The 70,695-nt window shown below is 44.3% G+C and overlaps 2 protein-coding genes and 1 long non-coding RNA gene across 3 annotated transcripts in view; 2 read left to right on the top strand and 1 right to left on the bottom strand.

Moving 5' to 3' along the window:
* The first annotated feature begins 10,636 nt into the window (after positions 1-10,636).
* On the top strand, positions 10,637-11,781 carry LOC117245154. Its single transcript, XR_004499473.1, has 2 exons — positions 10,637-10,743; positions 11,151-11,781. It is a non-coding gene; the product is annotated as an uncharacterized LOC117245154 (long non-coding RNA).
* A 1,597-nt stretch (positions 11,782-13,378) lies between these two features.
* GNA12 (G protein subunit alpha 12) lies at positions 13,379-54,535 on the top strand. Its single transcript, XM_015643109.3, has 4 exons — positions 13,379-13,902; positions 25,383-25,598; positions 46,361-46,411; positions 47,356-54,535. The coding sequence occupies exons 1-4, from the start codon at positions 13,582-13,584 to the stop codon at positions 47,923-47,925; spliced, it is 1,158 nt and encodes a 385-aa protein (XP_015498595.1). The 5' UTR covers positions 13,379-13,581; the 3' UTR covers positions 47,926-54,535.
* Positions 54,536-59,130: 4,595 nt separating this feature from the next.
* AMZ1 (archaelysin family metallopeptidase 1) overlaps positions 59,131-70,695 on the bottom strand; it is a 15,961-nt gene continuing 4,396 nt past the window's right edge. Inside the window, exons 2-7 of the mRNA XM_015643428.2 lie at positions 67,150-67,469; positions 66,354-66,521; positions 65,380-65,508; positions 64,877-65,040; positions 63,289-63,465; positions 59,131-59,836 (exon numbers count right to left, since the gene is read on the bottom strand). Coding sequence (XP_015498914.1) covers positions 59,267-59,836; positions 63,289-63,465; positions 64,877-65,040; positions 65,380-65,508; positions 66,354-66,521; positions 67,150-67,453 — 1,512 coding nt within the window. The 5' untranslated portion in view covers positions 67,454-67,469 and the 3' untranslated portion in view covers positions 59,131-59,266. The remainder of the gene's footprint in view (positions 59,837-63,288; positions 63,466-64,876; positions 65,041-65,379; positions 65,509-66,353; positions 66,522-67,149; positions 67,470-70,695) is intronic.

Here is a 70,695-nt window from a genome sequence, read left to right as displayed (position 1 = left end):
GTGCTGGGTATATCCAGTTCTTTGGACAACAGCTCCCTACTTCTGATTTAAATTCCCTGCAACCAGTGGTCTCACATCAATTATGTACACTGCTCCTCATCTCTGTGTCTGAAATGTCAGTGAATCTGATAATTTTTGCTCACAAAGGTGAGGAACTAACAAGGATCTCTGGCACAGCCTGCAGTGATTGCATCTACCAAGGCATTAGCAAAACAGCAAGGAGACAGAAACGGGCACTGACACTTGCTGAAGTTCAACCCCCTGCTCAAACAGCAGCAGTCAGAGAACTCCTAACAGAGTGCTCAGGGAGGCACCAGGGCACATCAGGACACTGCTCAGGAAGGGCTGCACGAAGCAATCTCCAACCATGGCCACGGGAACATTTGGAAAGAGCAGGAAAGAAATAAACACAGTAAGAAATAAAGAATAACTCATAATTAAACTGATTCACTCCTGGCAGAAACGGACACAATTCCATTAACTTTCTTTTCCATCTAAATACACACCAGAAAGAAACTAAGCTGGATATCAGCTCTGACCTAGTTGGAGTTCTTTATACTAACATTACTGTATTGTTAAAATACTGTTTTAAGAACCAATTTTGGGCTGTTGCCTTCATTTTTGCACCCTAGAGAAAGGCAGTGGGGTAAACTTCTATTAAATGAATGTGAAAAATTGATGCCTGGTTCTAAGTGCACATTTCTAAATATAACATCAAATCCAGTGGCTTGCAACAGCTCCTCTCCCAAATATCTCTGCCCTCTGAGCCTGCCCTGTGGTGGTCGTGGTGTCTCTGACCTGGCCTCCTGGAGCAGCCCAGCACCTTCCAAACACACTGGGAATATTCAGCTTTGTCATCGTGGCCTGTCTGCAGCATTTGCTTCCCCATATCCTGGTGCTGAGGTGATTTGCTCATTATCAGATTGCTGTTTATTAATCAAAGCGGTAACAATGGGACAGAGGAGCTGGAATACAGCACAGACAGTGCTTCATTTGTTCCAATTGATTTTCTTATCACATTTTATTACTACTATTTACTTTGTGTGCCTCGGGAAGATTGAACTACACTGTGCAGTAGGGGTAGGGATTTGAATTTCTCTTCTCTTCAGCTCTTTCTATTTCTGTGGTGATAGTCAGAACAGTGGGTTCTTCCAGCAACTAAGCCATGACCTGCTCTGCTATAAAACAGCATACGGAAATTCTGTGATAATGAGACTCCACCAGTGTGTGAAGTGCTGCAGGTAAAGTCCTAGGGAAATCCATGAGAATCATGGATACTGAGCACAAATTACCTCTCCAAGATGACACCTTACCAATGCTCAGCACTGGCCAGAACCACTGCTGGAGCTGAAGCAGCTGGAAGGGACAGACCTGCAGAACAGGCACCTGTGCTTAGGCTGGGATGAGCAGGTTGTACCAGGGAGAGGTTTTGTCCTGCAGTAAAATTAATGGAGCTGACGGTGATGATGGGATTTTTCCCTGCTCCTTCCTCTCTTCTCTAATGTCTTAGGTCACTGTTCACAAGCTGGATCTTGCAGTGTCCAGCCAGCACATCTAAGCCATGAGGGCAGAGCAGATGATTCCTGTCAGGAGGTCTGTGGTGCTTTATGGAAGCTGACGTGTGGGTCAGCAGGATGACACAGGGTGGCACACGTTGTAAAATCACATTAATCATCCCTTTGCCAGTAACAGGGCTCACTGAGAACCAAAAGCAACTTTAAAACTGACTGAAAAACTATCAAAATCTGTGGTGAAGCTCCTATTTTCAGCACAGCAGGGATTTCACTCTAGAGATTTATGTGTTTGAACTATATTTACTCTGAAATAGCCCATTCAGTGAGTACAAGAGGAAACTCATGGTTGGCTGCAACTGTAGGTGTCAGATGCAGTTGAGTGGGGAGGTGATGAGAATATATGTTTAACAAAGGCTTTGTTTTCTACACTAATTTTAGAATTAGCCTAGTTGAAGAATGAGGAGGCAGCTCTCAGGTGGTAGCACGTGTCATTAATAAAGTTCAAAACACAAACCACAGACAGTCAGCTGAGTTGAAAGTTTCCGTGGACTCTTCACTGTTACAGGAAATGTGAGAGTCCTTCAGACAGGAATTTCTTTCTTATCACGAGTTTTATCTTGCTGAGATGCTGTTTTGTAACTTAGGCAGAGTTATTGAGTGTGTGCATGTGCAAACTCATGCCTGTGTCACCACCCAGCAGAATGAGTCCATGCAGAGATGTGCAACATCATCCTCTTTGGGAACATGCCACATGTCATTGAGGAGAACTGCTCCTTTTTCTTTCCTTCATAGCAGAACTTTTTTTGTTCTTTTTCAAAAGAACTGCTTCTTTTGTTCCACCAGCAGAAGCTTTGGGGTTTTAGAGCTGAGTTGTATGTCCTGGCCCCTCTCTGAAGTACATCCATGCATTTGTCACTGGGCCAACAGTGCCTGAGTGACTTGGACCTTGCCTGATGGCTCCCTGTCCTCCTGCTGTCAATGACCTTGAGCTGCACCAAATAATTATTTTCTCCCTGATTTTTTGGGGTTTTTTTCAGCAGCAGTGGGGGTAATTGAATGATTGTAAAATAGGCCACTGGGCCAGTAGAGGTTAAGTGAAAATGAAAATAATACCATTGACAGGAACATTTTCTGGTCACACTTAAGGTCACAGTGAGATAAAGGGATAGGAAATAGCAGCCTGAGAATTTAACATCTGCAAGCACAGCCTGAGAGTGAGGGGAGGGGGTGAGGAAGGAGGGAGGGAGGGGAATGTGCAGACACTGGTGGTGGATTTAACCAGGACTGAGTTCAGACACCTGGAGCAAACTCACTCGAGCAGTATTGATCAGAGTGGAAACATTAAGTATCTCTGTTAATCTGGCACTGTTTCATTCGTGCTGCATTATTATTGTTATTAGAACCTGTGATTTACCGTGTCCAGCCTGGATCAAATTCAGCAGCTGTATTTCTCCAGGTTATTTCGCACTCTTCCTTGCTGAAGTGCAGTCTGGCAGCAGAAGTTTTACAGCTCTTTGAAGGAATAAGATCTCCCTCCAGTGGTGGCAGGAAACAGCTTTGACTCCCTAAATCAACGATGGCATGTGAGGCTGGGTAAATGAGTGTGCACCACAATAACACTTCCATGGGAAATATTTTTTTGAAGGATTTTTTGAAGACCCTTTGCTATTAGCCACTTCTTCTTATAGCATGCTCCCAGTAGAACCCCCCTGTGTCTTTGAGAATCTCCTCTGGTCTGGAAAACCTCCTTTTAATATTACCCCTTTTAACAAAATAGTGCAAATAGCACTGAATTCCCACTCAATTTGCCTGTTTTACTATTTCAGTAGTAATAGTTCCTATTGCTGATTTTCAGGTTGCACATGAAATACGGGGCTGGATCCCATAACCCCATAGCATGAGGTATTCAGTGCTGTAGATATTTTGCAGAAAAAAACCCCTTTGGATTAAGCTGTTTTCAGTTCAGAAGAGACATGTCCGAGCCCTGGTCACCTTGTAACAGAAAGCCATATGACACAAGTGCACTGGGGTGAAGAGATATTGATTTACCTTCTGTAAAATGAATGTAAAGTCAAAAGTGTGAGCATTTTTCAGCACCTCTCCATACTCTGCCTGATTGGTGTGACCCTGGCTGCAAGCCCCATGTCTCAGAACTTCCACTACACATCCCACACCTTCCTAATCATCCTCCAATTGCAGATTCATATTTTGAATTGCAAAACTTGTGTGGTCTGTGTTGTAAGCCACAAATGCTCCCTTAGCCATCCATTTTGTGTTCCTCACTCAAGTTCTCTGTTTTTCTTCTCTCTCTCCTCACATTTCCATATCTGAAGCAAACTTCATAAACCATTTTTCTTAACCTCCCTAGGCCTTACTCTAGCACCAGCAGAAAAGGTGCAATATTAAAAAAGGTATTAAAAGAGCAGAGTGATACCTCCAGAGTGACAGGAAGCAGTGAGAAATAGAATTCTATTGAAACCAGTATTTAATGTTAATTATCTTTTCCCTTCCAGTAGTGAATAACCACTCAGTGCTGAAATTGGAAGACTTTCTAAGAAAGGGTTCCATGGGATTATTTGATTGGAATATGTCAGTGGTGCTTATGGTTACCATTCTCCTGATTTCATGCCAGAAACAGAATGGGCAGTGATAGCTTGAGAATCAGCTAAACAGCTCCTCTTCTTCTGAGCATCATAAATGGTTTCAAGAAAACACATCTGAGCATTTTCTTTTTGAGCTCTTTCATCATCAGAACTGTGATATAGAATAGCTTTATTCAGTCCTCAGTGTATCACAACTGTTTCCTACAATATGAATTTATTTTTGAAGATAAAATTTTATCTTCTCTCTTCCAGGAGAATGGATTGTCCATCCATGTATTTTGGGTTTCCGTTTGTACTTTTGCCCTGTCACCCCCAAATATTCAGTGTACGTTTCTTCCTTCTTCTAGCCAATGGTATAAATTAAAATTCAATTTCATTAAAGTTGTAAGTAATCACTCTCTGGCTCTCATTAGTAATGATTCGGTGCAGGGGGATCCCGGCTGCTCCCACAACTGTAATTCAATTGGACTCATCAGCTCGTGTTCACAAATCGCTTGAGCTGCACTTTCTTCCCAAATTTATAGCATCAGCACTGTCCAGAGGTTGAATTACAGCTGCAGGTTTGATCAGGGACTGCATTATTCTGCATCTAATCCCTGCATTGTGACAGCAGTGGGGGGAGCACTGTTGTTTTACAGGAACTCTGCATTGTTCCTCTGCTTTATGTCAGGGGCTGAATTGCCTTTGGAATCAGGGAACTGTCAGCCCAAAGCTACAAGCAAACAACCAGCTCCAGATGACATGGTGTATAAATAACAAACATGGAGACACTCAAAAGCCAGCACTCCTTCTTCTGCACTCTCCTAAATTACCGGGATGGTGATTGACCACAGCCTGTGCTCCCGCATCAGCGGATGCAATCTGAATATATTGATGCTTTCTGAATATATTGTTGGAATGTGACTCCCAGCTTTTACCCAGAATGAGGAATGTTGATATTCACTGGCGGCACAAAGTCACTTCCACATTGATTAAATATTTCAGCCAGAAGCCATGTTCATGCATTCATTCCCATCCAAGCCTTTCCTCTTGAGCAGTGACCTGCAGCCCACGGCATTCCTGGCAAGAAGGGCTCTGGAATGGCATGGAGCAGGCCCTGTGCCATTTTCCACAGAGGTGTCACCCCTCAGCTGACAGCCAGGACCTTGCCTCCTGCAAGGCAAAGTGCCCCCAAAACCCCTTGTACCCAGGGTTTAATCCCAGAGGGATAAAGAAGCCTTTACCCCTCCTGGAAACACTGTCCTTCAGCTGACAGAAAGGGACTGGCAGCCTTAGTTTGGAACTGATCCTCGTTAGGAGCAGAGGAAATGCCCCAGGCACATCCAACCTCAGAACAGGCCAGGGGTGAAATGGTGCATTGCCTTTGGAAGCTTCTCCTGCTTTAGCACATCTGTGTCCATGTGCTCTGACAACACAGAGCAGAGTCACAGCCAGCGGGTATCAGTATCTACCACTCATTTAATTGACCTTTGCTGTTAAATCATTAATGGAAATCACTAAACACGGGGCAATAAGGTGGTTTCACCACTGTTCTGCTGCTTGTGGCTTCTGCTAATTTTCTGCTGTAGTTTTGCTTGTTCTAATAGCAGAATCTATCATCTTCTAGTTTTGCACAAATCCTGGGAGGCAAATTAGAAGAGATGTGGAGCAAATTCCCGTTGACTTTAACGAGGGTTGTGGTTTTTAAAAACTACGTTAAGAAGAAAACGAAGGTTTTTTATTTCTTTATGCAACCTTGCCATTTTTATGCGCTTTGTGGTTGGAAGGACTCTGACATGAGACAGGCTATGGGAAATGTCTGCTTTCATATAACAACTCAGAGGAGCAGCATTTGGCTGCTGGACTGCAGCTTTCAGAGAGCTGTCAGCATCACCTGTTGTGTCAGTCCCCTGTGGCTGCAGATCCCCAGGCAGGATTCTCAGTCAGCCTCCCAGGTGGGTTCCAACATGTTTGCAGTGTATTTCAGTTCCTTCGTTTCTCCATTTTTTTATTCCTTTTCAAACTGAAATATATTTTTTCCATTCCTAATTAACTCCCTGCCACCCTACTTGTGGTAAAACCTGATTTATTTCTCCTTCTCTGCACTGAGAGGACAGGATACTTAATCTCCTCTGGGTGGACGCTGAAACACTGTCTGAATAAAATGCTGATCACTCATCTGGTTAGCTCCTGCCAGCTCTTCTCTGCATTCCTGCCACCTGGGTTTTGCATCATTTGCTATCGTTTCTTTAAGTGACAGAGCCTATTCCTTCTCCATTTTTGGGAGAGCAATAATTCCTAAATTAGCTGGGCGTCGCATTTAGGTGTGGTGTGAGTGTTTATCTTTCATATTAATTGTAAGACCATGAATATTCACAATCTAAAAAGGATTGTTTGAATAAACACTTCAAAAGGGTATTAAACCAATGTCTACAATCTATTGCATTTGCTGTTCTTTTGGGACATTTTTTTGTGGATAGGGAGCAGCTTTTTATACCTATGTCCACTTGGTAGCTGCAGAGGAATTTAGAAGACTTGGGATCCTTCATTCAGGGAGCAGTGAATAAATATGTTGTAGAAACAAACAAATATTAGCATTTTGAAAGGCTCTGTGTTTGACACGCATCTGCAAAGTAAAATATGAATTTCAGATATATGTGCATGCATGCATCCATGTTTGCAGGGGCAAACCCTTTCAGATGGCAAAAACTCACTGTAACTGCCAACATTTTTTGCACATCTTGGAAATATTTGTGTAAAAATGGAAAGAGCACAGATTTCCCATCTGCAGTGTGAGTGGGGAATGCTGTGGGCAGCATGCTGTGTGCTCAGTGAAGGGAGCCAGGTGAGGGAGGCGAAGAATCAAGGCTTCCCTCTTCTTGCTGAAGCCTTGAGAGACCCATTCAGTGACATGTCTAATGACACCTTTTAGATGCATCATCCATCCCTTCTGCCTCACCTCTGAAACCAACCCAGGCTGAGGAGCCTCACCATGGACTCAGCCAAGGGGCTCGGAGCCTGGCCTGCCACCCTGCCAGGGATCTCAGGCAAATACTGGGAACTCTGTTCCATTTATTCATCCTAAAGTGGAGGTGTTAAGAAATATGAGGCTGGTAAGTGGCTGACAGGCATCTGCAAGTGTCACCTCAGCAATTCAGGTTCACAGAGAGCCTTGGAGTAGGATTGCAAAAATTGCATCATTTGTAACCTTTTCAGAACCAGCCTTTTTAAAAACAAACTGTAACCAACAGCTTTACTTTGGACATGAAGAGAATAACTAAAGAGAACATCTGTTTTCCCTTTAGATGTGGAACTGCAATAGCAAGCCATGCATAAATTTTATTAAGGCTTGCTAATTTCTGACGAGTTTTGGGAGATACATGCTACCCATGGAGATATTTGGCTCTGCATCACCAGATGAAAAGTCATTTTATAAACAACACAGAAAAAATGGACATAGCTTGGCAGCAAATGTGTGAGGTTCTTCTCCCAGGGCTTTGGTTTTGTTTGTGCAATTTATAGATTTGTGCCCTTTTTTCCCCCTCTTAATGTCACTCATCTTGTTTTCTGATGACTTTTGATGATGTAGATGACTAAACAAAATGCACCTAAACTGAAAAAGCTACTTACTGCTGTAGCCTTTTGTACTCAAAATCAGAGGTCCAAATGCTATCAGGACTTAGGTCTGCTTTTAAGTTGTTTTTGCAATGCCAAGTTTTTCTGTAGCCCAAGAGCACTCGAGCCAGCACGAGCCTGTTCTGTCCCTTTTGCTGCAGCAATGTGTCCCCAGGTTTCGAACTCAGAACTTGAGAAAGCCCCACTGAGGTCCCACAGCCCCAGGTTCTGTCCCCTGGGAGGAAACACCTTGGAGAAGAACCTCAATTTTTGATCTTTCTTCACTCTCAGAGCCAAGGTTCATCATCCTGGGGGGTAATCACAGTAACTTCACAGAATCCCAGAATGGTTTGGGTTGGAAGGAACCTTAAAGACCATAAAGTTCCAAACCCCTGCCATGGCAGGGACACCTTCCACTATCCCAGGTTGCTCCAAGCTCTGTCCAACCTGGTCTGGAACACTTCCAGGGCTGGGGCAGCCAAAGCTTCTCTGGGAAACCTGTGCCAGGGTCTCACAGGAAAGGATTTTTTCCTAATATCCAATCTTTGCTAAGAACTGCAGGATGCTTGGCAGGACATGCCTGGAATTACACAGATCATGCCTTGTTGCATGAAATAAGTAGGAAAGTCACAGGCTGAGTTCAAAATATCCTTGTCTTCTCTCAATAATTAATTGTTTGTGGATTAATATGAGGTTTTGTGTTTTGAAAGTAAACTAATCCACTCGCTGGCTGGTGTTTAATGAAGGAGAACAGGCTGCTGTCAAGCAGTCTGAAAATAGTGAAAACTAACTCCATGACGTGTCACGACTCACATATTTTATGTATATGAGTAATGTGTCTTCTGTGGGACAGAAGATGAAAATACCACACGGAAAAGAAAAATAGTGGCTGCCAATTTAATAAGTGAAGCAGGAGTAATTGCTTTGACATAATTTGGTGTTTTGACTGCTTGGTGGCAGCTGGGCTGGGCCACTGCAAGAGAATCCACTGCAAGAGAACTCACAAGCAGTATGAACCAAAGGTGCTGGAGCCTCTGTATTCACAGAGCTATCAAACAGGAAAGAAAATATAATTAAAAATCAGAATACACTGAAATCACAGAGTTCCTCCCCAGCTGGAAGGGATCTCAAGGATCATCTGGTCCAGCCTTTCTTGGCAAAAGACTGGTCTAGACAAGATGTCCAGCACCCTGTCCAGCTGAACCTTAAAAGTGTCCAATATTGGAGAATACACCACTTTCTGGGGAGATTATTCCAATGACAGATTGTTCTCATTGTGAAAAATTTTCCTCTTGTGTCCAGTCAGAATCTCCCCAGTAATAACTTGTACCCATTGCCCCTGTCCTTCCTGGTAAAGAGGGAGTCTCCACTTTCTTTGCTGCCACCCTTTAAATACTGGAACATGGTGATAAGGTCTCCCCTCAACCTTTTCTCAAGGCTGAACAAACCCATTCCCTCAGCCCTTCCAGTGGCATTAAAAGGGTCAAGACAAATACCGAGATACAAATTCACTAATAAGTGGATGCCAAACGACTTCAGTTTTCTTTGGCTTCACAAGTGTTAAGACTGCAACTACTTCAAAAAACTGGGATATCTCAGAAAGACAATAGAATAGGGATCATAAAGTCTTGCAGATAACAACCAGCCAAGGGCTCAATACCTACAGCAAAAAAACTAATACTTCAGTACCAGAAGGTTCCCATATACTTAATGATGTTGCTAGAAAATGGTTGATCTGCTTGAACTGCTCTTGTTCATTCCTGTGCAGGAGAATGTTATTCCCCTTGCCTCTCTGCACTTTTTCATTCTGCCATGGGGAGTGTGCAGAGAGAAGGCCATTGAAAAAGCCATATAAAACCTCGAGAATGCAATAAGCAGAACATGGCACTTTTAACACGACAAAACTACCAGCTTAGGTAAGGCTTGAAGTGCACATAAACTCCAGCACCTCCTCAGGCAAAGAGAGTCACAGTCTCAACAGAGAAGCAGAAAAAGGAGTTTAGATCATAAATGCTCTTCAGAACTACAGGCTTTGCTGCCTGAATGCACAATGAGCAATTCAAGGGCCCAGACATCTTCAAATCACCCAGGCTAAGGCAGGAGTGCACCTGCCCTGTGGGAGCTACAGTTCAATATTCTGACTCCAGCACAGGATGGGTGATTTACCATTTGGGGTGATTCCATCACCACACACTTTTCCAGGCTGTCCTGTTAAGATCTTCAGTTTTGTGCCTAAACTCTGGAGTTTTGATTTCATTTGCAGTAGCTCCTGCATTGCTGCAAGGTGCTACTACTGCAGCAGGGGCAAATCCTCCTTGTGGCTTATGTACTTCTCAGTTTCACTGAGCAAAATGCTCTTTGTGGCAGTGCTGGTGTCTGGTGGGGCTCAGGGAAACAGCAGCCATGTCCCAGGTGTGGGCAAACAGACAGTTTTTAATCCAGGGTCCATCAGCTGCACCCTCAGCTCCAGTGGCAGCAGCTCCTTCCCACTGGGCCGCCTGCTGTCTCTCCCAAATGCAGTCAGGTCTTCATGCACAAGCAGCCCACTGCCTCCTCCAGCTGCCAGACACCTTTCCAGCTTTCATCTGAACATGTTCTCAAGGCCAGAGCCCCAAAAGTTTATTCCACAGCCTTTCCCCTGAGAGCTCTCCATCTTCGTGCTCATAATTCAGTTGCTTTGTAGCCAAGGAGGGAAATGGAAATGTCTCTCCTCCAGTTTTCTCTTCCATCTTTTCGCCCTTTCCCTCTCTCTATGGGAGGTTAAAGAAGAAGGAATAGAAGCAGCTGCACAATCAGCAGAAAGAGAACAGGAGTTATAGGAGGAAACAAAGATGGGAAAGAGGAAAACAGTAGAAATAGGGGGGGGGGGGAAAGTAAAAATAAGGAAAACTAAGAAGGTAGAAGAATAGAAAAAGGAAATAATTGATACTGCTATATTTTATTTTGTTTCAATATAAGTTGTTTTAATTTCAGACTAAGCCCCTAAGAAGGGAGATGAACCGGAAATCCTGAAGCACGGAGCTGGACAGACGGTAAGGAAAAGGAGAAAGGGAATTAATTCTCTGAGGCTCCGAACAAACCTGTCTCTCATCAGGGACACTTTCACCTCCTGCTTACCTCATGACAAATCCTCTGCAGGGCCATCAATAGGGGTTGTCATGTGTGGCTGTGTCCCCCTGGGCACAGCCCCAGCCCTGCAGAGCCACAGGAGCAAACAGAATTCTGCTCTGTGCTGCTCTGGGAGCAGCTTCCCAGTGATTCCAAGAGGAACCACAGTGCTGCAGGGGGTGGAGGGAGGGAGGGAGGGCTGGACCTGCTCCTTTTGACAATTAGGTGGGAGCTGTTGAAAGCTGCTTTCATGGATGAATGCATGGAGAACTAAGGATGTCTGGCAACAGATTTGATTAGTTTATTGTGTACCACAATTTCCCTTTCCCAGATGAAGCAGGTCTGCCACTGGAGTGGGACTGCATAGTTACCGAACTCTCTGCCAAAACCCCTCAGCATCTCAGAAGTCTGAAGAGGACCTCAAGTAGGACACACACAAAGCCAGTGGGGCAGGAGAAACCGAGCTAATCAGAAGGCACCAATCTGGGCACTCCACAGTTCCACAGGCCTAATTTCCAGGCAGTTTAACATCTGTGGATTCCAGTGGGAGTCCTGAGTGCTCAGCTGTTGAGAAAATCAGAGAATGGGGGGTTCGGGGTTGGGTTGTTTGTCTCCATCCCACCGGTGTGACTGGGTTCTGGCGGGGCAATCATGACATCCAGTGGGAAACTCCTGAACTACAGCAGCATTTTATGGGTGGAATGAGCCGCTCCCGAGTCTCAAACTACAATCGAAGGGTAAGACCATGGAAGGGAAACTGTTCAAGAAAGCTTCTGGATGAATGGCTCAGGACTAAGAGTTTTGTGCCGGTCTCCTGAAATCTCCAGTATCTAAATGTGTTTTGAAATGCCTCTTCTTGCCAGGGAGAAAAACATTTTCTCTTTGGGGAAGAGTTGACAACAGCATCTCAGTGGGATTAATCCTCACAAAGGAGTCTCACTTCCATGAAAGGTTTTCTTTAATTTTTTTGTTGTTGTCGTTGTTGTTTACCTGTGTGTCTCCCTGACCTTTTGAGATATCTCAATGCCTACAAGGAGGATGGAGAAGAACTTTTGACAGGGTGGTGACAGGACAAGAGAGAATGGCCTTAAGCTGAAGAGAGGTAGAGTTAAATTGAATATAATTTGTCAAGAAATTGTTCCCTGTGAGGGTGCTGAGGCCCTGGCACAGGTTGCCCAAAGAAGCTGTGGAAGTGTTCAAGACCAGGTTGGACAGGACTTGGAGGAGCCTGGGATAGTGGAAGGTGTCTCTGCCCATGGCAGGGAGAAAAATGAGATGAGCTTTAAGATCCTTTCTAACCCCAACCAGCCTGGAATTCTTAGCATCCTTAATATTCTATGAAATCACAGTCATTCTAGTAGTTTCCCTCAGCTCTCTATACTTGTGTCACCCCATGTTTGGAACAGGCCTGGGGAGAATAAGTCATCTGAAATTAAAACTGGAATAGATTTTTATGGCATAAATAATTGGAAGCACAGACAGAAATAATGCAGATAGGACAAATAATCTCATAGAGCTGAGGATGTGTGCCTGTCTTTTATGATTTCAATCTGCAGCCAGAAGGTCTGGGATCCCAGCCACTGCTCGGTGATCACACACCAGCTGCTTCCCAAATTGGTTTTTTCCCTCCAGCACCTAATCACGAGACCAAGGGGGATTTCCTTTCAAATGTGTACTTTGATACTTTAATCCCCACCTCGCCATCAGCGCGGCACTGGATTACTCTAGCGTGTTTGCAGGGAATTACAGCGATGTCACCAGGGACTGAAGTGTCCCACAGGAGTGGGTTCACCCTGGGCGTTGGGTTTTGGTCAGAGGAGAGGCCTGATCCACTCAGGACCAGCTCCTGAGGGCTGTGGAGTCTGTGCGTCTGTGGAGACAAATCCCTGTGCAGTGTACAATGGCTGAGTAAGGATCTACGCATGCTGCAGTGCTATGGACGTGTGTTCCTTGATGACGTCAGCGATGACACATTTCTTTACACCACTGCATGAGCTGGCCACTGGATATCTCTGCTGAGAACAAACCTCACCGGGTTCTGACCCACACGTTACAAACACCGCCCCCGGTACCGCCGGCTCGGGACCCCAAGGGTTCTTCTGACGTCATTCCGAACGCGCCGTGACGTCACGCCACCATCACGGGGCACTGCGTGACGTCACGCAGCGGGAGGTGCTCCCGCCCTCTTCCGCCTCTCCCTCGGCGTCGAGGCCGCGCCCTCTCCCTGCTGATTGGTGCTCGCGCCTGTCCCCGCCCCCCTGCCGGCACTGCCTGCCCTGAGCCGCTTCGCCCGCTTGGCTCCGCCCCTCAAGGCTCCTCCAATTGGAGAACGAGTTCGTTGAGAGACAGCGCTGCCGCCCAATGAGAGCGGCGCGGGCTCCTCCCCGCGCGGGCGGCGGCGCCCGCTGTGTAAGGGGCCGGGGCCGCGTGTCCCCCGCCCCGCCGCGGCACCGCCGCGACCCCGCGCCGAGGGTTCCGGGCGCCTCCCGCCGTCCCGGCCCCGCGCAGCCCCCTCGGAGCGGCCGCGCCCTCTCCTCGGGCAGGGCCTGCGGGCCGCGCCCCGCCACCCCCACCCCTCCCCCGGCCGGCCGCTCCCTCCCTCCGCCGAGCCGGAGAGAGGAATGGGCGGTCCCGGCCCGTAGCCCCCGGCTGCGGCTGCTCCTCCTCCCGGTCGCAGCGTCTCGGCGGCCTCCGCCCGATGCTGGCGGAGCTCGGGGTCTCGGCGGCGGCGTTGTGAGCGCTCCGGCCGGGCCGCCGCCGCCATGTCCGGCGTGGTGCGCACCCTGAGCCGCTGCCTGCTGCCGGCCGAGGCCGCGGGCCGCGCCGGGGAGCAGCCGCGGAGGGACGGCAAGGAGCGGAGCCGCGATGCCGAGCGGGAGGCGCGGCGGCGCAGCCGGGAGATCGACGCGATGCTGGCCCGGGAGCGGCGCGCCGTGCGCCGCCTCGTCAAGATCCTGCTGCTGGGCGCCGGCGAGAGCGGCAAGTCCACCTTCCTCAAGCAGATGCGGATCATCCACGGCCGCGAGTTCGACCAGAAGGCGCTGCTGGAGTTCCGGGCCACCATCTACGAGAACATCCTCAAGGTGAGGGGCGGCGGAGGGGGGCTGGAGGCCGGCGCCGGCACATCCCGCAGCGCCGGGAGCTTGGGCCGTGCCCGGAGTCGCCGTCGGAAAAGAACGGGAGAGCTCTGCCGGGGCTCGCCCCGCCGCGGCTCTCGGTGCTCCCTCCTCCCGGGAAGGGGTCTCGGTGCAGGTGTTCGGGAGGGCGGGGACCTTTGTGCTGCGGGGGGCCCGGGGAATGTGGGTTCCGGCCTTACCCGGCTGAAGGCTTCCGTGAAAAAGGCTCAAAGGAAATTTTCCTGCAGAGGGGATTGAGAAAAGTTCTGTGGAAACGCAGAGGGAAGAGGATATAGGTGTGGCCTGCCTTCTGGGAAAAACATTATGAGAGCATCCTCGAAGTCGGAATTGGAGAAACTTCAAGATTTGAAGAAATGACGAGGATTTTCTCTGCTTTTGCAAAGTATCCCCATTCTGTGCACCTCGAGGTGGGACAAGAAAGGGGTTCTCGTTCGGATGTTACGGCTGCAAGTGGTTGTTACTTGGTGTATCTTCAGGAACGGGGGAGTGTAGGCCTGCAGAGTTGGGCAGTGGGGGGGTCTCAACAAACCTGGAGCTGAAACTGAAATAACTTTGGTTTGGTACCTTTGCAGAAAAGTTTTAGTTCAGTGTGTGTGCAGGTTTTATAGTGCTGGCAACGTGTTTCTCTATTGACTGGAGACTATAAAAGCTCCTGGTAGAGCCTTTGGTCTACAGACCAGTATTTCCCTAACTAGGGAAAACCAGCCTTGACAAATACTGTTCCTTTCAGGGATACAGGCGTGGATGCCGTGTGAAGGTGGAAGTGATCACATTTCAGAAAATACCTGAAGATTCATAAAAAGCTCACTCAGGAGTGTTTCTCTCTTCATCTTCATAATCTTTCCCTAAAAGAAGTGCTCCTTTCCTGCCTATATTTTTCTGTAGGACTGTCTCCATTCTTTGTGGGCATGGATTTGTGAGGCTCTGTGAGATTTCATAGAAAGTTAAAGGAAAGGGAACTGTGCAAGTTAAAGATAACGAGTTACTTTTGAGTTTCAAGATTTGTGTTTAAATAGAAGCTTTATGTGCACTTAATAAGTGCACACATACAATGAGTCTTGTTTTTAAGAATGCTGCTATTCCATGAAGGGCTTTCACTCCTGTTAATGAACAGGAAAATTGTTGTCTAATTTTCTTTTCCTTTTTTTTTTTTGTCCGTTTTCAGGCTGGAGCCCATTAACTGCAAGAAAGTTGAAATTCAGAAACTTCTCTCTGATTGTAGTTTTGTGAGCAAAGAGTGTGTTATGATTTTTTAAATCTATATGCCTAGAAATAAGGAGTCTTATTTTAGCTCTAAATGCTTATTGTGGTCAGTGATTTATTTTTTTACTGCTAATTCCAAGAAGTAGCAGAAGCTTTTAGGGAAGCAGTTTGTGAAGATGGAAAAATCTGAGACTCCTTCCTCTTTAAGTTGTCTAAGCAGTAGCAGTGATGGTAAAATGATGTAATATTTTATGTATGCAGAAGGTGTAGAGCTTTCAACAGTAGAACTTGGTGTGCTTTGGAAAGGAAAGTGTCCCCTTGTAGTAGGGGAAGCAAAGTCACACACTTGCAACACCTGTTTGCTGGATGGCTCTGGGTAGATTTGCAGAACTCAAAGTAGAATCCTGGTCCTCAAGATAGCAGTCAGGTGTTCTGATAGTTAACAGCACTTCTTGGACTATGTCAGTTGAACCTTTTAAACTCTTCAAATCCTGAAAATAAAATTTGGAAATAGCTTTAAAGTGGGTTAATGTGGTTCAGCAGATTGATTGCCCTTTTGGCCTTGCAGGTGGTGATTTGGGAGTGTTAGGTTAGGGTTCTCCTTTAGGTACGTGTCAGACCCTTCCCTTCCTTCTCCACATAACACAGGTGGCTCTTGCATACAGGAATACAACTTATACTCCCCCCACCCCATAAGTTTTTGGGGAATGGCTTGGGAATAGTCACTACATAAAAAGTAGGCAGAAAGAGGAAGAGCAAACAAAGAGAGCTAGAAAAGTTTTCTGGTGAGAAGGCAGTAGATGTTTGCATTTTGCTCATCAGAGAGAAACCTGGTAACACCTTGATATTCTGCTATAACCATCAGGAAGAAATCAAATACCAAGACAGAATAACAGCTTTCAAAACAGTCAGTGCTTTTATTTTAGGGTAATTGTGTAATACTCTCGTGCATTAAACTTTGTTCTGTGGATAAACATCCAGTGTTTAAAGTAAACCTATTTGGCTTCTTTGACATTGTAAATTGTCAAGTGCACATTGCTGCTCTTTCTATAACAGAGTGTTTAGACTACAGGTTCTTTTCACTTTTTCAGGAAGTTTAGTGATCAGACACCAAGACTTAATGAAGCCAAGATCACCATGTGTTTAACCGACAATAAAAGATCTCAGATGAATTTTTAGTACTATATGTGGACAATGTGAAGTGGAAATGATCCTATCACATAGCATTTAAATCTGTGTGACATTGTCAAGTACAGCTGCAGCAATCTTAGCCCATTTTTCCACACAGTCCTCAGCGTGGTCAGACAATGGTCCTGCTAAGCTTCTGCAACAGTGAGATCTGAGTTAGAAATGCAGTGTAAATCTCTGGGATTAAATGGTCAATTTTCATTTTCCAGCCATGACTAAACTTCTCTCTGAAGGAGGAGCATTCCTACTCTCGTAACAGTGCTGGATATTTCTGCAATGCTTATTGCAGTAGTGTTTAGGCAACTGTACAGCTTATGGAGAATGAAGAAACTGCTTTAGAGAACACAATGTGAAACTTCTTGGAAAATAACAGTGCTAAGTATGAATTGACATTGGTGTCAGCTTCCACTTTATTTTGAGTTTTCACCTTCTTGCTTCTCTGACATCTTGTTAATGCTGAGTTCTTTGCTTTGCCTGTTTTCTCTGGTTCTCATCTCCCATTTTGGGGAAACCCCAGTCAGAAACAAAATGCTGAAGCAAAATAAACCTATGATACAGAATTTGCTTTTCCATTTAGTACAGGTGATGGTTCAGGGCCTTGCTAGCTTTTTCTGGCATTTGTGGGATGGTATTCAAATACAGGAGTTTTGCTTTGGTTTAAGGTAAATAGTCATCGGTTAACTCGGGTTTTGCTTGTTAATCGAGGCTAAGTTTCAAAGTAACTTTCTGGAACTTTTTGATGATTGAAGTGAAAAGCAGTAGTGTTAATGTTCTGGTATGAGTACACAGGCTTCAGGACTTCAGCACACCCACCTGGAAAAGGAAAGTGCACAGGACAGGGCTGTCTGGCTGCTGAGGCCTGAATTTTAAAGTGACTCCTGGCTATGCAGAGAAACTTGGAAAACTTTCATGTACCCTAAGTTTCAAATCTAAGCAATGTGTGGTGGTATTACAGAGTATTTTGATGCTTTTCAACTGTAGCTACAGGAATCTTTTGATACCTTCCATCCAAAACAGATGGGTTGGCCTTGCTTCTCTATTTGCTTCCTTTGATAAAAGTTAAAGAGCTCAGACACTCAACAAGTCACAACTCTGATATTCCTTGTCTAAATGTTTTCTTGTTTCAAGTATGTGAATATCATGCTGCTTAAAAAAACCCGGTTTAGTTGCATAAGAAAATAATTACAGCAATCTACAAGCGCCAGAGTGGTACTTGCACCGGCTTGTTTAGGAGATTTCAATCTGAAGAGAGAAAGTTCAGCTTTTAAAAGCCTGAAGTATAATCTGTTCAGCTCTTTTGGTTATGTTAGTTTTGCTGTTGAGAATGGAAAGACCAGCTCAAGGTTTCAGTACATCCATGAATGTTTTCATGTTTGTGGCCTGAAGTGTAATGATTGACTAAGGAATTGAAAACCTGGAATTGCAGAGGGAAGGACTAGACAGGAAATTATGTGTAATTTCATTTGTGAGCTCTGAGTGGGGAAAAAAACAAGGAATATTCTGAACATGTAAAATCTTTGAGGAACAGTCCTTTGGGACTTTTGAGTGCAGCTGCAATACACGAGGGGATACCTGAGAGCATTTCTCCTTGATAGCAGGAATATGAGTGTCAGTAAAGTGAAATAAGTGGCTTGTGATGAAGGCAGCTTTAAGAGCTTTAGACTTCTACAATTAGTACTAAACCTGGACTGTTGCTAGGACTCTATGTACCTTGAATGTACCTAAATTGTATTTATGGTGGCTTAATTAAGTTGGTTGTACCTCCTGTCATCAACAGGCAAACCAAGAAAAATCTTTCGCAACTTTTGAGTTTCAGCCAGGTGCAGATACAAACTCTGGGATGTAGAAACAGATTATTCTATTTGTTTGGGAGCTACACTTGTAAATTACTGCTCATTTATAATGTAAGCGTATTTCTTCCAGTGGCCTGCAAACTTAGGTGGAATACATCAGGTAAACCCCAGTTACTCTATAAATTGTTTTGACGCCACACCTCCTTGGGTTTACATGCAAATGAGTTCGGAAACACATTAGGAGGTGATGATGGTCACACTTCATCTGTTGCTTCAGAGCTGGGCCCAGCTGTTTGAGTAGTTGGTCTCAGGACAGTGTCAATCTCCTTTCTGCTGGAACAGCTTCTTTTCAGAGGAATGACAAGGAGATTATAGGAGCTGTGCTAAAGTAGAATATTTTCCTTTAAATTTAATATAGAAGTGCTAAAGTTCTATACTAGAATAATTTTTAATTCTGGTTATCTTTGCTCTGAGTTTATTTATTAAGAAAAATATTATTCACTAGTTTATGTAGAAAAGACAAAAAACTCTGAGTTTTGTTTATCTTGTTCCAGATTCATTTCATCAATGGATCTCTTACTGATTTCCAGTCGATGTAATTTCTATGTAAATTCCATCAGCTCTGGTGGTCCCTTTGCATTTGGGGTGTCTCTAGGTTGGGCTAGGAGACAGCAGTTTCTCTTCATGGTGGCAGATACTGGAAGAGGAGTAATGGTCAGTAGTAGATGATAAATATTCATAGTTGTTCCAAAATGGAGCTCACAATACTCTTGTGATGTAGTCATTAGTATTGCAGAACATGACTTAGTCCCTGGAGACTGCAGGCACATACTTTGATGTCTTCCAGACAAAAGTTTAGTCACTGGAGTGACTACATTTGGGAGCTTACATTATAGTCACTTGGTTAACTATACATGTAGTTTTATAATTAACTTGGAAACAGTATTGGCAAAAAAATTAGCAAATTGTCCTGTTAAATATTTACAAGAATACTTCGGAGCAAACTCTAGTTTACAGTGTCCAAAAAAGTAACTTCAATGCAAATTCTGACAAGGAAAAAGCTGAAAGGAATGGGAGGCTGCAGAGTTTCCAAATGAGTTTCCACCACTTGGCTGGGATTTTTCAGCCTAGTGAAGGTTAGGAGCTGGTCCCATCCTGCCATTGAAAGCCCTGTCTGAGCACATGTGCTGGGTACTGAATCTGTGAGGGCAGCATGGCAGGGATACATCTGGAAGTGCAGATGCTGAGTCCTGTGCTGAAAGCATGAGCTGACTGTGAACTAATGAACTAATGGTGGGATTGTCTCAGGGCAAGGAGAAAGCCCCTAATACAATTCTGAAAGCGTTAAGTGGGAACTTTTTGTGAGGTCCTGCACCGCTCGTCATCTCTGAGGTCATCCTCTCTCTACCCTGTGCTGAGTTACAAGTAAAGTTTGCAAGTGAGTATTTTCCTTCTACTGCATTTATCGTCATTTTGCTGGGTTCAGTCAAAGACAAGGACTCTTTTCAGAGTTTCCAGACAAGCAGACATCACTGCTGCTCCCAATCCAGAGACTCAATGGCTAATCCAAATGTTTTTTAATATTTGTGGACTAGGTAAATGACACTTCCCCTTTGTTAGCATTTTTTATTTGTATGCTGGGCTGGAAGGTAGGTCATCTTTGCTGTTTACCCTGCCCTCACCTGGGTGGTACTGGAATATGTGAGTGCTGAAAGGACATGCAGACCTGGAGAGCCTTTTCGTTGTCTAGCTGGGCCAACTGGTGCTGTTCCCATCCCTACCCTTGTGTCTCGCCTCACAGCAAACTAAATAGGCACTGGAAATCTCTTTTTATATGAATGGCCAGGGTTTTGGTGATGTTTGCTCACTGGATTGTGGGCTCAGGCAAATGACAAACCTGTCAAACAGAAGAGGGTGGAACTCCACTGACGGGAAGGATGCCCCTTTGGATGGTACCTCATTGTTTGACTGTTCTGTAATGTGAAACCTTATCCTGAATGACATTGGGTTCTCTACTGCTGCTTGGCTGTAATGCTCCAAGGGCATAGATCAAAGAAAAACTCTGCTAATGCTTTAATGATAGTGTGCTATAAAAATCTGATTGTCTTGCTATTACTCTGTTTGTAATAGGTCACCTTCTCTGCAGTGTTCAGACAGCAATTTACAAACAGTGCATATGATTATATTTGCTAACACTTGTGACTTTATTTTTAAAAACTGTGCAGCTGTACCTGTGTTCCTGTGGCTGCATCACCTTGTACTGTTCCTGTGGCTCTGGGGAATATCTATGAGCTGAGGTGGGAGCAGTTCTGTTGGCAGTAGCTCCGATGCAGATTGGTCTCTGTGAGATGAGATGCCCAGACTTTTGCCAGTTCCTTGTCAACAACAGTGAGGAAAAACACACAGTAGAAAACACGTTTGAATGTCCCTGTGCCTGCAGTGTCCCTGTTGGTTTGTAGTGGTAGGAGAAGACAGCAGTGCCAGGTAGCTGTGAGCTGGATTCCCCCAGGGAGTGCTCAGCACTTCTCTCAGAACAGTCAGGTCCATAGCTGATAAGTAGATATTGGAGACTTCAGCTGTTGCTGTGAGGTTAAACAGTGTGTTAATGGTAAAAGTGTAAAAAGAAGCTGTTGTAGTATTTAATGCATAAAAGTTATTCTGTTGTCTCTGATCTTATACCCAGCAGTAGTTCCCTAAAATTATTTTGAGAAAATGCGACATAGGAGACTTCTGTTTGTATACAAACTCTGAGCAGGTTTGCAGGTTCTCTCTAGACACTGAATAAGTTTTTGATCACTTGACTGCTGGTGTGTGCATGGAAGAACCTGGCCTTGCCTAAGAGTAAGTGCTCCCCAAACCTGTTGTGCCAATTTTATGTTTGGTACTTAACTGAGGGGTGTTCACTTGGCTGCTGAGTTGGTCCATCTGGGGAAAGGTGTGAGGTTTTAGGGATAATGAATCCTTCAAGTACTGGAGCGTATGAATAATTTAAGAAGTGAGTGTTGTGTTTTATGTAGCAGTGTAACTACAGATGTAAGGTTTGCTTAAATCATGCTGCTCTTTAAATACTACAACACTTCTTGTCCTGTACTGGCAAACATCTCTGGCTTCAAGTGAAATTAGCTCATGATAACCTTTCTTATAATTCTCACAAATTCATTTAATTATTATTTCAAAATACAAAAGAACCTGGATTTTTTTCAAAGCTAGGACACTTTCAAAAGTAAAGGAGAAAAAAATGTATTTGAGCCAGTCCTAGTAACGAGCATTTGTGTAAATGCTCATAAAATCTTCCTGCTGGTGAGTAGCAAATGTGCTCCAAACAGCTGTGCTGTGTCAGGCTGAGGAGCTCGGCCTTTGTCTGTGACATGAAAAAACATCCCACAACCAAAACCTGGTACGAGCACAAGGCAATGTGATCCTTTGGTGTGCACTTCCAGTTATTGGCAGCCTTTGGTTTTGGAAACTTCTTGAGCCAGGATTTGCATCTGGAATGTAATCGAATAGTCCTTTCTGGACTATGCTTCCATCTATTCTTCTTCATGGCTTTTGGAGTCTGTTTATGCTTTTGGCCAACATCCTGTGTAAATGCATTTACTGGCTGGGGGTGTGTAGGTTTTGAGTTTGAACTGTTTGATAACTCATATTTTTCTAGTGAGGGGAAGGAGAAAAATAGTCTTTGTCTATTCCCTTTCTGCAAGTGGTTGGTAATTTCTATAGATGTCTTGTGTGTTATGCCTTATTTGTCTTTTTTCAAATCTGTGGATTTCTAGACTTAGCATTTTCTTCTGTATAAGATATGGTGCTTCATGAGGTAGATCTCATCACACTCTTGTTATACGTTTTTCTTCTTCTATCCTGAGATTCCATTCAGGTTTTGTGCATGCCAGGAATTTATACAGTTACTTGAATATGTTAAAAATTATTAAGTAAGGAATGGAACAGAAAATTTCCTATTTTTTCTTCCCTAGCTGGTGTTTCCATTATCCTGCTGGTTTTATTATGCTGGTTTTCTATTTTCTAATGCCTAACACTGTCCTTATCTGTGAATTTTAACTCTTTCCACCTGTGCTTATTCTGGGTCTTGCTTTAACTGCAGCACAAAAACTTTACATCAGTTGAAGTGTTCAGAAGTTTATTTCCCATCTAAAGTTGGTGCCTCATTTTTTTCCATAGCACAGATTTGAAAACAGAATGGTAATTGATGGTGTTCAGCCTCATGAATGAAAGTCTGAATTGACATTTTATATGGCAGCAGAAAATCACAAAAATTGTCAGGAAAGGGGGTAGGAGAAGCGTCTTGCTTGTATTTCCAGTAAGAGGAAATCTTTCCTACAGTAACTTCTCTGCAGATTAATGAGGCAAGGATTATCAAATGCTCAGTGAGGTTACAAAATACAGTGTTACCAGTAAGTCTGAGATGCGAAAATAGCAGTACATAGGATCTAAATTTAGTGATTTCTCTGTTTCTCCTCATCTTTCTGACATCTGTTTGTAGCATTTATGGAACTGTTTTGTGGAGATGGAGAAATATTAAGTTTAGATTCACTGGGGGTTCTGCTGAGTCACACTTTTAACTGCTAAGAGTTGGAAGGAAGAAATGTTGGGTATTTGCTTGTTATATAAAGCTTTTATTTCTGATTTGGTTTAGAGACACATCTTGAAGCAGATATGCTCTAAAAATTGTGAGAGGTGCTGTTTCTGTGGGTGCATAGAACAGCATTCCTGCTATCCTCTCTCCTATTTTTTTATTTCCTTCATGCAGTGTGTGTCTGTCTGTCAGCGCTGATGCTGGTGTCCTACTACTGAATCACTTTGTGCCAAATGAGCTTTACATGTGAATTGGTGGCAACATCTCTGTCTCTGGAGCAGTTAGAGGAAGGTGCTGATACCACCTGTTCCCCATGGGTGATCCTACAATAGTTAATGCACTCCCACAGGGGCTGTGGGACCTAAGTTTAGTTCCCTTTCCTGCCTCAGGGAGGGTCAAACCTGCATTTCCAAGTGACTATTCTGGGACTGGAACAGCCTCTTCACCCTTGATTGAAACTGTGGTTTTCTCCACACAAATAATGAAACTTTCCCTAACAAGTAACAGTCCCTTGAGAACCTCTGTCTCCACTAGGAGCAGGGAAAGTCAGGACAGCAGTGTGGGGAAATGCACTAGGACTGATCTCCCAGTTCTCTTTTATCCAAGCAGGAATTGTGCAGCCCTGCAGCCCTTCCTTTGAGATGCTCTGCAGTGGCTTGAGGTGGAGAAGGGTTAAACCAGCCCCAGAGCTGGAGCTGAGCAGCCAGGGGAGATCCTGCAGGCCCAGGCAGGAGAGAGGTCAGAGCTGTGTGGGTTGGGAGGGGAGATGGTGGCCCATGGGGAGATGGTGATCACTGTCCCACACACAGTGCTGATTAACCATTTCATACAGAACAATTCTCACTGAGCAGAGACAAACCTGGCATGAAACACCTAGAAAAGACTGTGTTCTGCTGGTCTCAGTCACTACAATCCTCTGGAAAAATCTCCCAAGTTCTTGACTGGGCATAGTGGGGAGCTGACCCTGCCTTTCAGTTGCAGCCAGGATGGGGGTGTGTGCAAGGCATGGTTTGCAAAAAGTGTCTGAAGCTGGGAGATGTTATGGAGGCATCTGCAATTCAGAGACAGAGCCTTATAAGTGGGTTTTTCATGCTTCTGTTTGTTAGTGCCATTCAAATAACCATTGAAAGACTTCTGTTAATAAAGGGATAAACTCTGCAACTAGGAATGAGAGTTGGCTTTTGGTCTGTGTGACAAGAGTTACTAAACTATGTATTCCAGAGTTATGTCTGGAATTTAAAGCAGCAGTTGGTAAATATATTTGATTTTAGTCTTTTCATGGTATTGTGGAGATAGATTCTCTGCTTTATGAGAAGAAGTAACAATCAGTAGAGAATCATAAATATTTACATTTTGGGAAGCTGCTCTTCAGAAGCACTGTTGGATAGTGACAACCACGGCACTTTGCTTTGAGTTCCTATTCTGTGACACTCCACTAAGTTGCTTCTCATTTCCCTCTCTAATCTTGGTTGCTGTTGGGAAGTTACTGTTGTTGTTGTTGTTGTGTGGTGCTGCTAAAGGACTGGAGAGCAGAAAGGTTCAAGTGTTAATAAAACATACACACAGTCTGGATAGCTTAAAGAATGCAAAAAAAAAAAAATCAGTCCAATAATGTGGAGGCTCATTTGAGTAGCTGTGGAAACAGAGCTTCACTTTTGGAGATTTTTTATTTTATTTATTTTCATATGTCTAGAACCAAAGGTCAGCCTAATGAGAAAAGCAATCCAGTATAACCCACAGATTTTACTCATGAATTCAATGGTACTTGAGATGCTGAGTCACCATTAGCAGATTTATCCTTTAGGAAAATGGGGCTCACTATTGAGAAATAAACATTTGCCATTGGAAGCTATTTACTGTAGGTGAAGTTAGAGTCAAGATTGAAATTTCAAATTTAATCTCATGTGTTTGGCTTGTTGCTATGAAAATGAAATTAAAAAATAAAAACTGCAAAATGTGAAACTAACCAGCTCAGTAATCCTGAATTGAATTTGAGAACTAGATCACTTTGCTTCCAGATTTCTTTTCCAGTATTAGAACAGCAAAACCTACCTGTCACACATTGCTTAGCAAGTGTGTGGCAAGTTCCAAGAGTAAGCTGATTCTGAGGGAAAACTGGATCTGCTTTCCTGAGCCTGGTAGCTTGGAATCTATATAATGCCTTCAGTCCTGTAATGCTCTTCTGCTTTCCCTAATGCTTGAGAAGGCTGGGATGTCACTTTTGGTGTCAGAAACGCAAATGAACAGAAAAAGATGGAAGAGTATGTTTTCAGGCATGGTGTTACTTTTAAAAGTACAGCTATGATGATCACTCATTACTTCCCAGACACTTTTCTTAATTCCCAGACACTTTTCATACTCTCACTGCTGTTTACTTTCATTATCTGTTGGTAGCACTGCTTGTTGCCATTAGCTGTTGCCGCTAATACTTTTTCCACCTGGGGAAATATTTTGTGGCTAAGTTGCTTACAGAAGCAGTCTCTATCTTATTTCTGTTGGAGATGTTGCAATAAACAATGTTTATGATTCTCTCCTGAGTTCAGTCTCACCAGAACAGTGTCAAAAAAATAATCTTCAAGTACCTTCAAGTCCTTATTGTTTTACACTTTAATCTTTATATCACTGACTTTCTTATCTGAATCATTCTTTAGGGCTGCAGGGTTCTGGTTGACGCACGGGACAAACTGGGGATCCCTTGGCAGTACACTGAGAATGAGAAGCATGGAATGTTTCTGATGGCCTTTGAAAACAAAGCTGGAATGCCCATCGAGCCTGCCACCTTCCAGCTCTATGTCCCTGCCCTGGGTGCACTCTGGAGGGACTCGGGAATCAAGGAAGCCTTCAGCCGTCGGAGCGAGTATCAGCTGGTGAGTACATCCATCTCCACGTGGGAGGAGAAAAGTGCTGCTGTATAAATCTCTCCTCAGCTGAAAGACAGCTTGCTACGTGTGAGATGGAGCCACCCTGTTAGCTGTTTGTAGGAGTGCTGTAAATCTGAGCACTTCAGCAGCAGAAACAAGTGGTAATTGGAGCCAAACTTGAAAAACTACATGGCAGTAAGAGGGAGTGGAAAAGTGCACATGACTGGATAAACTGGAAGAGCAAGAGGAACCAAAAAAGGCAGGAATTGGTTGAACTAAAAATATTTTAGCAGCTCAGTAGGTCTGTTCATAGTAGGTCACTGATGAAGGCACACTTAATTTGTAACTTTCCAGTCCTGCCAGCTTGCACTATATTGATACTGGCAAACTCTTCCTGCATGCAGCTCTTTTGAAGTAATGCAACACCCATTCCGGCTGCTGCTCCCTGACTGTTTCTTTTCATCCTGACATCTGCAAGTGAAACTTGGATAAGCAACTGAAAGATGACAGTGAGCGTAAAAATGTGCTCTCTTCCCTGCTTTCTTGTTGTTAGGTCTTCATGCTCTAGTGCCAAAATAGCTGCACTTCTGGTATGGGATATGTTTCTGACAGCTGTTCATAATCCACTCCTTTTTCTTCATATGTACAAGATGGAGAGGATTTGCTTTCCTTTTCTTTTTCTTCCCTGTTCTGTGGAACAAGGTACTGATCCAGACAACCTGGTACCACAATTGCTGTGTTATCACTGTTTAATTAGAGGGGTTAAAGGACAGAAACATGGCTTTGTATAGCCTCCTTTGGATTCTTTTACAAAGGAAGTCAGTACATCCGAAGGAGAAGGAGATGTAGTGAAATTGAATAGTGAAATTCTGATTGTTCCCTCATGCTGCTTCTATGTGTGGGCTCTCTAGTGTCTGATACTGTAGTTAAACTCATGCTGCAGCCCTTAGGTACTCATCTGTCTCTACTAATGAGATGCCTGTGAGTCTTGTTGTTGCATATCTTTGAAATCTGTCTCTGAAGTATCATGAGACTGCCACATAGGTAAAGAATAAATGAAATGGCGAAGTAAAGCTGTCACAGGATGATTGGATAAACCTCACTTCCTTAGGCTAAAAATGAAACAATTTCCATGTTACAGCGCTGGGGGTGGGGGGAAGGATGTGCAGGGGGAGAGAGGACGGATTAATTGTTCTATTATTCCTCACATCTGTAGAAACAGGCTTTGCTGTTCTAAGCACTGTTCAAATGTGGAATAAAAAGATGGTTTGTGCCATGGGGAACTTGAATTTGCCATGAAACAACTGTTAAGAGAATCCAGTATAGTAAGCAATAGTTGCATCAGCAGCTTGTTAGGATTGTTTGTTTGGGTTTTTTTTTTCCCTGGGAAATGCTATGGTCAAGCATGGATTTTGTTTGTAGAAGGAGATTCAGATGGGGATCATGTGGGAGGTTCATTCCTGCACTGGTTAGCAATAAAATAGTATCAAACTTGGGGAAAAACATCCCATTCATTGAGTAAATAGTGTTCCAAAAGTAGTAGGCCTACCTCTGCATTCCCTGGCTTAGAGGATTAAACAGGAAATACCAAAAAAATAAAAAAGCCCTACAGAAACAAAGCAGAGAGGCATGCAAGTGATCATTTGATATGCTGTCATCTTCAACATGGAGCTAGAGTTCCACGGTGCATCCTTGTGGATGCCATTGGTGTAACCTGTGTGATGTTACTGGGGCACCTGAAACTGCTGCAGGGCTCTTACCCTGTCAGTACTGCAGCCACGTGTGTCATAAAAACTCCATGCCAGTCCTGCACCTGTGACATTGACAACATGAAAATCTGAGTGCTGTTACTTTATTGTGCAGGCTGCATCAACAGGGGATTACAGGGTGCCTCACTTGTAACTAAAAAAAAACATTTGGCTGCATAAAAGGCTTTTAAATGTAGTACATTGGTCTTAAGAATACAAATGCTGCTTCTGGATTACACAAATTACAAACACCTTAATACTTTGAACAAGTTTCCCTATCTAGCTTCTAAGTTCAGCAGAAGTCTGATTCCCTGAGTATGTGGAAATAAGCAACTGTACAATTTTTAAAAAAAAAAACAACTTAAAGCTACATAACATTTTAAAGAAAGAGGTGGTTTAAGGAGATGCCTAATTTGTAATTGCATATGATATGTATAAACCCATACCTTCGTTTAGTTTAAACCCTTGCTGGATATAGACTTGTGTAAATAAATAGAAGCCAGATATAGTGGACTCTGAGAAAATAAATCTTTTCTGAGCTGATTTTAACTCAGGCTAAAGAAAACCTCTGCATCAGCACTCTCTTTCTTCCCTAGTATAAGCGAGCTATTAAATGGAATATGCTTGGTTTAAACTGAATTTATTATCTTTAAAATAGTTCTTAAATCATGACCAAAATTTTGCAGTTTTACATTACTGTGATCTTTCTGAATGTGCCCTGACACTGTTTGAAAAAACAACCTTACTCAGCACGGGCATTTTCTTCACCCCCATCTTGCAGTCAACTGAACACCAGCTTTGTTTTTAATTGTTGTTGTTATTTTGGCTTCAAAGCTGTAGGGTTATTGGTCTGCCCTTCAATGCTGTTTCTCCAGGAAGTTGTGTGACTGTTAAAAAGTAAAACACGTTGGTTAGTTGACTAGAGCTGAAAATTGCAGCGTGCAGGTGCCTTCCTACGGTCTGCAATGCCCAGCTCAGTGACTGACTCAGCAGTAACAAACTTGTTGAAAGAAAGCTGCTCTGACCATAACCCTGTGCAATCTAAAAGCTGCTTCTCTGGCACTGCAGAAGCTGCCTCTGGGCATTTCTGCTTCATACTCAGTGCCTACAAGTGCTGGTTGTAAATCCCTGTCTGGGTCTTTGAGCGTTTCAGAAGTGAGTGGGTGGATTCTACAATAGCAGGCTGCGTTTTTTTGCTTTTGTCTTCCCAGCCTTTCTTAAAGTAGACGAACCAATTTTCCTTTCTTTTCACAAACATCAGCCTCTCGCTCTTCCCCTGCCCCAGCCAGTCCCCACCAACCCAAGTTCCTCTGTTCCTTGTATGGGAGCCAAGTAGTTTGGGGACAAAAGCTTCATTGTATGTTTGCTTCCATTGTCACGTCTGTCCTCGTTTTTTTAACTACTGGAATAGGAATTCCTTTGTAATCAGAATGGGATTCTTCTCCCTTCTCCCCTGCCCCCATTATCCCCCCACCCTGTTTTCTGTCTGTGTTTTAGAAAGGAATACATTGGTCACGAGTCTCCAAATGTCCTGGAACGTTTGGGTGCCCGTGGTCGTTTGGGAAGGGGCTGCAAATCCCCCAGTACCAGCAGGGGGAGACAAATCCCACTGGGAATGGTTCCTGGAGAGCAGGCAGTGGGATTTCCAGTGGGATTTCCAGCAGGATTTCCAGTGGGATTTCCAGCAGGATTTCCAGCAAGATTAGCTGCAGGGGTGGGAGCTTCTGCAGTTTGAGCCTAATGACACGTGTTTGGGTGTATTTGGGAGTTTGAGTATGTCTATGTGCAGGTTCTTTTTTACCCATAAATGAGATTTCCTTTTATGCTATAAGCCATGGAGGCCAAGGCCAAGATAGGAATTGCTTTGGTCATGTGGTTTCCATTTTGTTTTGTGGTTTGGGGATTTCTTTTGGGTTTTTCCATCCTCTCAGGTCTCTGCTGTGAGAATGTGAGAAGCCATTCACTTCTTCTTTAATGTTTCCAGAGCAAAAAGTCTGAAAGGTTAGATATTCTTTTGACTTCTTGTAGCTTGGCATGCTTGATGTCATTGTGGGTAAAGATGGGACAAATAGGGCTTACCAGGGAAAAAAAATTCTATTTTTGTCATAGGCAGAACAGATGGATAGTGATGGGCAGATCTGCCAAGGCCATCTTGTAGCTTTATCAGTTCTTAGAGCAAAGTTGACATTGTTGATTTAGAGAATATGTTCATGAACCATCACCAGAATATCAATTGAAATTGTTGTTATTGATGCATTAATATAATTATTGAAGTTCCCTGCACTGTTAAAAGACTTTCTGGTGTTTTAATAGCTCTTTCTTAAAGGAAAAAAAAATAAATGTCGGCATTAATGGGAAGTTGTGGTTCCTGAGAGGGAAGTAAGACTCTTGCAAATATAGACAAAAACCTTAGTACTGTGTCCATAGCTATTTTTAGATGTGTGCACAGGGAATTGTATGGAACGCTTCCATTAATACTTCAAATACTGAGAGCCTCTGAAGCCTTGGATGTGGGAATACTCTGGAAAATGTTTTAAAGACCCTTTCTTTTCTATTCATTCACCATTTTCTGTGTGAGAGGTGAGGGGGAATTGGGGGATATTTGCAATAGCACATGGGTCACTCCTCTGAGAATTAGCTATGGGGTTTGTTGTTTTTCCTTTAGGCAGACCCTGGAATTGGTTAAATTGTGCCTGCCAGGACAGGCAGTGTGCTGGAGCACTGCAGAGGGAACAGCCTGCTCCTTGGGGTAGGAGTTGCTGCATTCTCCCCATGCAAGGAGCTGATGGCTTCAAAGCCTCACAGGCAGTCAGCTGTGTGTTCTGGCCAGTGTGCAGGGGAGGCACCAGTTATTCACACTAATTCTTGATTCAGAGTAGACAAACTGTGGCTTAAATGTCTTTATTTTTGTACAGAAATGCTCAGTACAGCAGTGATGTCATAAGGACTTGGGCTGTACATCAGCCCCTGAGGCACTGGGAGATTTTGTGGCAGCATTTGGCTGAAGCCAAGTCAGTTGAGAGATGGGGCAGAAGAAAACTGACTTAATGTGACTTTTGAAGTGACATATTCAATGAAATCTACAGCAGTGGGCTGTATTTTGTCAGAATTCTTCAGTGCACTTTAACAGAGATTTCCTGAATCTTGAAGTACGAAGTTTCCAACTGATTATTTCTCTTTAAGATGCAATGGCAGAGTAGAGCCAGCCCTAAAAGCATGTTTCTAGGCAATTTGCAATTTGCTCTTTCAGCACATATGGCAGAGCCCTGAAATGCAGGGGTACTTGTGCCTGGTGTTGCTGTAAAACACTTTGCACCAGAGGAAATACCGAGTGTCAAATCAAGCCCAGCTTATACAATTGGCTGTAACACAAAAATGAGCTCTTCTCTTTGCAAACTACTGTTTGAATATGAGCTTACACAAGAGACTGTGAATGTTGCCTATTCTGCAAGGATGTTTTTTTTTTTCCCCCAGAGCTGTGAAACTCTCATATTTCATCAGTGAAATCCATTGAGGCTTGACCAATGCTGGTGAGATGTACAAAGGCAATAACCACACTGTTCAAAGTGCCAGCCTGGGAAATCTTGTTACCATTTAATGCATGTAATTGGGACTCACAACTCTGCCAAATTACTTTTGAGCTCTGCAAGGGTATTTCCTAGCTTGCAGAACTCCTGTGAAACTAAATTATTTCTGGGAAGTTACGTGGTTTTTTGTTTTCTTTTCTAGATCTGGATGGGACATACCACTCTATCCCACAAATTTTTTTACAAAACAAGGGATTGACAGTAGAGCTACAAAGCAGAAACTCATGTTTGCTGTTGTTGAGCCTTAATTTTTTTGTATTTGCACACTATTAGTGATGAAAGTCAAGTACATCTGTGTCTAACAATATTGTGTTATTTCTTTCTGAAGCTAATTGTGAAGCTGTGGATGGTAAATTGGCTTGTCTGAATCATAGCTAGTACACGTAAGGAATGATAATGCTGTATTTTATATATATAACACTATAATAGTCAATTATAATCTAGATTTTTTGTTAGAATTCTGAAAGAGTGGCCTTTTCTGACACAACATGTCATATTAACCCAAAAGAACACTGACTTGCAGACTTTGCCAAAAGATCACTGACTTGCTCTGGACTTGTATGGAAGGGAGAGTTATGAAGATGTTTCTTAGTTAAATATCTGAGCAAGGTTTTGAGCCAGTGTCATGGCAATTAAGTGCCAGAGATACAGATTTAAATTCTTAGTTCTAGTCCTGTTTCCAATCCCAAGACCTCCAAAGTTTATGGTCCAAAGGTTATGGAGTCTGACTCATCTTTGTACAGCAGGAGAAGTTAATTGCTTGTTTAAATGTAATACTGCAAAGTGTGGTGGCTGCTTTGCAGCAGGAAGGATTAGCAGCTGGAGTCCCTGGCTTCTAATCCTGTCTCTATGATCAAATAGGAAAATTTTTTTTCAGAGCAAGGTTTCAAGTAAGAACCCTTAAACAGAAGTGGTGTTTTGTTAAAGGTGTAAGTTAGTGAGCTATAGTTTAGGTTTTACTGAGAATTGAGAGATAGCAAAGCAAAATGCAGCTGAAAACCTTCACACAAAATTCTGTGGGTGCTGAGTACTCCCTAAGGCTGTAGTTTGTCAACTTGCATCTGCAGAAGTTCAGTCCTTAGTCTTATAGTTGCAATATTCTAAAAATAAATGTTTAAATGAGATATGTTAATGGGCCTGCTGCCACCAGAGAGCTCCTGGAGCAGTGTGGGGTTTGGCTGTGCCAGTTTGTCTCGACACTCAGGGATTCAGCCTGAGGACTGAGCTGGAGCAGGAGGCAGAGCTGGAGATGTTGGCTGTCACCCACAGCAAGGAATGTTGCACTTGGTACTCTCAGTTTTGCTTTGAGTGCCATTGAACAAGAGGTGGGAAGATTGCATTTGAAGTAGGCTGGATTCACAACCATAATCACTGCAAACCAATTTGAATTCTAGCAAAATCTGCTCTTGCAAAATCCTCTCTCAGTGACAAGAACTGTTCTCTGAGGTAGAACCAACCTAAGAAAGCTGTGATGGGTAAAACAATTATTAGCCATTCTTAAATATTTTCTGCTATTTGACAGAAATAAGAAGAACCAGGAAGGTCATGAATTACTACTTTTTTAAAACAGTGCAAGTGGAAAAGTCTTGGAGAACAGCAGTTTGTGACTATACCTACCTGAAGCCTCAACCAAGCATTGAGTGCTAAATGCTCCATGGAAAAATAGAAGGATTCTTGCCATGAATTTCTCCTGACCTTAGGTTATGACAAAGTGCAACAGCTGGGTGAAATGTAGCCTGCATGGAATTGGGAGGATAAGTTGGAAAGTAATGAGCAGATCATACATAATAAATAAATGGATAACAAGAAATTGATATGCCTACCATATGGGAGCTGAGATGGATCAGAATAAAAAGAGCTGTGCTACAGGCTGTCCTGGTATTCTGTATAGTGAATTCCCAGCACTCAACAATTATTTAATTTTTACATTATTTAAAGATCAAAAACAAAGGGCAAAATCACCTCCAAAGTCTGTAAGATGTGCAATTAATGCACATCATTAATGCTCTGCTGTCTATGGGTACCAAAAGGATGAAATTCAGACTACCTTTAAAGGTAATAAGTAAGTAAGGACCTACTTTTAACTTATAAATTCTTGAAGGGAGATTAAAAAGTCTGGTACTATGTAAGACTTCCTGTAGGAGTTTTTTGCTACTGGCCCTTGGAAGCCAATACATCTTGACTGTGTTTTTGGTGTGGTTAAGATAAATGAGAGAAACAACTTCATATTTACAACTCCCATGGTGAAAATTCATTGCAAGCGTTTGCCTCCTGCCTAATGATTGCCATTTTTTTTGGTCAAAAGATTTCTTTTTCCTTGTGTGTACTTTATGGAATACAGACACTTATCTTTACCTCTTAGTAATTGAGCCCCTTAGAAAATGTCTGGGTGTCCCAAAAGGATTTTTACTCACCCTTACCTCTTGGTGTGCATATGGAAGTGGTTATTGTTTGCTGTCTTACCTTCAACAACAGCACTGAAACATTAAATCTAATGTTCTTAGGCTGGAAAAGTCCTTTTGGCTCCCAGCTCTTGAGAATAAATGCCACCTTGGTTCTGGAAAGAAGCTTTAATTTTATTATGCATAAAATAATTAGAAAAAATACTCAGTATGTTTGTCTTTGCAGAATTGTTGTTCTAAGCCCTAATTAGTGCTACTCTAAATCTTGCAGGACTGTATTGAATATGAGGATTTGTTCAGAGCAAGTACAGCTGTAATTAATCTTTGCATTCCCATCAAGAAATGCTGGCACATGCTGTGAGAAACAAGGAAGGAAACTTTCAGTTCAGGCTGTCTGAGCCAGTACCCAAGTGCAGCTACAAACCACTGGAGTAATCTCTTTATCCCTTTCTAGTGTGCAGGAAAGGTCTGGGCAGAGACAAATCCAGTCCAGTGAGCAGCCATTAGCTTTGATTATGCTGTTTAATTTCATACTCAAAGTTTCTAATGGACCTCAATCATTCAGGAGACTTTAAAATTGGTGACTAGTATCACCTTAGAGATTCCCAGTAATGAAAATGTATTCCAGAAATCTGAGAAGTTAGGCACACTTAAAGTTATACCCTTTGAGTGACAAAGGTTGTCTAATGAAGAGTTCCTTCTGAAATTTGGTGGAAGCAGGAGGGAACTCACATATTCAGTAATGAGCATCTGCATAGGTTAAAACCATGGTAGCACAAGGACAACTTTTAAGTTGCTACAAAAATACTTTATTATGCAGAGACGTTTATGTTAATGTTTATCTGCCTAAAAACAAAAGAATATTGTTTTTAGTGGAAAGGCTCCACTTGTCAGACTGGTTTCATCTATTCAGTCTCAAAGATACAATTGAAAAGGAGACTTTAATATTTGTGTACTCATGATATGGGAGTTCAAAGGTTTTGGTGTATGAAAGCTACATGCACTACTTGAAGATCCAGCAGGGACTGGCTTAGCTGTGTGAAGGAAAAGAGAGAGCTCCTGCTACTTGCTGGTTGCTGTATTAGCAGTTTTCTGACCCTGTGGTTGATTTCAGGAAATTGGGGGGGGAAAACAGGCACTGTCCAAGAGGTGACTGGTTTCATTAAGCCCTGACATGGCTCTCTCTGCTCAGAGCAGCAGTGCTGACAGTGCACTTCAGAAAGTTCCAGATTTACAAGTCAGCCTTTTGTACCTCATTTATATGTTCTTTGTAGTGATTCAGCTTTCCTTTGGTACTCATTCAGCTTTTTATTGGTACCAAACCTTGTGCTTTTCACCTAGAATTGGGACAGTGAGCAAGGGTGTTTTCAGTGCCTTTGAAAATGTTCTAAAAGGTTCCCTTGAGAAAAAACAGTAAGAGGTTAAGACTTGGATTTTTCAAAGGGGCCACTGAATTTAATAGGATAACGGGTAATGAATGCTTTCAGGCTTTCCTGAATATCCTAGTTTATTGTAAGCTATGTAGGATCAAGAACAAGTAACACAAACAGATGAACAAATAAGCAATACATTAAAAACTAGGTCTGTTTTTACGAGGAAGTCTTACTGGCATATCTTCTGTGTTTTTATACTTAGATATTTGAAGTTATTCTTGTCACATTGACAGTGAATGATGTTTAATGAAACCATGTTCTTTAAAAGATGGGACCTGAAAGAAAGCTGAAAAGGAAAATGCAGGCAGGATGGTTAGGCAGCAGTAACTTGCTCAGGTGGTGATGTACCCTTGCTACCTATCCAAATCCTGACCTTTTTGCAATGACTTCTCAAAAAGATCGTGGTGTCTTTAACTTTCTGTTTCTTCCCCTGCTCCTGCTGTGTCCCAAACAAGCAGGTTTGCCTTAAAACATGGGGAGTTTCATTGAATGCAAACCACTCTTGGCTTCAGCTTACCTTGGGCTGTAGCTCTGGACAGAGTAATCCCAGTGAGCAATGGGAAATGGTGGTTTGGGCAGTTCTGCTTTGCACTGTGCTCTTGCTTGTGCTGGGTGGGTTTTTTGGAAGCTGCTCTTAGAGAAGAGGCAGATGGAGCCTGGGGGTGACTGAGCACAGCTGAGGGGGTGACACACTGTGCTGCTGGGGAAGGAACAAGAAATGGACATCACAAGTGGGCACAAATTGCCTTAACCTGGTGCTTGCCAAGGAGTGCTGACAGTGTCTTTATCTCACTGACCCTTCTCACAAGCAATGGTTCCTTTCCTGATGCCTGTACCTCAGAGTAGTTTTTTCAGTGTTTGTGCTCAGAGCTACTGGAGTATCTGAAATGCTCACAGACACTTCAAATCCAGGCTCTGTTTCACATTTATTGAGTGTGGAGGAGGAGGAGGAGGTGAGCAGAGGAAGGGAAGAAACAGTATTTGACTTCTGGCTTTATGTGCAGTGGTAGCTGTACAACAGGGGAGGGTTTCATAGATCAGATGACTTAAGATACATCTGAATGTGATGCTGTTTCAGGAAATATCTCAGTGCTCCAAAGCACCACAAACCAACCAGCTGATAAGCAAGCGCTAGTGGTGGGAGCAGAGCTGTTGAGTGCTCTTCCCAAAGGAGAAGGGTAAGGTTAGCTCAGTGTTTCACTTCTCCTTTCTCAGCTGCACTGCTGGAAAAGCTTGTCACAAAGGCAGAAGGCAGCGTGGTCCCCACCTCCTCAGTAGTTTGCAGCTACACCTAAAGCACTCTGAGGAGTAAACCTGTTTGGCTCTATTATTGACTTGGAATTTGGGGGAGGGCAGGAAAACTTCTTGGAAACATCATGCAAGATTTTCTGTTTGAGAGAGTGGAAAACATGTTGCTCTGAGAAGTAATTTATTGACACCTTTCAAATGTCTCCTCTGTATACAACACAGATTCCTGCAGTCAGACTGTGGCAGACTTGTGCTTCACTTGGCTTTTCTCCTGAATAAACTGTTGCTGTTTGTCCTTAGAAGGTCTGCTCTCCACCCTGCCCCCAAAGCTCTTAATTTGACTTGCTTTCCTTGATACTTGCTTAATTCTACTTTGGAAAACTCAGTAGAATCTCAAACTGAAAAAGCACTGGTTTATTGATGGAACTCTTTCCCATTTAATTCCACCTCTGAATTCAAGACTTTGATCCATGTGGTTTCAGCCTGGTCAGAGTACAGTAGTGAATCAGTAATGGTGTTAGATGTGGGCAGGAGACAAAAGAGCCACCTACTATATTCTCTTTTTCTGTCTTTTTTCTTCCAGCCCAGCACTTGCATTCCTGGTTGCAGGGAGTTCAGCTGGCCATCCACGTGGCTGGACTGCTGCCCTCTCTCCAGTTCAGTAGGATGTGACCGAGGCTTTAATTAGGATTTTTTTTTATAGGTTAGTCTGCTCAACAGCTTGGAAAAGTTTGTTAAACTGACTTAATTTTCCACTGTGGCTTGATGAATTTATATGTGTAACTGAGGCCTTAAGGACAGAAGCTGTCACCTGTTTTCTAATCACAGATTTCATCTTTAGATTTGTTTTCAGACCTGAAAGAGAAGAATTCTGAAATTAAATTGGAAGTAGTCTCTGTTGCATGAAATCTTCATACTGAAGTATCAGTAGAGTGAAGGTTTAAGTGCAGATTTGGATAATTCCTCCTCATCATGCCGAAACAGGCATCAGAAAGGGAGAGAAAATTTAGAATGGCTGATATGTTTTGATGTGAACAGATAAAAAACCTTGCAAGATAATGCCTATAAATCTGGTCATAGAGAAAACTTGAATTGATTGTAAATGGAAACTGAAGTTTATTTCAGGTCACCAAAGGTCCTTGGTGGTTCATTCATCTGCTGGACCCAACACGCAGGGCTGTCAGTGGCACCGGAGCAGGAGAGATGAGGCTGTGGGGAGGGCAGTCACTGCTTGGGTGAAACCCTCTCACAGACCCAAAATACAGCTGGGATCTAATGAAATAAAGTGTTCTTGGCATGTGACAGCTTGATCTGGGGGATTTACAGGTGTGTGTGAAGGTCAGACTGGGTAAATTCAAGTGTTGATGTAAGTGAGGGACCTGAGGTGCTGCAGAGCTGCTCAGGGCAGAGAGCAGGATGAGAATTTCCACTGACCGGGAAGGAAGGCAGGGTAACAACAGGCAAAAATTGAACCTTCAGAGCTGGTCATTCTAAGTCTCTTAGAATTAACAAATACCAAGCTTTTACTGAAAAAAGTTTTTGTTTCTGGGGCAAGTGATTTTTGAGAATCAGATGTGAAGCTGCCTTGAGGAGTCCCTCAGACTTTGAAGCCTTGTGGTTGAGCCTGCCAAGCACTGAGGTAATGGGCAAGGGGCACGACTTCAGAGTAATGTAAACAAGGTGGAATTTAATTTCTTTCTGCACTCTGTTCTCTACACACTTGATTTTATAGGAATCAAACTATTAAATAGCACACCTGATTGCAGCTAAGACTTAGAATTTTAGCTGAGTTTTACCTAAAACCTTACTTTCAGATACTGAGCATTTTCTGAGTTTTGCAAGACCATCATTTTAGTCTGCTGATCTAAAAATGTCTCAGTTGTAAACATACAGACAAAATGAGAAAATCTTAATTTAGAACAAAATTTTAAAGAAATATGAGGGATGAATGACACTTAGCAATCCTTATAGTCACCATTTAACAACAGACAAATTTCAGTATGGCATGTCTGAGCTGCTACTTCCCCAGAAAGTGGAGCATTAGGACACTGCAGCAAATCTTTGGTGTGTAAGTGGAGCAGGAAACATCGTTCTGCAAGATGCTCAAGGTTATGCCTCTTGTAAGTGCATCCAAGTTGCTGAGCTTTCCAGCTGGCCACCTGCCATGGAAAAGTCCAAGCTCAACATTCTCTCATGGCTGGTGTTAGCTGCTTTTTCAGCCCACAAGATCTAAGATATTTATTTCCCATCCCTTGATCTGATAAGATTTGAAAGGGAAACTCATTTGTAAACTTGTGATTTAGTCTTGATCAGATATCAGTACTGCTGACTAGATTAATTCAGAAGGTACCTTTTTTTGTCACTGTCTGTCTAGCTCTGCAGATGTCTCCTGTAAACAAAGCAAGTTTCAGGTTTGCATTCTGACCTGCTGGGAGCAAAGCATGGGCCTGGGGTCATGGAATAACGGGATTGTGCATCATTCCAGGGGATGTAAAAACATCCATTTGCTTCTAAATTCTGCCGTGTTAGTTGAAAATGCCCATTTTTCCATGGCAGCTGCCCACTGAGAATAAATGGGATAATTTGCTGGTGATGGGCCAGAATCTTGGATCCATCCCTCCTTCTACAGCTGGGGACTTTGTTCTAACAGTGTCAGGAGTGGAGTTCCAGTTGCCTTTGGGACACTGAGCTGTCTGTGCCCGGAATGAGAAGCTGAGCCTGGCATGCACCCACTGGAGAACCTCCGGTGTGGGAGATGAAAGGGCTCTGGCAGCACTTGCAGACAATGAATTCCCTTGGACAGTTGGCAGGGAAACAGGAAGGAATCCTTCCATGGGATGCTTAGGGAGTAGGTCTGGCATCCACTCGTGCCAGCACTGAGCTGGGCTCACTGCTGATGATGCAGTCATTGGACTATTTTTGTTGTTTAAACATAACTGTGATTCTTCATTCCTCATGAATTTAATCTATATCCCCTTGCATCCACTCCTTGACTCTTGCTAGCTGCTGGTCAGTGAAGGGTAGGACATGCTGAATCCCTGTGGCTGATGTGCAGGTCTGTCTGGTTAAGGATTTTTCTAAATTTATTTTTGTTAAAGCTCACATTTAGTGTGTTTGTGTTTACACTTTGTGTTTTGTTTGTGGCCGGTACTGTTTTCTCTGCTGTTTGCACCTGTTTTTCTTCCAGCTACTGCAAATCTGTGAAGCAGAAACAGCAATGATTAAGACAGTAAGTATGAGTAAAATAAAAATTACAGGGAATTTTTGTTAAGGTTTCTTGAAGCTTTTAGTGTAGGATGGAGCCTGCCTTAGTCTATTAACAGAAAATTCCTTTCTTCCTGGAGGCACTGCTGCTGGTGTGCATATTTGAGACAAATGGACAGAACTGTTAACCTAATCCAAAACCAATTTATCTCCACTACATCCTGTTGATGTAGAAATACCTAGAATTTCAGGAAAAAATGTAACTTTGGTTTTCCCTTGCAGCACTTGGGAAAGAGAATTGCTGTATTTGATTGCTGGAGAAAGCTAACACATGTTAAGAGTTGCCCTTCAGCACAAGAACCCTGCTCCTGTATGAGTGTTTCTTAGCTGCAAGGCTGGAATTTCAGTCACAGGATTCCACAAATCTTAGTACTGATGTGGAAGCTCTGATTAGCCTGAATTTTTTTCTGGGGAATTAAATATTTATCACCTGCTATTATCCATATGCTGCAAAATAGGCTATATGTCATGTAGGAGGAGTTAATTAATATAAACCCACCCTGATGTGTACAAACAAATTTTTCCATTGCCTGTCTGAACTGAGCTGACAAATAATGAATTTTTAAAATATTTTCAGACTTTATCATCTGATACCTACCATGTGTGAATAGGCAAGAGAAAGGAGAGGTAATTTTTAGAAGTTTGGAACCATATGGTACTTTTTTTGTAGTTGGTATGTTTGTAGGGTCCAGATAGCAGCAACTTGGATAAGCACTGGAGCTGCTGGATGGGAGCCAGGAGCTCAGTCTGTTGTTAAGGAGGAAGTTAAATAACACTGGAGAGACTTGATAGCTGGAATTCTGTACAGCTTAAATAAGGAGAAGTGGTTGGTCTCTGCATTGGAGCTGGTGATTGAATGAAAAATTAATGTTTGTCCTGTGTCAATAAATTTCGATGCCCAGACAGGATGTAGAATATCTGTAGAACAGAATTGCAGTGTCCAATGGGCATCAGCATTTCAGGGCAATTTAGGTTACTTCAGCATCCTCTGGGGGAATTTCTTAAGTCTGAAAGCACAGACTTGCTCACCTCCTTGGAAAATAATACTGAATTCATCAGCTGTCAGAGAGGAGAGAACACATTTCTGGCTGCAGTAAATCCATGCCCTGTTAGCAGTGAGGCTGAATAGAAGTGCACATTTAGAAGTAATCTCTTGAAGGAGCCTGTGAGCTTGGGGAGGGGAAGTTTGTTTGTTTGTAGTTGTCCCTCAGGAGAATTTTAGCCCTTGGACAGAAGCAGGGTGCAGAGCCTGGGCCTGCTCACTGCCAAAGGAGGTGTTGTGGTGACAGGGTCACTTGTGTCCAGTACCTCTCACTAAGGAGAGCATTTTCTGTATCACTTCTTGATGGTGATTTTTTGGTTCTAATTGCAGTACCCAAAAACTTGGCTGATCTAACTCCCAAACATTTTCAAATACTGGTCTCCTGATTATTTTGTATCCTTGATCTTCCCTTGGCTCTCTTGCTTTTATAGAAAATCTGAAATGGTGACATTCAGACCCCTTACAGTCAAGAGGTGATTGACATCCCAGGAAACTTGGAAAAGAGGAGATCTCAGGGTTTGCAAGCAAATATTTTGGTTGCAAGTTGGCTTTTTGTCTGTACATGTGTCAAGCAGCCCTCATGGAATGGTTCCTTAAATAAAGGCCAGCTTTGGATGAAATTGTATCAGTGCTTTAAGTCCATCCCATTTATGTATCCAAGATCTCAGAGCTGGGAGATTCCCAAATGTCTTTCTAGGGTCTCCTGGATTTCCTCTGTGTTTCTCAGCCCTGCCTCCATGTTTTACAGCTCCTGAGCAGAGGGTGGGTGACCAACACTAGCATTTTATCTGGATCAATGTTCTCCCTCCTTGCAGATTCAGCTGCAGTTTGTGGCAGGTATTTGCAGTATCTGTTTCTCTGGGTGTTTCTCTGTAGTGTGGGAATTCTGTTAGATGTGTATTAGATGCTTCCTTGAAGTACAGCATTTCCTTCCTCTGTGGTTTAATCCATCATCTGAAAGAAGCTAAGACTGACAGGTCTACCTTAAATTGTGCACTCTAAATTTAGCAGCCAGAGACAGAATGATCAGGAAGGGCTAAATTAATATTATGTCAAAAAGGCCTTGGGACAAGGAAAGGAAAAGAGCCCATTTGGAACAGAGGGTCCCCTTTCAAGCCTTTTAGTTCAGAGCAGAATTTAGAGGAACTGTTTTTCAGCAGGAAAAGTTTGAAATGAGCCAGTATTTTAGGGAACTAGACAATGGGATGTTTCACTGTCCTTTATGGTCTGACCATGGCTTGGTCTGAATAACTGAGGGTTACAGTGACAGGTTGATAAATTCTGGCCTTCCAGAACATGTGTACTGAGTTTCTGAGGGTATTTTAAAGTAGTCTGCATACAATTGCTGTGCATTTATTTTCATGCAATAAATACTGCTTGGGAACTGTGCCCAAAATGAGGCTATCAATGGCAAAGGAAGCAATGCCAGATTAGCTATAATATTTCTGTGTGGAGATTTCCTATGTGCTCTGAACGTAGCCTGAAGGGACAGGGATGTTGAATTCAATCAGTTATTTTCATGGTGACTTATTTGGAGCTCATGTTAAGATGGCATTCACGTAGTATGAAGTATGTAGATTAAAAATTTCTTTATTTTATGGCTTTTACCCCTTGAGAATGCTGTGGTCAAAATAATCTAGCATATAAAAAGAGTTTTAGAGAACTATTTCAGGAAGCAGGAGTATATGTTTACATTTCAACTTTCCTCCCTTTCTCCTCCACCAGTCAGTTTTTAAACAAATTGTACAGCTATTTTCTCTGGCTTCACCCAACTTTATACTGCAGATAGGCCAGTTTAAAAGAATAACAATTATATTTTTTTAAATAATCCAATAGCAATACTGCATTGTGGGCTCATTGGAGGCCTTCTGTTTGTGTTTCTTGATTCCCCCAGTTCCCAGATGTGCAGTGACTCATCCTCCCGAACAATGGGAACAGCATCTCTTACTCCTTCTCTTGGTCCCAGTTGGCAAAACTGTTACTCAGAGGATCTGGATTGCGGCGGGAGGAGAGATCAGCAGTGACAGAATGAGTCAGCCGAGTTTTGTGGTCACTCTTGTGTGGGGAGCAAGGAGTGGAACACGGATGGTCACTGCTGTACTCTGGGGCACCAAAAAAGGACCATCTGAGCTACAGAAAATTCATAACTCAGAGGTTACTGTTCCCTCCCCCACAGCTGCCTTGTAAAACACAGGGTGTGGGTGCAGGAGGCACCACTGAAACATCTTGATTTATTATCAAGGAGGATGAAAATAAAGATAGTGTACTGGTTTCTAACTTTACAATGTGAAATGTACTAATAGAACACTAGTTAAAAATAAAATAAAATAAAATAAGTAAGAAGTATCAGTGCATAAATGCTTTACTGGCAGACTCTGTGGGACTGTGACAGAACGGGTCTTCCTATCTCAGTATTGTGCTAGTTGAAATTAAGTAGTTTTTCATATTTTAAGAGCATTATTTATGAATATTATTAGAATATTTTTAAAGGAAATAGTGTACTGATAGGACAGTGAAAGATGTGAGTCTTTTTAAATCTGAAATGCAAAAGCTCAACAACCTTCTATGAACATCATTGATCTGAGGAAGTTTCTGGAGCTGCCAGTTTTTCTTGCAACATCAGCTTGTAAAAGATCTGATCTGGATCACTTTTGTTTGTTTTTTGAATGAACACACCATGATGTGATTATATTTAGGTAGTTACACGTAGTATAAATACACATAGAGGGTATAAATATACATATATTATAAATAACTTCAGCTTTCATTTCTACTTTGCAAGCGTAGCTTAAAATAGACTGTGATGTTAAAATAACCTTTTTTTTCCAGTAGAACCATTAAAATACTGAAATTGTAGTCATCAATCTGCTTAAAGATATTTTTAGTATCTGATGAATCAATTGCAAATATTTGCTGACACTTTTATAGGAAGTCATGGTCATGGACCTGAAATAACTGGCTAAGATCTGGAGGAGGAAAGCACTTGAAGTGCTAAGCCAGATTTGAATGGAGCTTAATGGCCAAATGGATATTGGAGAAGCACTAAATATCTGCACTGAAAAATCCAAACCAGCTTCTTTATGGCCAGTGTCTCGAAGAGAAAAAATAATTCAACACGAAAGGGGCAACTGATACTTTATTTTGATAATTACTTGCTTTGAATGGAAAGTCCATTTTGATTTAGAAACTGTGTGCATATTTTTATCTGCATGCATTTATATATGTAAGCATTTGTTAGTATGCATGTCTAATACCCAAAGCATGAGACAGCTTTGCATAAATATTAATTTATTAGTGGAATTCAAAAATCCATTGAAGTGCAGCTTGATATAAAACTCAATAAATTTGACTTTTAGATCTAATTCATATTGCTGTCTATTTTGTCTGAATGACTAGGAAAAATGAATATAGAAAGGAATGTTGAGTTAGCATAATTGTTCTAATTAAAAGCACAAATTGCAAACAGTTGTGAAACCTGGAGTTTCCATATTTTCCTCATTTAATACGCTACGTGTTACTCATCAGGTCAGTTAATGCCCAGTGCATGCGTGTGCTGCTGGCTGGAGGAACTGAATGTGCTTCCCAGAACATCCCAGTTTGCTGTAAATCTGACTAAGACGTAGAATAAGGTTATTCCAGAAGCCTTTGGAGTCTGCACATCACAGAACTTAATACAGGAATCATTTATCAGGGAGTTTCTAAAGCAGGAGCGTTTGAGCGTGTGTGCTGGGTTTGGGGTTGTTATTCTGGAAGGGTTTTGGTGGGTGTTTTTCCTCCCTTCATGTTTGTGTGCTTTAATGTTTTGAGGGTTTTTAAACTTCAAACCCTCTGGAGCTTGTTGAGGATTTGTTGTTTTGGCTGGAAACAGATATTTTGACTTAAGTACTGGATTCCTTTGGATTCTGGGCTAGAAGAGCATATTCAGATTTTTTCAGATCTGTCAGACCATGCATATGGTGCTCACACCTGTTCCAGCCACCTGACTCTGTTACCCAGCTCTCCCAGTGCTTTGCCATTGCTGCTTAAAAATTATTATACAAATACAAATTACAGGGCTTAATTGCAACATTAATAAGAGCTGGGTAAGAATCTAGAGAAGTCTGTTTTCCCTAAATCACTGCAGAAATGAACATGTATTTTTTTCCATTAATCAGTTTATTTTCATGCCTCCCTATCAGTGTGCAGAATGTCAGAGTGATGGATGTGTGGGGTGGGAATTAGGGGAGGCAGAAGCTGTAAATCAGGTGATCCTGCCTGTGTGTCCCTGCATTTCACAGGCACACGGCTGTTCCCTGCTCCAGCGTGGGAGGCTGGATGGACAGGCAGAGACTCCTAAAGCAACTAGCTAGAAAATTGAAAGAATTTCTGTCAGAGATGGCCCCTTTGCAGTATTTTTGCACATCTGAAGGCACTGTGTGGGATGGAGCACAACAGATAGAGAAGGGTTTTTTTGTAGCTTCAGTGATCTTTTCTTTCTGGGCTCTCCCATCTCCTGAACATGACTAATGCTGTACAGGAAGCCCTTTTCTCTTATTCATGCAGTCTGTGATATCTCTTCTGATCCACAGAGTGCCAAAAAATACAGGAAATTACTTTCACCTTATGAAAATTCATGATTGTAAGGAAGCTCTTAGAGCAATTGTTCTTTGGAAACATCCCCTCTCCCCCACCCCACCCCCCCAAAAAATAAGTGGTTTTTTTTCTGCTAGCAATCCATTGTAAATCTTTTGTTGATACATGGTAGTCTTTTGCAAATCCCTGTGTTCTCTCTCCTTTATGAAAAAACACTTCCAGTTTTAAATGTTAGGAAATAATAAGCTCCAGCTCCTTTTGTGTGTGTCTTATGCTGGGAGCATGTACTTGTCCAAGACTGAATCCTCTGATCTCCAGTCTGATTCCTCACAATGAACTGTTGTATTCATCTGTTTAGAGTTGTACTGGGGGCAGTAATTCTGTTCTGCTGTCTCAGGCCAATGGTGTAGAGGAGGATGTGTGGTTTTAGAGTTTATATTGCAGCTGGAGTCCAGGGTAGTGCTTGGACAAAGTTCCATTCTGATCTGGTGACTGGGTGAGGGCACCTACTGTCATTTGATCATGGCTCACAGCCCTGCTCTGTGATAAAGAATGGGTTTTCCTGCCTAAAATCACTAAAAGACAGCAGGATTGTCCATTTTATCATTCTCATGACATGGCTACAGATGCAAGACACATCCTGAACAGTAAAGAAGACATAGTGAATTACTTCTTGGTAAGGACTTCTTGCAGGATAGTTTCACTCCAGAGTAGGCTGCATCTGTGTGGAAACAGTTTTGTTACTTCTTGAAAAGTTGTACAGGGCTTCTTGTCCCCACTTAATGCAAAGGGGCCCTTGATTTGAGTGGGACACACAAACGAGCTTGTTTGATAAAAGAACAAGTCTTCTTACACAAGAGTAAATTTTACCACAAGAATGAATTTGCCCTGTAAACATTCCTGTTTTCTTCTTAATATAACTACTAAAGGACGTTGTACAAGATGAGCAAATCTATTATTAAAAGTCTTGAGCCCAGAAGGGAAGCTATCTGTAGAAGAGCAAGTCCTTGAAAATGTTCCTTTTTTTGTTTGTTTGTGACAAGCAAGTCTAGCTTCAATCATCATAAATTGTGGGGTACTTAAATCTTCCACTTTTCTAAAGATATGCCAGCCAGTCTAGGATATGCTTTTGTTCACTGTTATGAATTTTAAATAAAATACACTGGGTTCTTATAAATGTGTTTCATTTTTTCCTCCCACTCACTGTCAGTTAACTGCACTTATCTTACAAGGGGAAAAAAGCCAAATTCTTTCAGTCAAAGAACTGACTTTAATAACACTTCTCTTTTATTGTGAAGATTTACTAGATATACACCTGAGCATTTGTTCAAGTCTCTTCTCAACTTTGATTTTTCCAGACCTGGTGATATTGCCCTGTTAGATCTCAGTGCATGTTGGGAAGAAGGCCTTGGTTCTGTTGGATTTGCTGTCCTAGAAAGCAGCTCAGTTCCCTTGTCTTTCCTTTTCCACAGGGTGAATCAGTGAAATACTTCCTGGATAACCTGGATCGGATCGGTCAGCTGGTAAGAAACCTTCTCCTTCTGAAGCACAAGAGACAAGGAAAGCCTGAGTGTGCTGTGATTAATGGGGTTTGGTTGGGTTTTTTTGGTTGGTTTATTAAATAATAATGCATTAAATAATTTCAGGGTTCTTTCTCAGTAAACTCCAGCTTTGTGAAACTGAAGCTTAGCATTTGTTTAATCTTTTTTGACAGACAACAAATGGAAATTGTATTTGTGCACATATTTTATCAGCTCTTCTGTGCAGCCTCTGGATCTCATTTGCTTTTCCTGTTGTTCTGATGGCTGATGCTACTTAGTATAGCAGAATGAAACCTTAGCAAAATAAAAACCACTTTGTAGGATTCAAAATCTGTAATGAAAGCATTTATCAGGAGACTTGGAGGAGAAAGAAAGGAGAAGATTTTCCTAAACAGTAACAGTGATAAGGTTCTGAAGAACAAATTTTTCTACAGTGATAGATTGGGCCACAGCTTGTGGTAGACTGTTGCTGTCCTTGCTGGTCATAGAGTGGGAACCTGGAAGAAGAATTTCCACTAAAGCTTTCAAGATGGTCCTTCTAAAAGTAATGAACTGTGGAGAAGCTAGATTTTAAAAAAAAAAACAACCTTTCAGTGATGATTTGATCTGCTTTATTGTGGCAGTAACAGTGTAGCTAAGAATTTCAGAATGAAGAACTGCACTTAAACCTGAAAAAAAGAGGCTTGAAGGATGAAAGTGTGAAGGAGTGAATTAGTCCTTTATTTTTGCTCTCATATGTCTCAGGATCTTCTCTAGCTGTTTACCAAATTGTTGAGCTTAACAGTCAACAGGCCACTGTTTTAAAGTTGAGTATTCATTCTTCATTTGATAAATCACCAGCTCCTGGTGATTTTACCTACAGTATTCAGGCATTAGCCAGAATTTTTGAAGGACTTTTTCTGACACTTCTTTCCTTTCTTTTGCAGAGCTATTTCCCCAGCAAACAAGATATTTTGCTGGCCAGAAAAGCCACGAAGGGGATAGTAGAGCATGATTTCATCATTAAAAAAATTCCTTTCAAGATGGTGGATGTAGGGGGACAGAGATCTCAGCGTCAAAAGTGGTTCCAGTGCTTTGATGGAATAACTTCAATTTTGTTCATGGTCTCTTCCAGTGAATATGACCAGGTCCTCATGGAAGACAGGCGCACAAACAGACTCGTGGAGTCCATGAATATCTTTGAGACAATAGTCAATAACAAGCTTTTCTTTAACGTTTCCATTATCCTATTCCTCAACAAGATGGATCTTCTCGTGGAGAAGGTAAAGACTGTCAGCATTAAGAAGTATTTCTCGGACTTCAAGGGCGACCCTCACCGGCTGGAGGACGTGCAGCGTTACCTGGTGCAGTGCTTCGACAGGAAGAGGCGGAACCGCAGCAAGCCCCTCTTCCACCACTTCACCACGGCCATCGACACGGAGAACATCCGCTTCGTGTTCCACGCTGTCAAGGACACCATCCTGCAGGAGAACCTCAAGGATATCATGCTGCAGTGAAGGAGAGCAGCCCCTGCTCTGTTGAAATTTCGCTGGAGGGTTCGATCAAAGTTTTTATCCTTTCTTTATGGCCCTTGCATGCGGCGTAGGACCCATGCAAATTCCTTGGCTCAGGAATGCTGTACACTAGCCAGTCCAACCAGAGGAGCTATAGGCCGGAGGAGTCATGTTGATGTTAGCTACTGAATCATTTGGACTAAAACACTACTGAAACCTGGCCGTGGTAGGTTCTGTACCGAGTTTGGAACGCTGCATGACACAGCCACAGTCTGCCTTCTTCGAGAACAGAAATCTCTGACAAACCGTGGATGGAAGACACGTTTCGAATGAATGCGCTCATTTTTCAGAGACACTAATTGTACAAACTGCCTTTTTTTTTGTAGTTTGGAGGTGCTGAATCGATCAAACTAATCTAAACATGATGAGATTGGCAGCTGTATTGGAGAATGTTAATGGAAGTTCCATTCTTAACCCTTAGGAATATAACCAGGTCTTGTGTGTGTTCAGCTTTGCCGAAGGTCTAGAATCCACCTTCCAAGGTGGATGCACAGCTCTTGTCTAAAGGCTTTGCATGAGTCTCCTGAGGCAGAAGTCTAAAACTGTGTAAGGAAACTCATGTTGGAGTAAATGGGATGGGGACTTAAGGCCTTGCTGATATGGAGAGGGGTTTATTTTGCACTATGCGTGGAGGGTGTTACGTCATGGGAAAACTGATTTCCTTGGTGCAGCAGCCTGTGCTGGAGCACCCAGCCATGTCCCTGCACAGTGGGTGCTCAAAGGAGATGTGCTCCATGGCCAGCCAGCACTGTCCTCACACCCACAGTGGGCAGCATTTGTGAAGGTTCAGTATCTCTCGTGACAGGGCTTCATCTGTACTCAAAAGTTTAGAAGCTGACTAAACTCTAAGCAAAGGTTTTGGTAGCACAGCAGCTGCTTGATTAGTTCCCAACAGCTGACCTTGTAGGAAGACTGAACACCCTGGAGATCCCAGCTTTCCAGCTGCACTGATGTATTTGGACAGCAAGACCTTGCTGTAAAATTAGCCTTTAATCTCTGTCTTAATGGGATCTTTAGCCTATAGTGATGCACGTGGAACTCAGAGCACAGTCGAGTTTGGAGTCGCCCCTTTTGGGCAGTGGTTTGGGTGTAAAATGGCAAGAGGCTGTGAGTAATTTGGATGTAAACTCCAAGTTTCCTTGTGCTCTCAATCTCTGCCAGGTGCCTTTTCTGTGTACAGACATTGAATCTTTTCTACTGCAGCGGGGTAATGAACAAACCTAAGATATTGTAGTGCTATCCTTTAGGTAACTCAAACATAGGTTACTGTGCAATTTTTGTCATAGTTGTTATCCAAGAATAAAACCTGAAGGGCTGTTTGTACCCATAAAAAGTCAGCAGATTCCCTGGAGTTCTTATCCCCTTTGAGCCTGTAATGGCATGTCAAAACAAGCAAAGTTTTACTTCAGCTGGTAATCCCATGGGAAATGTGGTCAAAGAAAAGTCCTGTTCTGTTGTCCTTTCATGTTAATTTGGATAAAATCTGGAATCTTTCTTCCCCTCTGAAGCTTGCAGATGTTCATATCAGTATTTTTGTGTAGCTTTCTGATGTAGCAGCCTCCTGGCTTTCTCTGTGCAGGCTCCAGAGTGGAAAAGCTGTGGCTCTTTCAGTGCCTGTAACAGGCCTGTAACAGGCACAGAATCGAGGTAAGAAGCAACTGAGAAGTTGCAGATGGGAAAATCTAACTTAAATTTGAGCAAACTTAAGCAGGAATTAGCATCCTTGTAACAAGTCTTATTTTGCCAGGACCAACTCTGTCTTTTAAATATTTATTAATTTTTAGCCTTGAAGGGGAAGTATGTTATGTGACTAATATTCAGATGAGGGAAAAATCTTAAGATTATTACATTTGAAAAGGATAATATTTCACCACGGCGTGATGCAAACAAGTTTACTCATCACATAAGGTTGGTTTCTCTGAGCCCATTTGTTTGGCTGAAGACTAAGGCTGCTTTCAAAGCTTTCAGATGTTTTCTGAGTTCTTGGTAGTGGTTTTCACTTCACACAAGACACTGGGAAAGAGGAGGCAGTTGTGGGCTCACCTGACTTCTAGGTTGACTTGACTTTAGTTCTTAGTTTGCTGTGAGCTTTATTCTTTCACTGAATTTTCCAGATGAGTTAATGTTACGCTTGTTTTCTCAAATTAGTTCAACATTCCCTTTCAACTGTATTTTTTCTCAAGAATTACCTCAGTTTGGTGGCTGAATCTACTGTAGTTTTACCTGGGAACCATAGAACAGAATTTCCTGTTCTGTTTTTCTCTTGACACTCATCCATGGTTTTGTATCCTTAGTCACCTTACGGATTTACCCTCAACAGAGCTAATGAAGCAACTTATATTTTAAGTAACTTAAAATCTGCACCTGGAAAAGAAAACAGCCTGAGAGATCTCAGACTGAGCTCTCAAGCTGCTTTTTTTTTTTGTATGATATGGCAGTTTTGCACACTAAGTCAGTTTTAGAGAACCAGTTTGCCCACCTTGGGCCCTTTATTGCCTTTCTTGTTTTAATTGATGAAACAGGCCTGAGTGTGGGGCTGCAGATGAAAATCAGTGATCTGGCTCTGTGGGCTCTGTCAGGTTTGGATAGTGATGGATCACACCAGGAACCCCTGGTGTGTTCTCCAGAGAGTTCCCAGGTCAGGAAACTCTCCCTGCAAAAGTCAGGCACTTCCCAAGTGTGCAGAGGAGCTGGCCTGTGAGTAAAAAAGGATGTGGGGAACTTTTTTAAGTGTCAGTTTTCTCTGCAAAATAACTCTTCTTGCCACAACTGAGGGGACTGGGTTTTTGTTTTTTTTCAAGGTAAGTAGTAGTATAATAAAGCCAGAAAATCATGTTGTGGTGAATCAGTGAATTATTAAAGCAGACCTTAGGTAGGTGAGGTTGTTCACACATCTTGGGACAGGCCTGGTTGGTTGCTTAGTCCTTTCACCAGAAACAAATAGAAAACTTTATTTTAAGTGACATCCTGGAGAACTTTGCAGGTAAACACAGCTGGAGAGAACATCTTTTTTTGTTAGTTTTATAGGCTTATTGTTCATTTGGCTGGTCAGGAAATGGGTCACAGGCAGGATGATCATCAGATGGAGACCTTGAATGAGTACTTTTTTTTTTTTTTTTTTAAGGAAAAAAGCAGCTTTTTGCTGTCCCTCCTCTGACAGCTGAGGTCAGTGACAGAGTGCTGCAGAGGGGTTGTCTCTGCTGAGGACAAAGAGAGGAAACTCTTGCAGCCTGTGCTTGGGGCAGAGATTTACGTAATTCTGGAGCTGAAGTAGAAAAACTAAATGGGACTCATTTATCCAACACTACTTTGTGTTTGTTGTCCTCAAAACAAGTGTTAAGCTAATAAGAGTGTGCCCGTACCACTCCTGCAGATTGCAGTGCTGTCAGGCTCTCAACAATCCTCAGATGCACTGCAGGGTGACTTGGTGGAGTTAAAAAGGAAGAGTGGTTTTCTGGAAGTGACATATTCAATAGGCACTTGTCACTTGGAAGGAGTGAAGTAGTTCTTAATGTTAAAAATTAACTAATGGTGGTCATGGAATTGAAATTGCTGGCCACCCAGTTTTACAACTCAAAGGTGTTTTCAGTTTCATGCAGAGAATGGATCTTTTTTAATTTGGCAGCCTAGATTATTTGACTTACTAACTTGATAATATATTTAATTTTTTAATTGCTGCTGTGTATAACCTAGAACTGGGCATGTTAAAGAATGAAGCTCCTGAAGATGACCATTCCCAGACCTTCTGAGGCAGGTAAAGCTGAGCTGCAGGCAGAGTAAAGAAACTAATGGCAAATAAACCATAGAGAAATGGAGTAGGAAGAGCTCATTTGTACATGGCACTGGAGACAAATGTGTAATTCCCCTTGGACAGCTAAAGTGATATTTGGTGTGAAAAGTGGTGCATTTGGAGTGTGTCCCATTGTGTCCATGTGTTGCCCTCCCCATCCCCATGGCCTCATTCCCTCTGGGAATTCACCCATCCTGGTTACTGTGACCTGCAGAGAAATTTAGAATTAAAATAGTTAAAAGAACAGATGTGGTACCACTGAAGAAACCAACAGCTTTCTTTAGTGACAGACAGCTGCCTTCCACAGAACAGTGGTGTAAAAAACAGGTCCTCTGCTGCCTTTAGATGGCTGTCTTTGTATTAACTATGTTTTAACTTATATTAACTTATGTTTTGGAGTCTTTTCTATGTGTGTACTTCCTTATTTCTGGGGAAAAATATCCTTCTGTCCATGGACCTAGAGGATTTCTCTAAAAGGCCCCTCTGATTTTCAAGCAGTGAGTTTTGACACCTGACTTAGCTTGGCTTCTGTCATCAAATTTTCAGGAGTACCTGCTGGATTGATGGATGATTTGATTTGTGCCAGCTTGAGAGACATGATATGCAACAACACCTCCACACAGTGCAGTTTGTCATGTAAACCAAACACTGATCTCATGATGAGAACTGTAAGTTTAGCAGTACCCTCTTCTCTGTGTTCTCTGTCTAGTATGAAATCACGTGGTGTAGTCAGGGGTTTAATACTGCCAACTCTTTACCTCATACTCTGTAATCTGTAACACAAAGTGGTGGGTGGGGTGTTTCAGTAGCAACTATAAAACATCTGTGCCTGCTTTTGTAAATGAGCTTTTAACAGTTTTTTAGGGAGCATCCATTATGGATCAGGGCTGGTGTGGTCTGGGCCAGACTTGGCCTGAGTTAATGCTGACTCCACACAGTTCTAGGTGAGGACTGTCTAGCCTAGTGAGGAATAATTGGTAAGGCAAGACCTAGTGCTTTTTAATAATACCTGTTTTGTAATTAGCTGGGGTGATCTCTGCTTTGTGCTGTGACGTGGGCACTTCTTTGTTTTAACACTAATCTTTTATTACATAGATGGAAATGAGTAAAGCCAGGAGATGTGGAGCTGAAACTGCCTCTCTGCTAGCCAGGTGATGCTGCCTCTTTGCTCATCTTGGTGGTTGGGCAGTTCAGCTCGATCCTTGATGTTTTTATCTTTCTAATGGCATTTGGAAAGCGGTGTTGAAGTTTGTCTGTGTGTTGATATGCTTGTGTTCTTACTGGGTGGGGAGTGTGGAGGTTCTAGATTGTCAGTGCTGGTGGTTCTGTGCCTAGCTTGAGGAGCTGTCCCAGCCCAGCTCTTGGCCTGTGACTGAAGGTCATATCTTCTGTCTGGTGTGAAAATAGACAGAGGGGGGAAAAAAGAGCAGCACTGACTTCCAAGGTGGGCATTCTGGTAAAAAAAAAAAAAAGCCAAAGTATGTTGGAGGGGAGCAGGAGAGGGGAGCTAGTTTCTAAACAGATCCCAAAAGCTGATGGTGCTTGAAGACTGTATTGAAGTGAAATGCCATCTGCACTGACCCAAAAGCTTTGAGTGACTCCAGAGAGCCATTGGCTGTGAATAAAGAGCAGCAGGCCAGCAAGGCTGGCTCTGCCATTGTAAATCTCTCTCTTCATCTGTTCATCACTGGGTGCTAAAGCTCAATTTTGATAAAATACATTATGCAGACCTCTGGCTAGACAGTGCATCCTACTCCTTCCTGACAGCTGCTTAAACTTTCTTCAAGATACCAGAGCATGAGAAGGTAAGAGGCTGTTTCCATTCTTTGAATAAAAACTACAACTGATGGAGAGCAACATTTTTTAATAAGTAGGACCTGAGAGAGCATCTTTTGAGGGAAGTGGCAGGTTTTGAGTAGCACAACTTCTCTGCTATGACTTCCCATCGATCTCTTGTGCAGGTGGTTGGGCACAAAGGAGATAAGGGAGCAGGGGGATGTGGAGGAGAAAGGATCTGTTGGGAGCTCACGAGACTTGGGAAGGTGGTTGGTGGACTTAGGTTTGGAGATGTGTGTTCAGAGTCCCTTTTGCATTGAAGCCATTAACCCTCTGTAGGGTAGGGAGTGTTCCTCCAGGTTGTGTTGTCTGCAATGTGGAATGGGCTTGAATTGGTGATACACATTAAAAAGTATTTCTGGAGACTCCACTGAACAACAGTGCTGGTGTTCCTCTCTATAGTGAGGAGTTGCTTTGTTTGTGGAATCAAAATATACAAAAGCAAACTGACAAAACACCAGATTATTTGTGACATGACCACACAGCTTAGGAAGCCAAGTGATGTTATCTTTTATTCTGCAATGTACTTGCTCTCTGGTGCCTATGCATTAACACACATACTATGCAATATCAGTCTTTTTTTAAACCAGTTCACTACACTGGGCAAAAAAGCCCTGAGTTTAGCCTTAATTTTCTTAACAATTCACAGGAAAGTACTTTAAGAACAGTGACAAACTAAAAGGTGGAAAATGCATAAAGTAAAAGCACAGTCCCAGACTGCTCACATAAGTGTCTTTCTAGCACCAAAACAGCATCCGTGATAGAAGCAGCTACTTGCTGTAATAGTTTCAACTTATGAAAACTGTGTACTAGATAAAATTATATTGTGATGTGTAAAAAGTGTATTTTATAGCTTTGGTGACTTAGTTTACTGTTTTGTATATATGAATTTTATAAATCTATTAAAACTTGACTTGTTATACTGTTCTTTATGGGTTTCATCTTTCAGCGGGTGCCTGAAGTGACATTTTTTCTTTATTAATTTTTTTTCTGTGAGAGAGTTGCTTCTTGAACAAACAGCAGCATGGACTGTATGGAAGTGCAGCTGTCATGCCATGATACCTCACTCTGTAACCTCTTGGTATCTGCCATTCCTCCAGTCCTGGTTGGAATCATTCTTCCTGGTGTGTCCAGGAGCTCAGGCTGGTGACACATTAACCTGTGTGAAACTTGGAATTTGTTCATCTGTGGCATTCCCAGGGCTGGCTGGGGCATTAGCACTGATTGGAAGTGGGAGGGGAGGCACAGCTGGATTTTGCTTGTGTATTCTGAGCTCAGCAAGAGAAGATGATTGGGCCTGTTGAGATAGGAGCACCTGTTGGAGATTCCTCAGCTCTGTGTAGGATCTGATAATAAATAGCCATGGGGACTGTGCCTGCTGCTTTCCTGGGGCCAGGCCCCTGTCTGGGGAGCACAGCAGAACCTTTGCAGGGTCTCCAGTGTCCCTGTCACACAGCACAACCTTTGCAGGGTCACCAGTGTCCCTGTCACACAGCACAACCTGTGCTGCCAGAACTCGGGCTCCAGTCTTTGGGAATGCCATTAACCTTTCCTCACATCCCTCACTTCAAAAGGTCACATCTGGCAGATTTTTGTGGCAAGTGTTGATTGTTTCTTGTATAAACTATCAGTGCCAAGGCAATTCCACTGGCAGTGCACATCTTGAAACACTTCATGGAGCATTTTTGGTCCTCTCTGCTAACAGTTGGAAATGCAGCACTTCAGCTGCACCAAGTCTTTGGGAATGGCTGACTGTGCCTGGAGCTGCTGGGCACTTTCAGGTGAGATTTACTGCCAGTGTTCAGCATCTCTGCTGAGCAGCAATTGCACATGCAGTATGCTCATGTAGAGGTGCCCAGGTGTGATCACTATAACCTGAAAAGCTCTCAGCAGCAGCTCCAGGGGATCTCTCTGGTGAGCTCTGTGGAGCAAAGGGGCCCTTTTGGGGTCTGGGTGTTCCTGTGAGATGCCCCTTTCCTAACTCAGCTGCACAGATGTTGCTCTGACAGAACTGCAGCAGTTGGTTCTGCAGGTGGGTTTGTCTGTTCAGTGCCAGTGAGTTCTTGTGCCCCAGGGAGAGCCTGAACTGCACATACTAGCTTGGAATTACCTTCCCAGGAGGAGCACAACTCCCTGTTCAGAACCAGAATATATCTTCTGCAATTTCAGTAATCCAACACTGAAGATAAAAAGGAGAACATGTCTGTTTCCCCAGGGAGAGGCTGCTCTAAAATGCAAAGTATAGCTTGTATTTTTGCTCAAGTGTACAAGGTGTAAGGTTTGGGGTGGTTATAGTAATATTAAAGTGTTCGTTAGAACTCTTTGAGGACAGAAATTAAATAAGTCCTTGTGGTTTCTAGCTCCAGCCTGGTATCTCATTATCCTTACAGACCTGGGAGGAAGTTTACTCAGCTACTAATCCCAAATTTCTTGCCACTCTTCCCAGGACTGACTGGCATCTTGGGAAACTACTTGGTGTTAAGGCAGGAAGAGTTAATTAGGACGAGTGTTCAGGGATTTTTACCAAAAGCAGCTTTCCCTTAAAGCCACGGTTTTGTACAGCAGAAGCAGACTTCAGTAAGAAGTACCATTTTTAAGGGAGAGAGGCAGTCACAGCCACTGTTAAATCACAAAGTGCTGGATCATGTTAATGAAATGGCTGTGGAAGGTGCTGCTTTTTCCTCTCCCACCCTTGCAAGCTATTGTAGGCAAGCTCACCTCTAACTAGTATGGAATTTTTTCTTGTTTTGTTTTTTTTCTTCTGGACAGTTGCTTTGTTTCCTCTCTCCCTTCAGCCTACAGCAAGACTTTATTTTCAGAGTAGGAGTGGAATGTTCTGCCTGCTTATTCTTGGGAGAAGATATTTGTCTTTATGAGCTCGTAAAGCTATTTAGAGACTGTTTTTTACTATGTTCAGGATTAGACTTTAGAAGTTGCTTCAAAACAAGTATCCTTGAGCTTGGAGCAGAAAGGATGTGTCTGAGCTGCTCTGGTGGTGCAGGGTGCTGCAGGTAGCCACAGGATGGTGTGGTTTGGGAGATGCTGTGAGCCAGAGCAGTCTAACACAGATCTGTGTTGTGCTTTGGGGGTTATTAAATGGAAACTAACAGTGGCTTCTGCATGTTGGATTTATATATAGAGCTCCCTACTCCTCACTGATGGTTGATCCACAGCTTGGCCTTCTAAAGTGACTCCTGATTATCTCATCTGTATTTCTGTTTCACAGCTTAGTCAGAAGCTTATTAGCTGCAAGTTATGTTCCCACACCTTTCCAAGCAGAAAGATCTCCCCAGGAACCTGCTGCTTAAAATGCAGGAAATCTTATTTAAGGGCTTACCTTCTATTTGGCCTACTATTTATTCCAGTGTCAGCTGTTTTCTGCCCCCCTGCAACTCTGGTACATGCACAGAGGAGTAGGAATCTTTGTGCTTTAGTTCTGGTTATAACCTTCATTTTCAGTGTAACCTGTGGCCAGTGCTTTAGTTCCTCTGTGACCCAGGCTGCCTCCAGTCCCTTCACTGGCATGGGCTGTGTAGCCAGGTGCTGCTCACAGACCCTGTGCTAAACGTGCTGCTGCAGCACTGGGAACCTTTGCTGGTGTGAAGAGCAGCCCCTCCACAGGAATGTCTTCACCAAACCCTGCAGTGGAATATTGCAGGGACCCTCTCCTCCAGCTGCTAAAGGACTTCCAAGTGTTCTCAGCCACTTGCTGCCTCTTACCTGTGGGCACTGCTGAGCTGCCCAGGTGAAGCTCTGAGTTACCATCTGATTTGTCTTACCTGGAGCACTTGTGGACAAGCTGAGCAGGTAAAGTGGTGGTGCCAGCAGTGATGGTGTCAGAAATACCTGTTTGCAGTCACAAGAGCTCTTCAGCAGAAATTCCTGCTCTCACAGCAGCTCTAAGCTAAGCCAAGTGTCACAAGGAGTCTCCCATCTGTGGAGATGCACAGCCCTTCTGTGCCACCCCACTCCTCTGTTGTCTTTGGAAATTTATGATAGAAAGCTGCCTCTGTTCCCTTAGGCAGGATCATCATCCTGAGCCTCTTTCTGGAAAGTTTCTAAAGTTCAGCCTAATAACTCAGTACGGAACCAAGGAAGAGCAAACAAGGCTGAACAGAGAGTAATCTCTTGCTTAAAATAGTAAATGTGTTCAGGCAACAACTGAGCGAGTTGGGGGCAGAACTCAGATTTGTAATTCAAGCAGAGTTTGGAAAGTTTCTGCTGCTGGGAAGAATGTCCTGGATGCGGAGCCGTCACCTTTGTGGCTGCCAGGAGAGGGCGGCAGCAGCGGCTCTGCTGCAGCCTGGAAAAATGTTTCCAGGAATTGCCGTCATCAGTCCCGCAGCCAAACTCCCTTTTTTCTCCCGGTATGAATCATGCGGATGTGAAATGCTTGTGTTTCCAGAATCCAGCTGAATTTACTGCGAGGCTGTCTTTGCTACTCACCTGCGTGTGTAAATCTCTGGCGTTTTTTTCCAGTGTCTTCCCGTTATCCTCTTGCTCTTTGAGACCTCAAAGTGCACAGGGCAAATGCTCCGGAAAGCCAAAGCTGCTGCCTCCTCCAGGGGAACATCCTCTCCCTTCTCCCAGCTGCCCTGGATCTGATCCTACCTGCTGGTATTTTTAGGCAGGAGAAATCTGGAGCTCAGCCACGTTGCCGTGAGCTGTGGGAGCGTTATCAGTGCTCAGGGAGCAGGGGATGGAGAGGGGTCAGCTTTTCCCTGGCAGGAGCAAAGAACCCATCGGCCTCTTGAGCTCTGGCTATAAATATCCAGGAGGAGCAGAGAGGAACAGCGTGCCCTGGCCATGGGAAGGGAGGCTCTGCTGCTCGGGGTGCCAGCACAGCACCCACTCCTGCTCAGTGGGTGCTTAGGGAGCAGGAAAGGGCCAGGGTCGAAACTTTCCAAGGCAGAAAGAGGAGTGCATGTGTGGTTCCCCTTTTTACATTAATAATCAATGAGTCTGTGAATGTTTCCAAAAGGTTTCCTCTCCTGTGCCAGTCTACAGAGGATGTGAGTAGTTCCAGCTCATACTCCAAGCCTGGCTTTGTTTGAACTGAGGCAGCTCTGGAGATCCTCTTGAGAGTCTGCCAGGGGTCTTTCTGTTTTACTTTGTGCCCATCTCCTCCCAGTTCATAATGAGACTCCATCAGCCTGGATTGTGTTCCTGTGCTAAGCACAAACTCCAGCTGCTGGGGCAGCAAATGGAGCACTCTGAGTGTTTGTGAGGGGGAGATGAGAGGGAGAATCTCATCTGTGCTGGGGACTGAGGTGCTAAGCAGAGAAGGGCTCTCTGTGTGGGGGAACTGCCCTGGTTTAATTTGCATGTTTGTTCAGATGGCCCAAGCTCCTGTGTGAGCATGTTCAGTCTTTAGTGGGGACCTGGCTGACCTCTTCCTGGCCAACTTCAGACCAAGAAAATAAAAGCAGCTACGTGGGGCTTGAGGTGGGTGTGCAGTGGTGGCGTCATTTAGACCAGCACAGGAAAAAAACCCTTAGAGAACTAATCACATCAAAACTGTGTTAGCAATGTCAGAAAACAAAACACCTTTTATTCCTGTGGGGAGCTGCTGTTTCTCTGAGACAGCAACAGCTTGGGGTGAGGAAGGCTGGAAGCCGGGCAGTGGTGTGAGCAAAGCTGGCCCAAGGCAGCCCCAGCCTAATTGTCCTCCCACCGCCAGCGCTGAGGGGATGACTCCCCCTTGGACAGTTTTCTGGAGCTCAGCTTCCTCCGCAAGGAGGAAAATTTGTCCCCGAGAACTTTGCGTAGCCCGGTGCTGTCCCTAGCAAAGGGCAGGTCCTTCCTCATAGCAGGCAGCTGGCCTGTAAACATTTCCCACTTCGCCAGGGCATCCACGGTCTTGTCCACTTGAGCCAGTTCCTCCTCAGAGACGTTCCTCTCCAGGGCAGCAATGCACATCTCCAGCCACAGCTCGTAATCCTTGATGGTGTCCGTGGCCTTGGTGTGCCCAGGGAGCCGGGGCTGGCTCTGTGCCTCCGGCAGTGAGCCCGGCTGCTCGTCCTGCTCCAGCTCCAGCCCGATGGACAGGCCCTGGCTGCAGGTGTCGGGGGTCAGCGGCTCCGACAGGGAGGTCACGGCCTCGGAGTCGTTCTCACAGCACATCCCAGAGTCAGAGCTGAACGGGGGGATGTCCTCTGAGGCAGACAGCTCTGCTGACTCCTGCCTTGGCCACGTGGACAGCACAGTCTGTGTCCAAGCATAGAGCTTCTGTGGTGAGAGGAGAAAGGTTTCATTGTTCAGGATAAGAGACACCAGTTACACCTTCCCCAGTGTTTGCCAGGTAAGCCTATTTATCTTGGGTGGCTCTGCTGTAGCTGCCATGGTCCTCTCTGCCAGACCATGGGTTCAGACAACTCCTGGTGACCCTACAAAGCAGGAGCTTTCTCTTGTCCCATTTTCTCGGACTTTAGCAGAGCTGCTTCCAGTCAGATGTGGACTTTATCTGCCCTGTTACTGAAGATGGTAGGAGAAAACTGCACCAGATCACTCCCTGCTGGTGAATGTGGTTCCAGGAGAGACAAACCAGTGTCTCTCTGGAGGAAACTCTCATTACAAAAGCTCCTGAGATAGTGGTGAAGAATTGTGTTTCATCATGTTGTTAATGCTTGTGGTAATGTGCATTTTATTCCCAAGAATAGCTCTTCCCCTCCCGAGCTGAAATGAACAAGTGGGAAGGCTGGCTCTAGGAAAGAATTAATGAAAGGAAAATGTCTGAGACAATTTCCTTTTTAAATACTAAATGCCACAATGAGGCATATAACAGGTTGCTCCTGGCACATTTGTTCCTTATGCTTTAGGGAATGAACCACAGTACTCCAGTTATCACTGGGTAAAAGGTGATCTTGTCTGCCTTGTTTCCAGTGTTGGGAGTTTTTTGTGCATGTTTTTCAGTTTTTCACACTCTTGTGGCCTATTTATCCACCTTTACTTTCTGTAGCTCCCAGTGATCCATTTGCAAAGCCGCCAGTTGCTCGGCAGTGACAGGATTAGCCCGGCTGTCCCCATGGTGTGCCAGGCACAGAGCTGCATCCATCCCTGCTCAGCTCAGGGGGAGCAGGCAGGAGATTCCCAGCCCTGTGGAGCTCCCTTCTCTCACAGCCCCCTGCTGCTTCCTCCCCCTTCCCTCCTCTATTGCTCTCTCTTCAGGCAAGTGACAGAAAGGATAAAGAGCTCAAATTGAGTGGGTGGGAGAAATCGGCCCTGCTTCTCATTTCAGTCTGAGCATGGAGCCTCGGGGAAGAATTTTGTACAGGAATAAAATGGACTCTTTCAGCTTAGCTTATCCACCCTGCCCCCTCTCTCTGGGGCAAGAAAAATTGTAAAGGGACAACTTTTCTCCTGCCTCCTCCCACCTCCAGCAGCCCTTCCCTCCCTCTGGCTTTGTCCAACAAAGGCAGTGCCAGAAGCTGCAGTGGGAGCTGGGCTAGTGAAGGGGACAGCAAAGCTACTGGAAAGCTGCAAGCAGCCCATGATTTTGTAATGGCTCTAAATTCCCAAGAATAGCGAATCTGGGAAGGAATCCCAATTGCAACCTAGCCCAATTACCAAGAAGAAAAAAGGCTGTGGAGATGTGGATTTTCCAACGGTACATTTGGGTTATGCAAGGCAAAAAAAGGAATGATTGACTCAGGATCGCTACCTGAATTCCCAGAATCCCTTCAGTCTCTCTCATCCTTTGGGTGGCTTATTCATTTGAACTTTGGGTGGGTTTGGAGGGCTGCAGCCTCTTAAGTTCTCCTGTTTAACCAGGAAGGGATGAGCTCTGTGTGGGTTTTGTTTACCTGCAGGCAAGAGCGGCTGAAGTGGATGTCCACCCCAATGATGTCACTAAGACCTGCTGTCTGTGTGTGTGGCCACAGCAAACTCATCCAGCTGCATGAGGACAGCCTGGGATGCTGCACAAGCAGCAGGTGGAAATGTGCAAATGTTGATTGTGGTGGGGAAACACCAGGACAATTAACTTGCTTTCAGTTTTCAAAATGACTCATGCTGGAATAAGCAGCTGGAATGAAAAATGGAGTGTGGTTCTGAGTGCAACTCAGATAAATAAGTTGAGGAGCTCTTTCTGCTGCATAAGGACTGGTTTCCTGCCCCACGTGCTCCTCTGCTCCAAACCATGGCTCAGTTGCAGATCTGAGCAGTGTTACCTGCTGCTGCTGAGGCACAGCTCGCTTCTGGCATTTCCTGTGGTTATTATGAGTGTCTGAAGCTGTTTTGTGGCAGGTGGGGATATGTGATAGTTTTCCAAGAGGAAATGTGACTTCAGACTTACACTTAACATGCTTGGCAAGTTAACTTTGCTCTCTGTTATTGTCTTGAAATGTTTTCTGCTCTCTTCTGTCAGGTTCCTTAACTATTTAATTCATCTCTGGCATTTATGTCTCCTCTCAACAGTATGGCAAAGCCTCTTACAGAGATTATCACAGCTCTCTTACAGCAGCTTGTACTGTATCTAGTTGAGCTTTGCCTTCTTGAGGAAGCAGATGTGACATTTGGCAAGTGCATCATCCCTTCAGGTTTGTATTCCCTGTCACCAGAGGATGCTGAGCCAATTACAGTATTTATTGCAGGTGTAAAGGCAAAAATATTTCTAGAAACGATTAATGCAGGTGGCAGTTCTCTTCCAGAAAGCATTGGCTGGATGCTGACAGGCTGGGTGTTTAAATATAGCAGAATTTATTCTTCTGGTGGTCTGAGCAATTTAGGCACCTCTCAGACAGAAGTAGGGACCAAACAGCCACAGAGCCAGAGAAGGGTCTGGCAGCACCACAGGTAAGAAAACCACAAAAAATGTGTTTCCCCACACTCTTTGCCATGCTTCTGTGCATCTGATTCCACACTGATGGAAACTAGAGGCATCTCCTTTCTCACTCTGCTCGTATCTTGTTACAAATACAACCCACAGACTTTAAAATAGGCAGCCATGGAAAATCCTGCCTCTGAACATGATGTGTGTCAGACAGGAATTACAACCAGGGAGAAGATGAGTGCTGGGTGAGAACGGGGACACTGTTGCACCAAACATTTGGCTACTGAATCCTGCTTTTTAGACAGCAGAGGTAGAAAACCCCTTCAAGAGCTAAGGGTGCTCTTGCACTGTTGCTGATCTGTCTAAATGTGGTGTTAGCAGTGGTATGGATAGGAGAGAAGAGACAAAAGATGAGGGGACCTCCTCTGGGACCCTCCACATATTGAGGGTAATAATTTTGGCTCCTTTCTCATAAATTTAAACAGAGGAGCTCCAGCAAAGTACACACATAATATTTCCTCCCTGTTTCCAGCAGCCCCAGAGATGCAAAACTCGAGGGTGGCACAGGAAAGGGCGTAGCTGTGGGAATCCCTGCACTCCCTGCTTTTCCTGCTTGCTATCTGCCTGCCATCCCCACCTTGTTTTTGGGATTAGGAATGTGTGGTTGGGCTGTGGCAGTGTCCCCTGGGAAGAGCCAAATCCCTGGAGCTTGTGCCAAGCGCTTTGCTGGTCAGAGCCTGTGTAGAACACCCCTGTGCTGGGGTGTGAGCTGCTGCCTCAGCACCTGGCACTGATCTCCTGAGATCTCCTGCCTTCACCACGCTGCTGCAGCACCTTCAAGGCTGGGCTTTGGGCTGGGCCTGTCCTGCCCTGCCCCTGCTCCAGGAGGGACGGGGGGCTTGGGGCTCACCCTGTAGCGCTCGATGAGTTTGAAGCCCACGACGTGCTGCAGCTTCCTCAGGCAGATGGGGCAGGGCTCCAGGGGCCGCAGCAGGGCCTCGTCCAGGCTCAGGGCACCCTGCATGATGCACTGCAGCCAGCGGCACGTCCCCAGCCCCATCAGGTGGCAGATCTCGTGGCAGGTCACCTTTAGGGAAGCAAAGATCACAGCAGTGTGTGGTCATTCCTGTTTCTCCTGCCTCCTCTTCCTCCTCTGCTGTTCCACCTTCCCTGCTCCCTGGTAGTCTGACCAACCTCTTGCTCAGCAGTGGCACTCCTCCAGCCTAGGCTTTTCCATGGTGATCAGAGAACTTGCCCCTTCCCAGCTCCGTGTTTGTGTTGTGGAGAAGGAGGAGTGGGTGTGGGTAAGGCAGATGTGGGAAGCCCTGTAGGCAGCGTGTTTAGAGCTGTGGGACAGTGCTGCTGCTGCTCTTCCCCAAGGACAATGTGGTGTTTGGAGGTTTTTTTGTTGTTTTAGGGTTTTTTTAAGGAGGAAAAGCAGTCCCACTGGGGCCTGAAAAGAGCATCACAGCCTGTGTGAGAAATGTGCAAGAAGCTGTTGGCAATAACAGATCTGGATCCTTCCAGAACAGACTCCATTAGCATTTGTGCCAAAGCAAAAAACTGAGCTGGAGTCAGCTGGCCAAGCATGACTGCCTTGGGAATTGGCAACTGTGGAAAGGCTGAGGATGGAGGATTCCTCTCCTCCTCCCATTGACACTTAATATCATTTGAAATTACTACTGGAAGAGACCTCAAACTAGAAAATCCTGAGCAAACACCAGGGGAGCAAAGGGAAATGGCTTTGAAGGTGCTGGTGTGACTGCTCTGTGTGGGCCAGCTTTGGGAGGAACACTGGAAGCAGAGCTGGAATATGGCAATTGTTGGGATGAGGGAGGACAGCACTCCTGAAGAGCATGTGTTGGAGGTGAGGTTTAAGGGCATCTGCATATCAATAGATGTGCAAACTTGGCTGAGGTGTTGTTCTCATCCATCCACGTAACAGGTCTGGCACAGGGAGCCTTCCCCTTTACAGATACCAATGTCTGAGGAGGACCCTCACCCTTCACAGCCATCCATTAATTACACACAGCTCCAGCAGATATTCTGATTAACCTCCAAATACTGTATCAGCCCTGCTGTACCTGACAAGAAAAATACTCAGCATTACCCAAGCACGAGCCTGGGAGCTGGGCAGGGTTGTTTCAGTGCTGCTCTATGACATCACCTGGTTTAGTGTAAGGGGTCTGGGACAAGATGGTCCTTAAAGTCCCTCCCAACCCAAACCATTCTGTGATTCTGAGGCAAGTCCTGTAGCCTCCCCATAACTGATGTCATTTGCTTCAGTGGTGAAGGGACCAGGAGTTGTCCATGCAGTGCACTAAAATGCAAGTCCTTTATGTCTGAATTCAGTGTGGATGTGGCTGTGACTGCCTGTGCTTCTGGGAGCAGTCCCATGGCTGCTTCACTGGGCTGAGGCATTATGGATTATGCCCTGGCCTGAAACATTTAGCCCTACACAGGAAGAAGCACAGGGTGCAGGAGCTTGCTGGTCCTACCTTACAGCACTGGACCATCTCCTGGGCGCTGAACTGCAAGGTCCGGTCTCTGCCCTCCTTGCTGACTTCACACAGCTCTTCCTTCTGCGTGGGTGGGTTCAAGCTGCTACAACCAGCCTGGGGGAAATCCCCAGAAAACCTGGCAAAGCTGCAGACTCCCACTTCTGTGAAGAGAGGGGAGTACAAGTCAGGTATCTGCTCTTTGACAAGTGTCTCTCACCTTAGGCAGCATGAAAACACAGCTGTGGGAGCACAGTCCAGCTGAGCACACAGGCTGTGATGAGACCCACTCCCCAAAAGGTTTGTATCACCTCAGTTACCTCTGTCTGGATCAGGAGCCCTGATCCCCCTAATTTCACACTGGGAAAATCTAGTTCCTCTTATCAGGGAATAATGTGTTAAGGGTAAGATTTGCCTATTCCAGTCTCACAGGGAAGGGCTTTTTGGTACAGGAGTGCCTCAGTCACACACTGTGCTAGATCACCATGGGACTCCAATCCCACCTTGTCCTGGCAGGAATTTGCTGAATGTGAAGCTCCAGGTCTCACATGGGTAAAGGTCCAGCAGGGTAAGTCCAAGGACACACAGTGCATCCATGGGCTTGTTGTTCTTCAGGAAATTCAGGATCCCATCTGGACAAATACAAGAGAGATGTTCATTTAAATGAAGAAACCCTGGAGGGCGTAGGAGCCAGAATTTCTGCTGCTGATGGGGAGGAGGATGTAATCCAAGCCCACAGGCAGGCAGAGCTGCTGGATTCATCATCTCAGGTGGAGAACCATGACTGTGTAGCCCACCACTCACATCAGAGAAGACTTGACTTCAGAAGTGGTGCTGAGCACAGAGTTAAACCCAAGCAGTACTAACCCATGAAATGAGCACCTGGGAGCAGAATTTCCCTACAGGCATTTCAGAACTGACCTGGAATAGCCCCAGGGCTGCAGTGCTGGGTCTGTGCTGAGCATGTGCTGCCCACGGAACCTGCAAACATCTCATTCCAGGTGGATGTTTGTGCAGTGTGAGCTTGGCAGCCTGCAAACCCTGTCCCCTGGGGAACTGACACTTGAACCCAAATTTCCTATCATGAAGGGCCTGTGAGTTCCCCTCCTACACCACCCAGGCCAATAATTTACTTTGGCTCTGGACAGGGGATGGGAGACCATGATTGCACCAAATCAACAGAGCCTTCCCGCAGAGCTGATCTGATCGCTTTGCAGAGCTGGACCTAAAATAATAGCACTGAAAAATACAAACAGCAGAGGAAAATATGATGAAAGTCACTTTGTTTTTTATTCCTGTTTCCAGCCTCAGAGCTCTGGGCTTTCCATGGGAACAGGATTTCTCCCTTTTCACTCCCTTCCTCATCCCCTCCCAGCTCAGGCAATGAAGGGCTGTGTCAGGCATTTCCTAAGAGAGAACTCGTGCCCGTGTGCCAGGCTGGTGTCTGTGGGTCCCCTGCTGCCAGGTCCTTCCTCACCTGCGTGGAGCTGCACCCTGTCCGAGTCCCGGCTGTGGCGGAAGCAGCAGTGGATGGAAGAGACTGGGATGGAGGGAAGGCACTTCACACGCAGACCCAGGAAAAAAGACTCCACACAGCTCTGGAGGGAATCCAGCAGTGAGAGCCCAGCAGGCCCTTCAATTAAATCTGAGGAGAGAAACACTGTTACCAGTCTCTAAAACTGGTAATGTTCATCCAGGGTGAACATTGGGTCTGAAGGGGTTTCGTGGCACTGGCCACAGCAGCTGGGGCAGGCGCAGGCTGGTTCATTCTGAGTTCATTGCTTACTTTGGGGTGTGGTGGACACCTCTGGATGGTTTTGGATATAGAGGAGAAGCGGGAGCTCTTTCTGAGAGGTTGCTCAAAGCATTAGTATGTTTTCATTAGCAGAGCAGATGTGCTGGAAGGTTGTCTCCTGTTTAAGTTGCGCAGAATGATTAACGTGGGAATGGGTGGCTGTGTTTAATGAACCATCAGAGACAGACCTCCAGAAATGCTGGTTTTTCCAGCATTGTTTCATACTTTGATATACATATATTCATAAATTCTCAGCAAGCCTCACCCAGGGGCACATATACCATTTGTATGGCAGGCCTACCAGCATGGCTTGTGACTCTGGGCTGGGGGCATGTCAGAGCCTTGCCTGTTACACTTGTCTTTGCTATGGCCATCGCATTTGCAGCTGAGTCCTTAGAGGAGGGTGTCAGCAGCGCTCCACACCACCCACCACCCTCCTGTCTCTCTCCAGACAGCCCAGTGAAGATCCCCCCATTACCTATGGGCTGCAGGTAAATGTGCTTTCGACAGAAGTTCTGCTTCCTCCTCAGCACGGCGTGGTAGAAGGTCTCAAAGTCCTCGGGGGCATCGGGGTGGCTGAGCAGCCAGTCGAAGGCCGTGCGGATGAGCAGCGTGCAGAATAGCGTGCGCTGGGGGTTGTAGGCCTCGGACAGGAACAGCTTCTCCGCCCTGGAGAAGGCCTTGGCGTAGAGCTCCTGCAGCGCGGGGTCGGTGGAGATGAGCGCGTCCTTCAGAGCGCGGGGCCCGAAGCTGAACTCCTGCGCGTGTTTGCACTGCAGCATCGCGGGGCACCGCTGCCTGCGGGAGGGGACAGCCATCAGCGCCAGGCCTCGCCAGGACGGGAAACCTCCTCAGCTCGGCCTCACCAGGGACAGGAAACCTCCTCAGCTCGGCCTCACCAGGGACGGGAAACCTCCTCAGCTCGGCCTCACCAGGGATGGGAAACCTCCTCAGCTCGGCCTCACCAGGATGGGAAACCTCCTCAGCTCGGCCTCACCAGGATGGGAAACCTCCTCAGCTCGGCCTCACCAGGGATGGGAAACCTCCTCAGCTCGGCCTCACCAGGGACGGGAAACCTCCTCAGCTCGGCCTCACCAGNCAGGGATGGGAAACCTCCTCAGCTCGGCCTCACCAGGGACGGGAAACCTCCTCAGCTCGGCCTCACCAGGGACGGGAAACCTCCTCAGCTCGGCCCTCGCAGCAGCGTGCGCCAATATCCCCACAGTGGGTTTGGTGGGAGGCTGTGAACACTGCACACTGTACTGGCCTGGAGCCCTACACTTCATGTGGGAGCACCTGTTCTGGGGTTCTCCACGTCCCCAGGAGTGTCACGGGCTCAGAGACCCTGTGCCAGGAGATGGTGCTCAAAGAGCGCACAGTCCTAAAATGCTGCCTGGCATCTGGAGTAAACCAGATGGTTTGACTGGTTTGGGGTTTTTTGGTGCTCTATCCTGAAGCCCCAATCAGATAGGAAACACTTCTGGGTGTTGTGCAGCTGGTTGCACTGGACCCTGTAGGGTGTGGAAAGGTGGTGCTCCTATTTGCTTGGGATAAACCACGCTCTTTGGAATAGGTCCATGTCAGGAACAAAGAGGTTGGTATTGGTCTTTATCTGTCCATCAGAAGCCTAAGCTTCTGACTTACCTGACACCAGTGAAAGCAGCTGTTCTCTGGTGACAATTCCCTCTAACACCTTTTAATCCTAGGTGCTATCCCAGGGTATCTGCTGGCTCCCAGTGCTGTTGTCAGGCTGCAGGATTTGGGGGGGTTTGCCCAGACAAGGTGGGGCTTGCTGTGCGAGGCTCGCGTGTGCTGGTGGTGCCTCTCTAGCAGGACACGCTCGGGCCCATTGCCATCATGTCCCTTTGTGAACAGCTTCATGTCACACTGTGTTAGCATCAGCAACGCTGGGGATGATGTCAAGTGGTAAATAAAAAGGAAATGAAAGCCTGCAGCACAAAGAAACTAATTTGGAGCATCCTGGAAATATCTTCTCCAGGGTCCTTTCTAAGGGTGGTGTTCCCCAAAGCTGTAGAAGTCAAGCACTTATTTCCCACTGCAGTTTATGCACTTGGGGAGGTGCCAGTGAACACCTTGGGGGGAGGGAAGAGAAAGAGGAAACAAAGCACAGCCCCTGTGACTGATCTATGTCTGGATTTTTCCTTTTTGTAAGGGGATCACGCCAAGCAGGACTGGAGCATTTTGGAGCAGTGCTTTGGGCTTTTTGCCTACCACAGGTAAGTGCTCCACCTGTTCACAGCAGAATGAGAAATTCAGGGGGTATATGCACAAAAGCCCAGGGTTTCTAGGAATAAGTGTTACCTTCTTCTAGGCAAGTTCATAGTAACTTAAAAAGAGACAGAAAAACTTTCTGGGTGGACACTAAATGCATCAGCTGCTGACCATCTGTCCATCAGAAGCCTAAGCTTCTGATGCTTAGGCTTCTGATGTGATTGAATGATGCTCTAGCAGCAGCATTCAATCACAGGAATAAAAAAATTAAATATTTTAAGGAGGAACTGATTAAGCCTACAATTTAAGTAGGTCTGCAGCCTAGTTCTGCCAGGTAAGTGGCATGCAGTGGCCCCTGAGGACAGCAATACAATTAAGAAAATTCAATATTTAAAAAAAGTAGTACCAAAATGAGCCAAAGCCTCTCCTCAGTTATGCAGAGGTGGTTTGCACGGTAAGAGGAAAGTGGCAGCCCATTAAAATTAACACTGAATTCTTTCTCATCTAACCCTTGGGAAGAGCTGTGTATGTATTGGTATTCCTTACAAGGGCTCATTTAGTGTGATCTTTTTTGTCTCTAAGTGTGTGTAGCTTGGAGAGGGAGTGGATAAGCAGTTTTCTTTCATTTTTGCAAGCTTTGTATTTCACTCTCATTAAAGGCTGACAGCAGGTGGCACGGGGGGTATCTGAAGTGGTACAAGGGGCCTAATCCAGTGAAAGTTAAGAAAAAAATGTGTGACACTTTCTCAGCTCTTCTTGCTACCCAAAATTCTCCAAATTGCTCCACCTGGTTTTTACAAGGGTTTGTGTGAGGTTGCTCTGTACTTCATGACCCAAGTCTCTACATTTCTGACTTGCTTCCAGATTTGGGAGGACAAAGTGAGAGTCTGACCCCAGCAGGTCATCAGGAGTTTTGCCCTGGATTAGGGTGAAGATTGGCATTTTCCTAATGGACAAGATTTCACTTGTTCTGCACAACCTTTAAATACAAGCATCTTTCTCCTGGTGATTACAGAGCTTTCACTCGGGAACTCAGCAATATTCAACTCCCTGAGGACAGGATGCTGTGAGCTGCTTCCTGCCTAGTGCAAGTCAAGAAAGAGACTTTGCACTTGGTCCAGGGCATGTTAAAGGAGTTGAATTTAAAAATTTCTGGAAGCATGAGCTGCCTTCATTAACGTTTCAGGCAATAACTGCAGCGTTGGTCTGGGGAGGAGGAGCTGGTTAGAAAATGAATGGATTTTTCTCTGCTAAATGGGAACCAGCAAAGAGTGGATGTATGAGACTATAAACACAATGAGTGCACAGTCTTGTAATAAGTGTTCCCCCCAGGCTCCCTCGTGGAATACAGTGGGAGCCCAAAGCTATGGGATATACATTGTTTCCCTAGACTTCCTAAAAGGGGACATTCACCCAGCTCCAGACATTCCCAGCTGTGACCATGGGTGTTTTGTGGTGTTCCTCATGCCCAGGGGTGCCCATGACGACGCTTTAGTGGTTGAAAAGCTCAGGCACAGGAATGCATTTGCAGGAATTCAGTCTGGAATGACATGTGCCTCCTTCTCCTGGAGGGTCTGGCTTTGCTTCCAACAGAACAGCAGCAACCCATTACACTCTCCAAATCCAAGACAATTACTCCTCTTTAGTAAACTTTTCTAAAATTCTTCATCAGAGAAAATCAGTGTTTCAGAAAAATTTTATGGATCAACTTTAATGGTTGAAAAAAGAAGCTCTTTTACCACATTAGCCATAGCAGATGCTGTTTGTCTTGGTCTGATATATGGATATGGTG

This window comes from Parus major, chromosome 14 (genome assembly GCF_001522545.3).
Source record: "Parus major isolate Abel chromosome 14, Parus_major1.1, whole genome shotgun sequence".
NCBI lineage: Eukaryota > Metazoa > Chordata > Aves > Passeriformes > Paridae > Parus > Parus major.
Note: the sequence above shows the minus strand (reverse complement) of the source record. Positions and strands in the feature narration are given on the sequence as shown.

What these genes read in the sequence shown, in the direction of transcription:
- GNA12 (XM_015643109.3), top strand. Translation starts at nt 13,582, where the DNA reads ATGTCCGGCGTGGTGCGCACCCTGAGCCGCTGCCTGCTGCCGGCCGAG. An exon ending in GTCGGAGCGAGTATCAGCTG is followed by an intron (nt 25,599 to 46,360) that starts GTGAGTACATCC and finishes CCTTTTCCACAG; the next exon opens with GGTGAATCAGTGAAATACTT. An exon ending in TGGATCGGATCGGTCAGCTG is followed by an intron (nt 46,412 to 47,355) that starts GTAAGAAACCTT and finishes TTTCTTTTGCAG; the next exon opens with AGCTATTTCCCCAGCAAACA.